The sequence below is a fragment of the Mustela erminea genome, chromosome 1 (genome assembly GCF_009829155.1).
Source record: "Mustela erminea isolate mMusErm1 chromosome 1, mMusErm1.Pri, whole genome shotgun sequence".
Classification (NCBI taxonomy): domain Eukaryota; kingdom Metazoa; phylum Chordata; class Mammalia; order Carnivora; family Mustelidae; genus Mustela; species Mustela erminea.
In genome coordinates, this window is record NC_045614.1 from 58,779,628 (window position 1) to 58,849,460 (window position 69,833).

Sequence of the window (69,833 nt, forward strand, 5' to 3'; positions counted from 1 at the left end):
CCTCACATTGGGTATACACATTGCCAAGAAAGAAAGGAAGGAAGGAAGAAGGAAAAGAAAAAGAAAGGAAAGGAAAGGAAGGAAGGAAAGAAGGAAAAGTAAAAGGGAGGGAGAGGAGGGGAGAGGAGGGAGGAAGAATGGGAAGGGGAAAGGAAAGGAAAGGAGGAAAGAAAAGAAAGAAAGAGAAAGAAAGGAAGGAAGGAAGAAAAGAAAAAGGAAGGAAGGAAGCAAGAAAGGATGGAAGGAAGCAGGCATTGGCACAAGGATAATCACATCCTTGGATGAAATTAGGAGTTTAGAAATAAGCCCTCACATTATGGTCACTTGATTTTTTCAAAAATTTTAAGATTTTATTTATTTGAGAGAGAGAGAATGAGAGAGAGAGAGCATGAGAAGAGGGAGGGTCAGAGGGAGAAGCAGTCTCCCTGCCGAGCAGGGAGCCCGATGCAGGACTCGATCCTGGGACTCCAGGATCATGACCTGAGCTGAAGGCAGTCACTTAACCAACTGAGCCACCCAGGAGTCCCAGTCACTTGATTTTTGACAAGAGTGTCAAAGCACTTCAACGGGGAAAGCATAGTCTCCAGAAATCATGCTGGGACATAGGGATATCCACATGTGAAAGAATGAAATTGGACCCCTACCTCACACTACATACAAAAATAAACTCCAAATGGACTAAAGGCCTAAATGTAGGAGCTAAAACTACAAAACAATTAAAAGAAAATATAGCAGGGGGCACCTGGGTGGCTCAGTCTGTTAAGCATCTGCCTTTGGCTCAGGTCATGAACCCAAGGTCTTGGGATCGAGCCCCAAATCAGGCTCCCTGCTCAGCAGGAAGCCTGCTTCTCCCTCTCCCACTCCCCCTGTTCATGTTCCCTCTCTTGCTGTGTGTCTCTCTCTGTCAAATAAATAAATAAAATCTTTTAAGAAAAATTTGGAATTCATAAATCTGGTAAGGTGCTTGTTTCTAGAACACATAACTCTTACAATTCAATAATAAAGAGACAACCCAATTAAAAATGGGCAAAAATCTGAACAGGTATTTCTCCAAAGAAGATATACCAAGGACCAATAAGCACATAAAAATATGCTTAGCTTAGGAAATATGCATTAGCCTCAGGAAAATGCAAAACGGAATCACAACAAGAAAGCATTTTACTTGCACGGAGACAACAAAATCAAGAAAGACAATTTGTGTCAGGCAGGATGTGGAGAATTCAAAACCCTCATGTCCTAGATGATAATGCAAAATGGCATAGCTGTTTGGAAAACAGGCTGGTGGCTCCTCACAAGATTAAAACCTAGAGTTGCTAATGACCCAGCAATTCCAGTCCTAGGTACGATCCCAGAGAACGGAGAACATGTGTCCATACAAAAACACGTTACAGGAATATTCATGGTCGCATGACTTGTAATAGTGAAAAGGTGGAAACAACCCAAATGCTTATCAACCAATGAGCAGGTACACAAAATGTGGTGTATCCATCCAATGGGATGTTATTCAGCCATGAAAAGGAAGGAAGAGCTTATACAGACTACAGTAAGGATGGAAATTAAGAACATTATGTTCAGTGGAAATAGCCCATCACAATACCATGTGTATTGTTAAGATTCCATTTACAAGAAATGTCCAGAATAGGCATACCATAGAGACAGAAAGTGGATTAGTGTTTGATTCGGGCTGGGGAGAGAATGGGAGGGGAGTTGACTATTAGGTATTGGTTTTGGGGAGGTGATGAATATTCTAAAATTCTAGAATGTTCTAAAATTGATTATGATGACAGTTGTACAACTTGAAATATGTTAACACCATTGGATTGTACATTTTAAATCATATGGTATGTAAATTCTATCTCAATAAGCCTGTTATATAAAAAAACATAAGAACATAAGCATATGCTTCATATTATCTTTTTTTTTTTCTTTTGTGTGAGAAAGAATGTTCAGGGGAGAGTGGTAGGGCAGAAGGAGGGAATCTGAAACAGAGTCCATGCTGAGCATAGAGCCCAGTGTGGGTCTTGATCTCATGACCCTGAGATAGTGACCTGAGCCGAAATCAAGAGTCAGACACTTAACGGACAGCCACCCAGGAACTCCTGTTTTGTATTATCTTTAACACAAGCACACCCATTAACAGTACATAATATCAGTATACTTTTCAATTTTACATACTTGGGATCATATCCTTTGGCATCTTGTTTTTTCACTCACAGTCATGTTTCAGACTAATCCATTAGTAAACTCTTTTATTGTGTGAATACAAACTTTGATTATCCAGTTCTAAAATACATGAACTCTTTTGACCCTATACATCTTGCCAATTGCCCATTTCCCTGTTCCCCCGTCAGAGCCAAACTTCCCAAGACTTTTCTTATTATGAACTTCTATTGCTTTACCACTTAATCCCCCCTTATTCTATGAACAGTGCATTAAAACCGCTCAAGGTCACTGCCAGCCTCCATGTTACCATAAATACCCCATTTCCACTTAAGATGCCTATTTGAAACAATTCCCCAGCATTTCTAAGCTGGGATGTGTTATGGTTGATGGCATCTAATCATTCTAAATGTTAGCATTTTTGTCTTAGCAGCACATAAAATAACGGTGATTTTTATAATAGATGGCATCTTAGATGCAATGAAACTTGGTACGGTGGACAGGCTTGTCATTTCACCTGAATGTACAGCTATGTTGGCCCCAACTGACCTCAACCTTCCTGAATTACTTTCTTCTGGCTTCCGTAAGCACATCATTTTCCTCCTGCCTTCTGCCTACTCCTAAGTGTCCTTCACTGGTTCAGATAATGGGCCCTCAAGTCTCCTTCGGTGCTCATTTCTCATCGTGCTCTGCTGGGTGATTATACCCAGTCCCACTGTGACGGCTGTCAGATGATTATAGCTCATGCCCGAAACTCTATCAGCAGTCCAGACTCAAATCTGCCTGCAAAGTTCACAATGCTACTTGACGTCTACAAGGCATTTCTAGCCAACACACCCACAGCGAAGCTACCCACTAAACCTTAATCTGTTTATCGAGTGAGGAAACCTGGTCATCATTATCTACCATTTCTTCTTTTCTCCCACTCCCTCTTCTTATCCGTCAATAAATCTTGCTGAAATTGCAAAATCCAGCTAAAAGGCATCCACCTTCTTCCACCCCCTAGTTCAGACCACTGACATTGGCAGGTGGCTCCAGAGCCTTCCGCTCACCTCTTCCTCCTTTCTCCCGGCAGTCGACAGGGCCCAGGAGGAGCCCCTGTAAAATACATGGAACCCTTTTACTCCCCGGCTTACCACCCCTCAAGGGCTGGCTCCAGCAGTCAGAGTCAAGCCCTAATTAGGCCCATGTGATACTGTCCTGTAACGTTGTGACCATAGCTCACAGTGCTGGATGGTGGATTTAAATGTTGCTTGGAGTAAAAGAGTCCTTAAAATTCCCCATCACAGGAAAAGCATCTGTAGCTATGTGGGGTGACGGATGTTAACTAGACTCTCCGCGATCACTCTGCAGCATGTACAAAGATCCAATCACGTTGTACGTCTGAAACCAATAGAATCTTAAGCATCAATTATATCTCAATGAAAAAAACAATCAGATCTCTCATCTTGGTTCCTAAAGAACAGAACAATGTATAGTATACATATTTTGTCTTCACCCCCGACTCCCGACGTCTTTATAATTTCCTAAGTGATAGGAGGATAGGAGCATCTTTCGTTCTAATATCTCAGTTTTATCTTAGCTCCTAAAGCTCCAAGTAATAAAGGTGGAAAGAACGTCGTTACTTATTCCTAACAAACCCTTTCAATTACACAAGAGCTTAAAGAGGTGACTTTCGGAAAGCCCCCAAGGATGCCTTGGGAACCAACCCTGGGATGGAAGGGTTGGAACCTTCATCCCCAGTCCCTGGCCTCTGGGGAGGGGAGGACTAGAGGCTGAGCTAATCACAAATGGCCAATGATTTAATCATCATGCCTAGGGAATGAAGCCTCCAGAAAAACCCCTAACTAAAGGGGTTTGAGGATCTTCTGGCTTGGCAAACAAGAACACAGCCATGTGCCAGGAGGGTGCCACCTCCCTAAACTCCACAGGGACAGAAGCTCCTGCATGCAGAACTCTTTGGGATCCCACCCCCCACCCCCATGTCTCTCTCCCTCTGACTGATCATTTGTATCCCTCAATATGTAGTAATTACGTCGGTCCTAATAAGCTAACTGCTGTCCTGGGCTCTGGGAGCTGTTAAAGCAAATTATCAAACCTGGGGGCAGGCCGTGGGAATCTGTGATTTGCAGGCAAGTTGAACCTAAGTGTGGGAAACCTGGGGCCCCACTACATGCAACCAGTGACTGAAGTGGGTGCAGTGCTACAGGACTGAGCCCTTACCCTGAGGGGTCTACATGCTGATCCCAGATTGTGTCCGAGCTGCCTTATATCGTAGGACACCCAGGAACGCCTTGGTGGCTCAGTTGGTTCAGTGTCTGCCTTCGGCTCAGGTCATGATCTCAGGGGTCCTGGGATCCAGCCCCATGTCCGTCTGGGGCTCCCTGGTCGGTGGGGAGTTTGCCTCTCCTTCTCCCTCTGTCCCTCCCCCTCTGCTCATGCACTCTCTCTCAAATAATCTTTAAAGGAAAAAACTGTAGGACACCTAATGTCGGACTGTGAAGTGAATTGAGGTGGTGTAGAGAACCCACACATCTGGTGACAGATGTGTTCTCTGCATAGAGACTCTTTCCTTTCAGGCTGTAAGCCCTCCAAGGCCCAGCTCCTGCCCCAGCCCTTCCCCGCCACCCCTCAAGCTTCAGCCACACCAACTGCTTTTTCCTGGGGACTGGCTCCTTCCCATTCTTCCTCCCAAAGATCTCACATTTACAGGGGACACTTCCTCATCCCACCCCTCCCCAATTCAGTTCCCCAATTCTTGACTGCTTCCTTTGAGATCACCCCACATCCCTCAGGGCCTTCCCCTTATCACTCACCAGGAGATGTGCAAGGAACGGAATAAGGAAATCAAACAAGAGGTTCATTGAACATCTGCAGGACTTTCACAGGAAGGACTCATCCTGAAAGTCTCCAGAAAGGATCATTTGAACCAGAGTGAAGCTGTAAGGAGACATTTCTGCTACACCTCAGGTAAGAAACACTAAGAATGGTAGGTGTCCACCCCTCCTGAGGGCAGCTGATCGGAGCTGGGCGTTTCCAGGTAGAGGCCAGATGGCGATGCTGTCGAGATGAACAATGGGGCTCCCTTTGGAAGCAGGGCCAGATTTCCTCCAGTCCCTTCAGGTGTACAAGTCTGTTCTTTGGTTCTTGTGGATTCCACAGAAGTCACAGAGGCAGCAACTGCCAACTGGATTCCCTAGGAAAAGCAACACCATTTTGGCTTTTTGCACATCCACAAATAAGACAGCTCTTACAGCCAAATCTACCTCTGACAAACACCAAAAACGAAAAATGGGAAAGGTCTTCAAGGAGAGTGCAGGAAAGCCCGCGTGATAACACGAAGACACAATTCAGACTAACAGCCACCACTGTTTAGATTTTATTTTATTAAAAATAAAAACTACAGAAACAAAATTGAATGTACAACGAGAGAATGGGGACTGGCTAGTAAAAGAAAACCAACGAGCACAGCAATGGTGACCACCAGTCCTGGCTAGGCACAACTGGTATCAGGGACAAGCCTCATTCCTACCTCCCAACCCAAGCAACCCCTGGCCCCAGGGGGGAAGCTGAGGGCTGGGGAAGGGGCCATGTCACACGTTGTATGCTCTTCTGCCCACATTTTCTCTACTCACAGAAGCTCAGAGAAACCTGTGGGACAGAGTTCAGGAACACACTACAAATACCTTGAACTTGCTCTCTGGCCAAAGCATAGAAACATCCAGGACCAGAACTCACACCAAGAGGGCAACAAGTTCTCGGAACACCCTCATATGCTCGGTCATCTAAAATGGACTGTGGAACCCAAAATACAAGGGACTCTGGTCTAAGGGACAAAGCAGAGACCAAGCTCCCATAGGCGGTGGGCTGCCAAGAACGTGACAGAGGGACACTGGAAGAGTGTGTCCACATAGGACAGCATGAAGGGCAGGGAGTGGAGCATTAGAAACAAAGGGCCTTATTCCCAGCCCTGCCTGAGCCCAGGAAGTGGTGGTGGGAGCTGAGCGGTTCAGCCGCAGGGCTCCATACACCCTCTGGGGCTCCATACACCCTCTGGGGTCCCTTGGTGGTCAGCTGTTGTATGCCTGAGAGCGGGTGAAGTCGGCCCCGCCAGGATCTCAGCGAGCTGCTGTGGATGGCCCCAAGCCTCAGAACTGCTGAAGGATCACTTTCCGTTTCAGGTCATGGCTGAACCTGTTCATCCTGAAGAGTTCACTATCATAAAAAGCAGACAGGTTGTGGATGTTGATCTGACGAGCCTAAAAAGAGAAAACATCAAGAGAGCCATGAAAATGAGCTCCAGCCGGTCCGCAGCAAAGCCTATGGCGCTGGTGCATGTCTGAAGGCCATCCCTGGCGGGGGTAAACTGAGTCGGGGTCTGGAGACAGACACGAGGCTTGAAATCTTAGCTCTGCCACTGCCTGTAAACGTGGACAAGCTCTGTCCTCAGTTGCCGTGTGTCTATCTCCTCTGTGAGACGGGATGGCAGTAACAGGGCTCACCACGGTCAAGTATAACTACACAGAACGGGGCTCGGTACATCACGAACATTTAAGGAATCGCTCCCATCCGAGGCCTGCCTGCTTTACCATGCAGCAAGGACTTCCCACCCCCAGGGATGCCAGACAGCTAGCTCCCCAGGAAGCAGCCCTCCCTCCCAGCTGTGCCCCTACCTTGTCCACCAAGTCCTTCTCAGGCACTTCGATAGTGTCCTGCTGGGCCCCGAAGCGGTTGCGCTGGTATGTCACCTGTTCTGCCACTAACTGCTTCAGTATGAAGAGCAGCAGCTCGTTATTATCACGCCGGAATGAAAGGTAGCGGGCAAAAGTCTGCAGAGGACAGCCGAAGTCAAGCGACGCTCTTCCTCACTAGGACCCTCCAGGCTACCAGAGGATGACCAGTCCCCACCACGGCTCACCCCGCGACTGGCCCGAGCAGCCAGGTAGGACAGCAGAGACCAGATCCAGAGCCTCAAGATGCCCACCATGGCTGCCATGCCCCCAGTCCCTCGCCAAGGCTCCCACCCACCTTCCGCATGCTGCGCATGACGCTGAACTTCTGCGTGTCGATGAAGCTCTCCAGCATCACGCGGATGGCCATGCTGACATCATCCTCAATCACGTAGTCCCGCAGGTGGATGCGTGCGTGGGCTTCTGCCATGCGGATCATGGACTCAATGTGCCGCACGGTGATGGGGATGCTGCCTGTGGCCTGGGGGAAGGACGGTGTCAGGGCTCCTCAGGCCGGAGACAGAGGCAAGGAAAACAGAAGTAGCGCTACCAGCAGCTCCTACATAGGCCACACGCTCGGGGCCTGGCGCCATCCCGCCTGCACCTTCCCTCCCACCGCTCACTGTGTGCATCCCAGAGTCCAAGAGGCCTGTGACCAGTTGTGCTTGTTTCTATCTCATGTGAGTGCTGCACATATCTGTGTGATGTGTGCAGAAAAAAAGCTGTTTGTAAAAAAAGTAAGCCAAATGCTCTCCAAGGACCTCATGAAGTTGAAAGGTTAAAAAAAAAAAATCAAACAAACGAATAAAAAAAACAAATAAGCTGCTCTCTTGGTTAGGTAGGTGAGACCTACCAATCCACAAGAATTCTGCAATCCAAGGGCACCTGGGTGGCTCAGTCGGTTAAGTGGCCCACTCCTGATTTCAGCTCAGGTCATGATCTCAGGGTCATGAGATCGAGCCCCATGTCAGGGAGTCTGTACAGGGATTCACTCTCTCCCTCTGCCCCTCCCCTCGCTCACCCAAGCTCTCTCTCTCTCTGAAATAAACAAATCTTTAAAAAAAAAAAGGGTTCTGCATTCCAGCGGCATGTTAGCTGCTATTATTAAATTTCGCTCCACGACAAAAGAACACATAAGCGGGGCACCTGGGTGGCTCAGTGTGTTGAGCCTCTGCCTTCAGCTCAGGTCATGATCTCAGGGTCCTGGGATCGAGCCCTGCATCGGGCTCTCTGCTCAGTGAGGAGCCTGCTTCCCTGCCTCTCTGCCTACTTGTGATCTCTGTCTGTCAAATAAATAAATAAAATCTTAAAACAAAAACAAAAACAAAACAAAAAAACAACAAAAAAAGAATGCATACTTGTTCAGACCACCTGTTTAGGTGGTGAGATTCACAAAGTTAGCACAGAACCTAACCAGTGGCCAACACTCAGGAGACCTTGGCCCCATACCCAGACAGACAAATGCACGTACATCTACATTCCATCTGAAACAAAGTGGTCAAGGTATCCATGTTATCATTTTGGACAGGCATTCTAGCTCTAGTGCTTCTTCGATGAATGGACCGCACAGCTAAAGAAGCTTCTGCTGAGATCCCCCCTGCGCGCGCCCTGCCCCACTCCCCTAGGCCCGGCAGAGCCTTGGGTCCTCACCATGGACTCTTTCCTCAAGTCACTGTACATCTTGGCCACCTTGTCCTGGTCCATCTGGTTGAGCTTCGGGTGGACCCTCTCCTTGGCATAGATGATGTACTTTTTCAGGACCTCCTGCGGCAGGGGCTCCACACCGTATGTGTTGGGCATGGCGGGCTCCTGGGTGCCACTGCCACCCAGCCCCTCCTCCTTGTTGCTGGGGTGGTGTCTGACATGGCTGCCAACCACAAAGCGGGCCAGCATCTCATCCTAAGACAAGACAGATGAGGGCACGTTGCAGGGTGAGTCTTGTAACCCGGCATGGAGAAAGCCGGCTCGCTGGAAGGAGTGGAAGCTGCAGGTGCCAGAGGAGGACATTCTCGCAACAGCACCATCTGATGTCTACTATGTGCCAGGCAGCAGAGGGTGCGGGGGGAGGTCACCACTGCACATGACAAAGCTCAAGCTTGCCTCTCAGGGACAGCAGAGGGGACAGGCGCAGTTTTCCCAATAGCCACAGAGAGGAATGTGCCCAGGAGGGAGGGCCCGAGGAGACCCCTCCAGCCGAGGCTGCCAGAGCGCCTCAGCCAGTCAGCAATCTAGGAGGAACTTCCGGGAAGAGAAAAGAGTATGATGACAAGCCGAGGCCCAGCAGCTGTGGCCAGGGTGGGTGAAATGAAGGGAACAAGGAGGAGAGACAGGCCCAGGAGGCCTCTTGGGGCCCAGGGCATTCTCTGCTGGTTACAATGGAAGCTGCCAGCAAGTGGAAAAAAGGCATTAATTCACCTTCTGTGTTTCAGAAGACAGGCTGGCCTCCAACTAGAGAAGACCTTAAACGGGCGTAGGAGTGGAAGGCAACATCCTGACCGCAGTACTCTGGGTCAGATCAAGAGAAGCCAAGGACTCAGCTGCAGCAGGGATGCAGTGAGAGGCAGGTAGGAGCCCACGGTTGGGCCAGCAGGGCCCGGTGGCAGACAGTGGGCGATGCCAGAGGGGCAGCGAACACGGGCCAATGAGGGAAAGAGAAACCAGGCTGACTTTCGGTCAAACGCCACCATCTGAGCAGCATCCCTATCTCCGCGCCTGACACGACCCAGGCCCTCACACCTTACTTAAGGTTCCTGGAACTCACTGCATGAGGCCCGGGACATGGGGTGGTGTACCTGGACTGGGTCCACCATGTCCCTCACCACACACAGGACGTCGAAGCGGGAAATGATAGGCTCTGTGAGGTCCACGTTTTCTGAGAAGGTAAGCGAGGGGTCATAGCGGCCTCCTGCAACACAAAGGCACCTGTCCATCAGGATGCACGCTCCCTTGACCTGCTCTTCTTCTGAGCACAAAGTTCTTGCCAATCTCACGCTGCTTCAGCGACAGGAGAGGAAGATGACTTTGGGAAAGGAAGGCTTAGTGCCTGCTATCTACCAGGTATTCTCGACAAGACATGGAAAACGGCTTTCCTGGAGCACTGGCCTGAAACAGCCTTGAGACTAAACGTCTAATCAACTCCCAGCAGGAAAAACCAAGAATAAGGTGGGCAAGGTACCAGTCTCTCTGTCCACACATGCTGGCTGGGATCAACAACCAACTGAGACAACGCACTGGATTTTTCTCTTGTCTTCTGAAGAAAATGTTCAAAAGTGGTTCTGAGAACATGGCGCAACAAAAGACCCCAAGTCTTGCTTCTGTGCGCCCCTAGCAAGAACCATGGGAGAGAGAAAGGTTTTCTGGTGTTCAGTTCCTTCCTCAGATGTCAGGACTGGCCAAGGGACACTGCGAGCTTCTATTCCCTGAGGAGAGGCCTCCCTGTGGCACACCCCTACCCCCACGGCTGTCGTGCCTGGCGTACCTATGGGGTTGGCCGCAGCGATGATGGTGCAGCGAGCCTGGAGGGAAGTGACGATGCCAGCCTTGGAAATGGAGATGCTCTGCTGCTCCATGGCCTCGTGAATGCTGGTTCTGTCCTGGTCATTCATCTACAGGAGGTTCAAATGCGTGATGCTTGGCCCCAACGGCTATCCCACTAAACCTGTTTCCCCTACTGAGGACTAAGCCAACACATCCCGAATCCTATAGCCTAAGGACCCACCTTGTCGAATTCATCGATGAGACACACTCCTCTGTCAGCCAAAACCAGGGCTCCTGCCTCCAACGTCCATTCCCTGCTGACGGGGTGCCGCTGGACATACGCCGTGAGGCCCACAGCCGAAGCCCCCTGCCCAGTGGTGAAGATGGCTCGGCTAGAAACTTTCTCGATGTATTTCAGGAACTGAGACTTGGCTGTGCCGGGATCTCCACACAAGAGCACGTTGATGTCACCTCGCACCTTGTGCTTTCCCCCTGGAGAAGGCAAGGACGGAAGTGGGGATGAAAGGGAGCGTGGGGTGCAAGACATAGCCGAGTTATCCCTAATTTCTCAGGCTGCTTATGCTGAGGGCAAAACATACTCTTCTAGAAAGGGATACAAGGCCCTAGGACGAGCAATCCCACTGCCGAGAACCAAACCCAGAGTGATGGGGGCACAGGGCAGCAGGCCTAAAGATGCCCCTAGTAAAGACTGATCTCCAGCGAGACGAACAGCTATGTACATTGTGCTATGGGGACCTTGATACGGTTGCTTAGGAGAATGAATCTGCTCAGTACATGCCGATGCAGAAAGGACGCCCCACATAAGCTCATGGGCAGGGAGAGGTAAGCTGCGCACTTTCCACAGTCACTTAACGCAGGCACAGGAAACACTGTGCTTATAAGCAGAAACGTATGCACACCACGGAACTGTGTCATTGTGTAAGTACATGTATAAGTCTTTGTGAATGGCCACACAAAGGTCCACGAGTGACCCGCCAGGAGGGGACTGGACTAGAAATGGTGGTCAGTGGGGACCTCCACCTTTCTGTGGCTTCTGACAATTTAAGAAGAGGGTGTAATTACCTCTACATATTAACATATTATTTTTATAGCTAAAACAGCCCAAGGTGCCACAGCCATGGGCTACGCTCTCCCTACAACGACTGAACCACACGTGGTCTGGCCATCTGCTAACTTGTACTTTCTCCCCAGGCACCCAGTGTCCTGTCTTGTCTGATACTCGCAACACTGAGGAAGGGGAGGGTGGTGCCCAATGCCGCTCACCTGGGTTTTTGGGCTCCCCTCCAAACAGAGCCAGCGCCAGGCCTCTCTTGATGTCTTCGTGCCCATAGATGGAAGGAGCAATACTGGCAAAAATCTGCAAGGGAGGAAGAGCCAGTGAGAAGAGGTGCCTCTGCTCTGAGTCTGGGCCAACCCCCCCGTCAACACGCACACACATGGTATGTTCCCCCACCTGCTCCAATCTTAGCGAACAGGGATGTCTCCAGCCCCAGAGTGCACACACCACAGCTGCCAAAGTCCCACCAGGCCCCAGCACTAAGCTCTGCCCTCTGACCTTGGGCCAGGCAATGAGTTGGCTCTTCCTGAGAATCACAGAACTTCACAGCCTGACAGAACCTCAGGTGGACCCCCTTTTTGGTCATACATCAGAAAGGACTACCCAAAGGTAGCAGAAAGAAGGCCCAGGCCCACGAAACAGTGCAATGGTGGCTTTGACAACACAGATGCAACAAGACCCCTCCCCTGGGCTCTGTGACTGCCTGAGCCTCGGTCTCCTCAGATGGGAGACAGGTATCACAAGCCAGTTCAGAGGACTGGGTGGGCCCCGACTGGGTGGGCCCCAAGTGAGAGGTTTACACAAGCGCCTGGCTCTTGGCTATGCTGTGGTAGCCAAACGTGATAAATATAGAACATTCAGGCAATGGGCCCATTGGGAAGTCGTCATTTCAACTGGTAAGTTACGGAGACATCTACTTGTGCCTGAGAGAAAAAGACAGGGCAGGGAAGAGGAAAGAGAATCTCAAAATCTGCGTGGTTTTTAAAGACAGAACCAGCGAAGACAAAGAAATGTCCTGCCAATAGGAAGCAGCTTCCATCTCCACCTGCACGCTTTTACTGTTCTCAACCTTTCTGCCACCTGCACGGAGGGGCTCCACAGAAGCACTGCGTGCACCTCCTTTCCCCCTTACAGGTCACGCCGAGGTGGCTTGTAATGCAGCAGGCCCCGGGGGAAAGGGAGCCTGGAAGCAGGAAAGTCAGTGCTGAAAATCAAGAGGGCGCCCACCCACCCCCACACTGTATTGGATCTGGTTGTCCCACCTGCCCAGCAGGCAGAGGGAAGAACTGCTTCCTCGGGGCTCCCTGAAAGCATAAAGGTAGGTGGGAGACATCCAGTCCTTAGAGCTGGAGTCAGGGCTCAGCAGTTTATCCTGCGGACGGCCACTGGGCGCTGCTGCCAGGGGGAAGAGTGACCAGCAGGTCCTTCTGGAAATTGAATCTGCCAGTACCGCTGGTACTGAGCCAGGCATGCCTGCTGCTGTTACTTTATATAATAAGTCAGGGGTGGAAGTCAGTTTCCAGTTGGACACTTTGGCTGGTTCTTTTCTTGGCCCTAACGTTTCCTACAAAACCTAGCCCAAGGGGAGGTAGGACTGCATTAATTGATGCCTGGAGATCGGGGCCTGATGCCCATAGAGGCTGGCCTCCCAAAACACTATTTCCCACAGAAAGAAAATTCTACTCCCCACGGGGCTATTAGGAGAAATGGCCAATCCCAGGTCTGGGGCAGGAAATGGGCAAAAAGAACCCACAGTGTCTTATATAAAATAAAGAATAAAGTATCAGAGACCCAGGGTCACACCAATAGGACTCAGGATGATGGGCTTCACGCTTGGCAACTAGCCAGGCATCACCTGGATGGTCACCGTAACGCCAAAGCCTTGATGACATTTAAGTCTGCTCATCTGTGATGACACTCAGTGGTCACCTCAGGAGAACCATTCGTGATTTTGAAAATTGGTCAGTGAAGGGAAAGGATCAAGCACGATCCTACTTTTACTATAGGACCTCTACCTGAGCATAGTCCAGTAGTTAATAAAGCTAAGTTTCTCTATGTAGAAGCATTTCAAAAAATAAATGAAGGAGGATTTGGAGTTAGAAGACTGTCATTTCACAAGCCCTAATAAATGTGAGTGGGTTTGGCCAAGGATCATCAGCAGTGGCTAAAACCACAAGGAAACAAGGAGATGTGAGGTGACGTGTGGGAACACAGACCACTGGCCCATCTCGCCACGGAGCCCACCTAAAAAGAAATCAGCCTGGAGACTGATTAAGCGTGTGCATCACGGTGACAATTCACAGAAAAACAGGAAGCCCAGGAACATGTTCGACAAAGACCTCATCAGCACCATCCACACCGAAAATCTCAACGGGACAAACGACCTATGTTCTTCCACAAAAAAAGAGGAGAGGGAGAGGGGACCTGAAGACAGACTGAAGAGGCAGATCGGTTGGTCCCAATATGTGGGCCTTCCTTGGACACGGACACCAAGAGACTTTTAAAGAAAGAAAGAAGTAGGATAATCAGGGAAACGTGGCCACCAACGAAATACTTGCTACCACGGAACCGCGAACATTTTTAAAGTGTGGCTGCAGTGCTGTGGTTCGGTGCAACAGGGAGAGCCCATTAGAGATCCACAGTTGCAGGCCAGACGCCACATGGGCAACTGTCTACAGTCGTTGAGGGGACTGGGCACGAGTAGATAGGACACAGGGGTGGTCCGACTCCAGCCACAGGTGGAGCCAGGGGTAGGACACGTGGGGTTCACTGTAACCACTCCATGCGTATGTCTGCGAGTATCTGTAATAAAGTTTTGATGTTCAGACCAGGACTCATGCTTAGGTGGTCACAGAATTCACACACCCAAGCCCCCCCACCCCGCCGCCCCCAACACACACACATACACACACATCCTTCCTGAGCTGCAGTAACAGGGAGAGGGAGCAGAGAGTAGTCACCAGAGCGAAGTCAGACCAGACTGCCTGGGTGGAGATCCCAGTTCTGTCATCAGCAGCTATGCTACATGGTGGCTTACTTAGCTAGGCCTCAGTTTATTCATCAATAAAATGGGCACCCAAGACACCTCCATTATAGGACCGTTACCATGGTTACTACCTAGAAATTACCTACACGGTGTCAAGTAGATACTCTGGGGCTCAGTATGCAGGCCTCTTCCACTGTACCCCTACCTGTGCTGGGAATGTCGGGAGAGACAAGCCACCATGGATGTCTCATTCTCCTGTATGTCTTGTGGGCGTGCAAGGGTGCCTGTCCCTGACCTCTCCTTACCCAGACCGATTCTCAAAGCTGTTCCTACAGCAGGCACCCCTGCAAGGGTGAGGTAATGTCTCTCTCCAGGACCAAGAGCAGCAGGCTCCCTTCCTGCCTGTCATGCACCAGCTGCCCAAGCTCAGCTCCCTTCCTGTAAATCACCCACTGCATCCAGACAGGCATCCTTAGAGTCTGGAGGACAAGGAGGCCACCACGCTAAAGCTCATGCTGCCTGTCGCCGACCAGGTGGTCCGAGAGAGTAACAGGCGAAGGTACCCCCTAGGAAGAAAGGAAAAGTCAGGGGTTCCTGCGTGGTTCAGTCGGTTAAGCGTCTTCCTTTGGCTTAAGTTGTGATACCAGGGTCCTGGGATCAGGCCCCACGTCGGGCTCCCTGCTCAGTGGGGAGTCTGCTTCTCCCTCTGCCTCTGTTCCCCCACGTGCTCTCTCCATCTCAAATAAACAAAATCTTTTAAAAAAAAAAAAAAAGGTAAACTCAAGCCCAGACCTATCAAGAAATGACACACCTGCCGTGAAGTATTCCACTTAACCCCCATAATGATCCGGGTTCCCCCACATCAAAAAGGAGGAAATAAACCAAGGCTCTTGTCACTTTGTCTGTTCCTAAGTGAGAGAGGCAGGACATGACCCCATATTCCTCTGAATCTGGAGCCCATGCTCTTTAATTCTCAGCACACACTGCCCTATCCCCCAGCTCAGAACAGCCTGCCATGAAGGGAGGCCAGGTTCCCACCTGCATAGCCACTGGGACCACAAGACAATGCACAGGAAATGTCTACTGTGCCCCAAAGCTATTTTTTTTTTTTAAGATTTTATTTATTTATCAGAGGGAGAGAGGGGGAGAGAGCAAGCACAGGCAGACAGAATGGCAGGCAGAGGCAGAGGGAGAAGCAGGCTCCCTGCTGAGCAAGGAGCCCGATGTGGGACTCGATCCCAGGACGCTGGGATCATGACCTGAGCCGAAGGCAGCTGCTTAACCAACTGAGCCACCCAGGCGTCCCCCAAAGCTATTTTTAATCCTCCTATGGTTCTTAAAGTTTTTAACATCCACTGTCCTGGCCAGCACGCCCATCCAGTGTTTGTACCAGTAGTTTAGACTTTGTACTGACATGCAATAACTAGCCGCTTAGTGCAGCATTCGTGCGCACATGTCCATGTAACCCTTGTGACAGCTCTACCCAGGGGTACCACCTACCGTCAGCTCATCCGTAGAGTACCTACACCTCACCTGATCAAACTGAGGATCAAGCCAAAAGCTAAACCCAAGGAGTCTGGCTCCAGACTGATTATCCTTTAAAATCTAAGTGCTAGGCAGGGAAGGCACTTACCCCTTTATGATTTCTACCTGTCAGTGGCCAGGGCCCACAAAAACCAAATGGACAGGAAGGCAAGCTGAGTTCATCAGGCTGCAGAGGAGGGAGCAGGGGGTGGCGAGGACAGATGGCAGGGAGCATGTCCTGTCGGCAAGGGCAGCTGCCCTCAGCTCTCCCATCAGTCATCACTAGACAGAATCAAAGACCTAGCAATGGCAGATGCTTGGATGGTCACAAACCAGGGCTTCCAGATTTTTCTGTGGCATCTCAATGCCTAGAGGACGATAATTACTTCAAAAATAAAAGCAAACCAAAAGAAAAGGAAACACAGAACCACCCACCAACCCAACAAAACCCATCAGCAAGCCGCAGATGGCCCACAGGCCATCAAATTGCAAACCTGTGGCTTAAATAGTTCAAATAAGCCCCCTCGTGACAACACTCTCCTCCTCTCAGTTTGTCCCCAAAACTACCGAGTATGGTTCCTGTCTTTGTCCAAGTTCTTAGTGAAAATACCCACCCTGACAGTGGTCTAAAGGAGTCAGTATAGATCAACCCTCCCTGGTATCACACAGCCTTCCTTCCCTGATGAGGCTTAGAAAAGTGTCCCACAGAGATCTCATCCTCTCTAGAAGGATCCCCTCTAGATCCTTCTAAAGGATTTATTTTATTTATTTGACAGAGAGTGAGAGATCACAAGTAGGCAGAGAGGCAGAGAGAGAGAGGGAGAAGCAGGCTCCCTGCTAAGCAGAAAGCCCAGTGCAGGGCTTGATCCCAGGACCCAGAGATCATGACCTGAGCCAAAGGCAGACGATTAACCCACTGAGCCACCCAGGTGCCCCAGGATCTCTGTTTAGAAGTCACCATCTCCAACCGTGATGGGATCATGGTATAAGTGTGCAAGTGTAACTGAACTTGGAACAGTCACTACCATGACGCCGGGACATGCCTGCCTGGCACAGTCAGCTTCATGGACAAGGAGGCAGACAAAACAGCAGCTATCAGAAGTGTGGCAGAGCCTTCTATGTTAGGGCCGCTGGGGGCAGTTCTGAAGTCCGGGGCACAAGGCACACATAGGGCCTGCCCTGTCCAAAGCCTTAAGTCAAGCACACCCCACCTCCCACACTCTATCTGCCACTGTTCCTGTCTCCTCAACAGAGTGGGAGAGCAGTGGCTAAGAACTGAAGCAGAGGTAAAGAGGGCACTAACAGAATGTTCTAGAAACACACTGCTCCTTTAGCAGCTCTGGCGCACATGCACACAACTGACACACATCAGGTCATAGGCAGCGAGGCCCGGATCACCAGCCCTGGAGAAACTGGCTCAAATACTGGTGAGGGGTCCAAAATCATGTGCATTGTGTTAGTACTAATTTTCCTCTGGGAAGAACAGGAAGCAAAGAATCACGGGCTGTGGCTGTCTTCCCATGTTACTGATCCCATGAAAAGACTTTACTATTGGGGATCCTAATTCACTATAAGCCCCAGGAAGGGAAGGACTGTGTCTGACTTCCACCACGATGCAGAACACCCTATGAGGTATTCAAGGACTGAGTACACTGGCACAATGAAGTTCTTGTCATCCCAAGGCTGGGGAAACCCCTAGTTCTCCTGCTGAAACCCCAAATCTCAGTGGCCCAGGTGGAGGTGACAAAGGTGAGTGCACCAGATGTGGCCCCGCCCTCAAGGGAATGATCATCAAGTCAGACGGAGCCCCTGCCGAGTCACCTGAACTGAGGCTCTGGCTCTTTAATCCCTAGCTCTCCAACCTTTGGCAAAAACATCTACTATTACAAAAACCGAAAAGCCTAAAACCCCCTTGGGGTAGAGTTCCTCCTGGAGAAACCAGTGTCGGTAGGAGTCTGACACCAAGGGACATGCTCACGAGACGAATTATTCCTAATGCTCTGTCCGTTTCAGCTCTGAGCCTGGGCTCGACCCAACCCACTGATGTCTCATCACAGCCCCATCCCATTGAGGGGTCGGTACCCGAATCCAGCACTCCAGCTCCTCCCCCAAAGCACAGGCACCCCCTGGTCAAGGCACGGTTACCGAGCTGATGCCAGGAAGGGAAAGAATGGACAGAGCCCAGATCCTAGGACCCGGGAATCAGCACCATGTTCTGGGCCTCCTCTGGGAGCATGACAACCCTGCCCGGACTTCCACCTGCCTTCTCCCCGATTTGCTGGTCCTTGGAGAGGCTGGTGATCATCTTCACGTCTTCATCTGTCAGTTCCCCCACGGCGACCTTGTTGTCCTTCTTGGCTACATGGTTGGCCAAGATGACAGTGGCAAAGACAGGGAAGCCGTTGGCCGTGTTGAGGGAGCCATCGTAGTTATTGTGGTAGATGCCAGTCAGCTCCTGAGAGAGGGAGACAACCCAGAGGGCCAGTCTAGGGTTAGGCTCAGGGGCAAGGTCCTCTTCCCTGCTACTGCCATCATCTGATTTCTCAACTCCTTCCTGCCAGACGAGATGAGTAACCCAGACCAAAGCAAAACTACTCCTCCCTACATTCCGACCCAAGAGGCAAGGCTCTTCTCCTCCCAGTGACCGGAGAACTGAACTCAGCCTACTCCTCCCGCGGCCAGCAACCCTTTCTGCACCACAGATGCTCATGCTGATGTCCTAAGCAACTCGTCTCCCTCCAGGCCTGCTCCTGGGCCACTTACTATCTCATCTCCTGGCTTGCAGCTGTCCACCAGATCGGCAAGGAGGATGGCATCCTTGGAACGAGGCAGCCGGCCGGCCGCCACTTTGCCAGGACTCTCCTGAATTCGGATGCGCTGGTAGTTCTGATAGATGGTCTGCGTGGGACAAACAGAAGGTCACAGGAACCTGTCTCTGTATGGTTGACTTTGCACTCTTCTAAGCCCGGATTTGCTACGTCACCTGACCCTGGTCATGGCCCCATGTGTAAGGAGAACAGACAGAATTCCGATCTTCATCAATGAACCAGAAAACGGAGAGCTGAAGCCAGCAGAGGATGAGACTGCTGTGACTGACACATGGACAGTCCCCATTCTCGCCTCTACCATTGTGGGTGCATCCTTACTGCTAGACAGTCACGCACCTGCTTGTAGCCGAGCACTAGTGCATATGGATGCCAAAGCCACACTGCCTGAGTTCAAACCCTAGCTCCGTGGCTTCAGCTGTGTGATGCTGGGGAAGCGATGTCCCCACTCTATATCTTCTTTGCAGAATGAGAATGCTAACGCTCTAAGAGCAATCTCACAGTGAAGATTAAATCACGTCATACAGAGAAGCCTGGGGGGCTTAGTTAAGCATCTGCCTTTGGTTCAGGCCACGATCTTTGGGTCCTGGGCGTGAGCCCCACATGGGGCTCCATGTGTGGCAGACAGTTTGCACCCCTGACCTCCACTCATGCATGCTCTCTCTCAAGTAAATAAAATCTTAAAAAAAAAAAAAATAAATAAGTCATGCCATACATCAAAAGCACTCAAATCAATGCCCAACAAGACAGTGAGCTCCACCAAGTGTGGACTCTGTGGACAAACATTACATGGCAATGTCGTGCCGTGCAATTTAATTAATGTCCCTTATTTTATTTATAGTCTAGAGGAGAGACCATATAATGCAGCAGTTAAAAGCAGGTGCTCTGGATCCAAATGCCAGAGCTCTAATCTTTTGGGCCTCTTTCTAGCTGGGTGACTTCAGGGTCAATAATGCCACTTGCCTCAAAAGGTATGAGGAAAACTGAACTATACATCACCCACCCACTAGGGGCCTTGCAAGTACTCCAGAAACTTGAGCTGTAGGTATTCCTCATGTAGAAGCAGAGCCTGAAACCCTGCTCCTGTGTCAGAGCTTTCTCAAGGAGCTTCCAGGGCAAGTGGATTCTTGAGGATGCGCAAAGCAGGCAGGGGAAGACTCTGGGCAAGGAGTCGGCTCACCCTCCCCAGGGCAAGGTGCACCTGAGCTTTTGAGCAGGTCTGTTTTCGGCTGTGGGCTGCCACAAGCAGGAACTCTCAGGAGCTTTCTGGTAAGAAGGTCCCAGCTAGCGCACTTCACAGAAGTGCAGAGTGCTGGGAGCGTGGCAGCCAGCATTCACGGCCGCAAGGCAATAAAGGGGTCTGGGCAACCCCCACCCCCCCGCAGGTACTGCGATGACCCCAACTCTACAGAAGAAACCATTTAAACACAAAGGCAAATGGCCCAGCAGCTTTAAGCAGGGCCTCCTGAATCCAGTGCAGCAATGTCTTAGCTATGATCTAGAGCCCCCCACCGAGAGGCAGGTACCAGAAATGCCAAGGGAAAGCCCCATGGGAGTGAGGGATGGGAAAGCAGGTGCCTTACTAAGGATCTAGCTGAATGAGAAGTGAGCCCAGTTTTGCCAGAGCTTCCCTGCCTTTTTTTTTTTTTTTTTTAAAAAGAAAAACCATTAACTTCGACATTTTAAGCAAAATGGCCTCGTTTTAAAATATTGGCTCGTGGGGCACCTGAGTGGCTCAGTGGCTTAAGCCTCTGCCTTCAGCTTAGGTATGATCTCAGGGTCCTGGTATTGAGCCCCACATCAGGCTCTCTGCTCAACAGGGAGCCTGCTTCCCCCCAACCCCACCTCCTCTCTGCCTACTTGTGGTTCCTCTCTCTCTGTCAAACAAGTAAAATGTTAAAACAAAACAAAACAAAAAAACAAATTAAAAAAATATATTGGCCCGAATTCTTGAAAAACAGCCCACAGGCCAAACTAAGCAGGCTGGCCAGGGAGCTCTGGTTCACCTGAGGGTGTGGCCAGCACAGAAGTCCACCTTGTTTCCCCTGGCTGCTGAGCTCATGCACCTGCCTTAGCCACGGGGCGGGACCAGGGTAGATAGGAAGGGCAGCCACTGGTGGGCGCGGCCTCTTACCTCCTCCATGTTGACTTCGAAAGGTCCGGCTGATTGGCACTCAGGGCAGGAGCCCGGCTTCACCTCCTGGTTCTGGGACTGACAGAAGGGCCCCAGCACGAAGTTACACTTGTTGCAGTTGTACTTGACCATGCTGAGCTGGGGCAGGACGCCCGTGCAGCTGGTCACCACACCACTGGTGCGGATCAGCTGGTTCAGGTGCAGTTGCCTGTGGAGACAGGAGGGCCCTTCAGAGGACTGGAGGCCAAAGCCTGACCCGTGGCCTCCAGAGATCAGCGTCTGACGTGAAGTGGGTCCAGGAAAACTTGGGAGACCGCCAGATCCACAGCACCACAGCTGGTCCAAGCCAGAGGGCCCGGTGGTGAGTGGGGGCTCCTTGGCCCCGGGGTCTCAGCTCCTGCCCAGCCCCCGGCTCACCTCAGCGAGCGCAGCTCCTCTACTAGAGGCAGGTGGGAGATGCGCACGTGGATGTGGCTGGCGATACGGTCGTACTTTGGGTACATGGCCAGCACGACCTCCAGTGCAGCCTCGTCAAAGATCTGCAGCAGCTCTGCAGGCGCCTCTGGCAGGAAGTACGCCAGGACATGCTCCCGGGCCGCCAGGTCCTCGTAGTTCACCACCAGGCTCTCGCGGTTCTCTGCAGGAGGGAAGAGAGACTGAGCACAGAGCTTGGCAGGGGACATGGCAGGTGACATCCCTCTCCCTGTGCAATGAGGCAGGCCTACCTGCCCCCTCCAATCCTTGACCTGGAGCTGGAAGCCCCAGCCCCAACTTTGAAGCCTGCCCTGCTTTAGCTGTGTGGCTCTGGCAGTAAGTGACACATCCTATGCCTCAACTTCCCAATCTGTAAAATGCAACACCGCACAATGTAGGAAGTCACACTACGTGAAACGATACATGCGGGGCCTCTCACAGAAGGGCCGCAAACTCAAAATGCCTAAAAGGGCCGAGGAGGAAACCCATGAATAAACCACATCAGATACGAGACAAAAAGGAGCGACATGGACAATAGCAGAAAGATTCACAAGCCTCTTTTTAAATGTAATTCCTGTCCCACAGAAATGTGCTACTTTCTACCTGAAGTAGTAATCCAGACTTTGACATTAAACCTGCCACATTTTAAGTACGTCAAACAATGCTTCTGTGGTCCGGATGTTGTTCCTGGATAGCACCGTCCCTAGCACAGACATGCAGTGCTTTTTGTGTTTTGCCCGAGGACGGACATCTGGGGCTGCAGGTGCCACTTCCTGTCCAGCCATGGGCAAGGGGCCTAGTATTCCCTGCACTTCACATCTCGAGTCAACGTGCAATTGAAGGCCCAAGGGAATGACCCCCCAGGGAAGAATCGGCAAGGCGGACGGCAGCGAGTGGAGAGGCAGCGGGGACACACAGGAGCCGCACCTTTACACATGTCGCTGATGCGCTCCTTGAAGACGTTGTGGCCATGGCCATCCACATGGGTGCGTAGGAAGTTCTTAAAGCGGTGGTGGATCTCCAGGCGTGGGCCTGCCATGCTCACCCACTCACGCACAGAGTGGCCTTTGAGGTCCTCCAGGTTCTCGATGCTCTCGATCATGTCTTCATCCTCCTCGCCGTCCTCTGTGGCCCTCTCTACATGGCGTCGTTTCCGGGAGGGGCGCTCCTCGTCCTCCTCATCGCTGTCTGGGGGCCAAACAGACACCCTCCAGTGAAATTTTCCCACCACCTTCCATCTGCCTTCCCCAGAACTCCCTTTCCAGTGCCCCAAGGCTCTGGAAGCTTGGAGGTACCCTTGGAGGTACAGACATTGGAGCCTACCATACAGAAGCCCGCGGCGCATGCGGCCCAGGCCCCGGCCGGCCTCTCGGTCACGCTGCCGCATGGCCCGCTCTGCCGCCTCCCTCTGACTGGCTGTCAGCTCCTCCACATCCTCGTCGTCCAGGGCCAGGCCCTCAGCCTCGTAGACGTCCAGTTCCGGGATGGCGCGATAGTCCCTGAGGGAGCCCCCAAACAGACCGTTAGTATAAAAAACAAAACAAAAGCCGCCCCAGGAACTGGGCCTGCTTCAGAAGACTCGGGAACCCCAGCCTGCCCAGGCCATTAAGAGTCTCCAAGCTAGAAATACAAAAGGCTCCAAAAGGATCTCCAACAGAGACAAAGTGTGCTCTGTGCATACAATGGAGTATCACTCAGTCTTCAAAAGGAAGAAAGTCTGACTGTGGGCGAATCTTGAGGACAATGGATTCAGTGAACTAAGCCACACAAAGGACAAACACTGTAGGATTCAGCTTGGGGACATAAGAAAGTGCTGGAGATGGTTTCACAACAAGAGTGAACTCAACGCCCTCAAACTGGACACGTGAAGATGGTTAAGATGGTAAATTCTGTGTTATGTGTGTTTACCACCATAAAAACGGGGAGAGGGACCTCCAGACAGCTTTGAGCATCCAGTCAGAAATAGGAATTTGAGGAACCACAAAACCTTCAGGCAGAAAGGCCCTTCAGACAGCTGACACCAACTTCCCAACAAATTCTCCCTGTACCCCCCACCCCCAAGACAATGCTGCCTCAAACCCCTTGAAGTACTGGGAAGGTTTTCTATTAACATCAGCCAAACCAGCCTCTCAGAAACGCCCGCCCACTCAATTAACCCTCTCAGCTACTCCAACACCTCTCCAAGGCCTCGTGGCCTCGTTTTCCACGATGTCCCTGGGCAGGTATGTGAAGGGGAATGCTGTCTAGACAAAGAACCCACTGAGAGCAAGGACGGCTCTCCTCCCCACAATTCTGGGAAGGAGACATCATTACTCTATCTGAAAGATGAGGAAAAATGAGGATGATAGGGCTTTTGCCAAGAGCCACTCAGCAGAGCTCGGTGTCAAAATGTGGTCCAACCACAACCTGCAGGCTCGTTCCCTAATACCACACTACCTCCCCAAGATAATCCTCTGGAATTCTCCAATTTTTCAGGGTAAATGGTGACTGGGGGGACAGGCTATTTTTTTTTTTTTTAATAAATTCAGAATAAGTAATTCCATATTGTTGATGCCAGAAACAGATCCTATAGGAGCCAGGTAAATGTGTGGGCTGACCCATTTCTGAATTCTTAAATGCTCTCAGTTAAAAGGTATCTGTCTGACTCTTTTAAGAAAATTTTGAGTCGGGCGCCTGGGTGGCTCAGTGGGTTAAGCCGCTGCCTTCGGCTCAGGTCATGATCTCAGGGTCCTGGGATCGAGTCCCGCATCGGGTTCTCTGCTCCGCGGGGAGCCTGCTTCCTCCTCTCTCTCTCTCTGCCTGCCTCTCTGCCTACTTGTGATCTCTCTGTGTCAAATGAATAAATAAAATCTTTAAAAAAAAAAAAAAAAAAAAAAGAAAATTTTGAGTCACATGAGATGTCCTCCATCCCCAGTGAAATTCTAATCAGTCCATAAAAAAATTAATAAATGGGGCACCTGGGTGGCTCAGTTGGTTAAGTGTCTGCCTTCGGTTTGGGTCATGATCCCAGGGTTCTGGGATCGAGCCCTCCATCGGGCTCCCTGTTCCACGGAAAGCCTGCTTCTCCCTGTCCCAATCCCCCTGCTTGTGTTCCCTCTTTCACGGTGTCAAATAAATAAAATCTTTAAAAAAATTAATAATTAGGTTTTATCAAAATTTAAAAAAAACTTCTGTGCCTCAAAAGACACCATTAAAAAAAAAGTGAAAAGAAAATATTTGCAAATCATGTATCTGGTAAAGGAACTGTACCCAGAATAAAATTTTAAAACCTCTTACAACTCGATAATAATAAAAAAAAAAAAAAATCAAGCAATCCAATCATAAAATGGCCGAAAGATCTTAACAGACAGTTCTCCAAAGATATACAAATGGCCAATAAACACATAAAAAGATGTTCCACGTCATTAACCACCAGGGAAATGGAAACCAAAACTCCCATGAGACATCACATCACACCTACTGGGATAGCTATCACCAAAACCCAAAAAATAACAGGTGTCAGCAAGAACTGGAGGAATTTGCAGCCTCATACACCACTTGTGGGAACATAAAATGGTGGCTCTCTTTCAGAAAACAGTCTAGGAGTTCCTCAGAATGTGAACTACAGAGTTAAAATACGAGCCAATGATCTCATCCCTAGATGTATGCTGAAGAGAATTCAAAACGTATGTTCATTTAACACTTTGGAGCTGATTTGTCCAAAGGCTCCCGATTCCTTCCAGAGTGTGGGGTATATGGCACATCCACAATCACCTGGGCGATGATATTTAATGCAAAGACCCGAAAGGCCTAGGGAGCCCTTGCAAGTCTCTCCGGTGGCTCACAGAGATCACCATCGCTTCACAACCACCAACCCGCCTTGGACCGTGGGAAAGCCTGTACGGTATTCTCCTACACCCCATGTTTGGAACCCCAGAGTCAGAGTCAAAGAAGGCCCCAAAAGAGTGTCTTCATAAGGCTGTGGGGATTCAAACAATTCTACCAGCAGTATATCTACCAAATCCTGGTTGTAAATATGGGGCAGAGCAGCAGAACTCTAACCTTGCTCCCTTGCATAGCCTACTCCATGACCTTACCACCGAGTCTCAAAACCTTTAATACGTGTTTGTATTTTATTTATTTATTTATTTTTTAAAAAGATTTTATCTATTTATTTGACAGACAGGGATCACAAGTAGGCAGAGAGGCAGGCTGAAAGAGAGAGAGAAAGAAGCAGGCTCCCTGCCGAGCAGAGAGCCCAATGTGGGACTCGATCCCAGGACCCTGGGATCATGACCTGAGCCAAAGGCATCGGCTTAACCCACTGAGCCATCCAGGCACCCCTGTATTTTTCTTTTTTTAAAGATTTTATTTATTTATTTGACAGGACAGAGAGACCACAAGTAGTGAGAGAGGCAGGCAGAGAGAGGGGAGGAAGCAGGCTCCCCACTTAGCAGAGAGCCCTATGCGGGGTTCGATCCCAGGACCCTGGGATCATGTCCTGAGCCGAAGGCAGAGGCTTTAACCCACTGAGCCACCCAGGCGCCCCTAAGTGTTTGTATTTTTATTAATAAGTGTGAAACAATCTAACCCAGGGCCTGGTACAGATTAGGCATAATAAATGTTTGCTGAAATGCACTGAAATCTTGATTCACCAGCCTCCACCCCCAACACTGCTTTTAAGTTGCAACTGCTCAGTAACACTCAGCTGCTTGCTTCCTGTTCTTCCAAGTCAATCTCAGCATCCCTGATGTGGTCCACCACAGGAGAGACTCCTTGCGTCCCCTGAGGGGTACATCTTACAGAGCCAAGGTTTACCCAGGACTATGTATTATACTGCAAGTTACTCAGGCCTATGTTATGGTTCCTTGGACCTGTTTGCCTCCCCCTAGGTCCTGCATCAAGGTGCACTCATAGGCAAGGATACGGATTCCTCTGCCTCCCCAGTACCCAAAGCAAGGTCACTGGACACACCATGGGTGCTCAGCAAAACTATCTGAATGCTCGGCCTTGCATGCAAATACCTCTCCATGCCATCTCCGATAAGCTCCTCTCCATCTTCTTCCTCTTCATCCAGGGGTCCCTCTGTACCTAGAAGTCCCTCAGACTCATCCTCAAAGGGGGGAAGATCACGGCCAGGGCTGGAGGTCAGGGCATCTGTGCGACGGGAACTTCGCCCAGGACTGGAGGTGAGAGGATCACTTCGAAGCCGCCGGGCTGGGCTGGAGGCCACCGTGAAGGATTCTGATGATTCCTGCAGGAGAGGACCGAGGTGAGGGCTGACTTAATATCCTTTAAGGCAGCCCTCTCCACCTGTGACTCTGTCCCCTGACACTCCAAAGCCCTCCAGCCTCAGGACTTTGCATCTCAGGTTCCCTCTGCCTGGAACGCCCTCCTGTAAGCTCTCAGAGCCAATGGCTTCTAGACATACAGGAACCAGCTCAAATATCACTTACTCAAATACTCCAGGCACTGACATTTCCCAGTGTTTTCTCCATGACAAGTCACTAAGAATACCTTATTTATCTGTGTACCTATCCCTCTACTCCTCCAGCCTTTCTCTCCTGTAAGCATGCCTTCCCACCCACAATATGCAAGCCACTGCAAAAGGAGACGAAACACGACAGTGACCAAAGCATAAGAGATCTGGAATGTACAGGCTGGTGGAGGGGAAAAACAATATATAAAACAAAGGGACAAAAAACCACTACAATAATACGTGGCCGAAGATGCGGGGCCTTATCCATCTTGTATTAAACCCAGCGCCAAACACAGGGAGGGAGCCCCACAAACATTTGCGGAGTGAGTAAATGATAGTAGCCAAGTCGGCCACTGAGCGCGGGTTACGGAATTCGGGGCTCCCAGCTTGGAGGGCAGGAAAGAGGAGGCATTCCCCGAATCCCCGGGGATTCGAGCGGTTCGGGGGTCCGCAAGGGAGCAGTATGGGAGAGAAATCCGCTTCAAACCAGAGCCCAGGGACCCAACCCCATCTGGAGGCCCGATCCGGATGGGGCGGAGTAGGGTGAGGGCCTGAGGACTAGAAGCGCGCAGCCCCTCGCCCCGGGTCCCGGCGCGCGCCCGGCCCGCCCACGCCCCCGGCCCCCGCGGACATGCCGACTCGCCAGGACCAGCCGCCGGCCCCCACCCCCGCCTGCGCCTCCGTCCCGCACCGCAGGCCCGCAGCCCGCCGGGGAAACCCCGCGCGCTCACCGCCATCGCAGCAGTACCACGCTCCCCGCCGGCACTCCAGCAACAACCACTTTTCGCGCGAAAACCGGCTCACGTGACCCTCCGGAGCCCGGGAGGCGACTCAGGAAACACTGCGTCATGACGTAAGCCTCATCTGCGTGCCCGGGGGGCGGGCCAGAGGAAGAGGCCCCGCCCACCCCTCCCAGGATCCCCCGCCCCTCCCTGCCTTGGCGCGCGAGTCGGGGAACCTCAGCGCGGCTTTGACCTCCAAGCCAGGGGGCGGTGGGGACCAGCCTCGCCTGCCGCCGGCGTGACCTCGCTCGCCCTGTGGCCTTTTTACAGAGGAGGCAGCTGAGGCCTGTTTTCTGAGGTCTCATCAGCCGCAGGTCTCTTTTAACTACTCCGGAAGCTCTCAGGCTGAATTCTTAGACCGCCCAAACAGCCCCAGGATTGTCGGCCACAGTTTGATATTCCAGTGGGAGCTGTTTTCACAGAGGAAAGCAGAGATGCAGAGGCGGTCCAGACAGAAAGAACGTCATTTGTAAAGATGGAGAGAGCCTGGCACAGCGGGGATCTCTGAGCAAGTCTGTAGTTTGGGTTAAACAGCTTGTGATGGAAATCCCTCAGGTTGCTCCTGGGTGGTGGTGGACTGACCCAAGCTGTGAGCTGTGGCGGCTGTTCTTTCTCCAACTACACCAGCACCTCAGGCTAGGGCAGGGCCCCTGGTGAGGAGGGTGGGGCTGGATGTCCGTCCGTCCCTGTACTTCTGTGCGGACCCAGCATCTCTGGATGGAATCCCGTGTAGGTGCGGGAGGGATCGTGAGCACTGGAAATATGCAAGAACATTTAGGAGATAGAATCTACTGGCGTTGGGTATTAAGGGCAAAAGGGCAGGAAGACATCCAGCAAGACACCAGGATTCTGACTCGGGAGAGGGGTGGATGATGGCACCACTTGAGATGGGGAGTGCAGGAGGGAAAGAGGAAAAGTTTGTATCCGACTGTGTTGTTTTGGGGGGAAAAAGGAGAAGTTTGTTTCTGGCTGTGTTAAACATGGGCCCTGAGTAGAGATATCCAGGAGGCCATTCAGTGTTCAGGTCTGGGGCTTGAGAGAGGGTTCAGGCAGTGGTTGTTGATCATTTGGAGAGTGGCGGGACCGCCCAGGGAGTGAGTGCAGTGAGAAGAGAAGGCCCAGAGAGGTTTTCCAGACTTGGGAAACCCTGGAAGACAGGAAGCACCAACGAAGGACTCTGGGCAGGAGATGGGATACTGAAAGCTGCTGAGGAGAAGCCAGAGAAGAGATCATGGGTGGGATTATATTAGTTATCTATTTCGGCATAGCAAATTATCCTGGAATCCAGCAACTTAAAACGATGACTGTGTATTATCTGAGTGTCTGTGGGTCCAGGATTTGGCTGTGGTTTAGCTGGGTGCGTCTGCCTCGAGATCTCTCACAGTGCTGGTAGATGGAGGGGTGTCTGGGTGGCTCAGTTGGTTAGGTTAGGTGACTGCCTTTGGCTCGGGTCGTGGTCCCAGTGTCTTGGGATGGAAACCCACATCCCCCCTGCTTGGCGGGGAGCCTGCTTCTCCCTCTCCTGCTCTCATTTCTTGTGCGCACACTCTCTCTCTCTGTCAAATAAATAGTAAAAAAATGAAATCTTTGTGGATAAAAAGATGGTAGATGAGGTCAGCAGGTGACAAGCTGCCAAGAGTCATGTTTGGTAGGGTTCAGGAACCACACTGGTGGCCCCGGCGAGAGCAGGTCTGTTCTGGGTCAGTGATGAACACCACACTGGAGTGGGTTAAGGAGGAAGGTGCTGGGAAGTAATAGGGGGTGAAGATGAACAACTCTGGGGAAGTTGGGCTATGGCAGAGCAGTAGTGACTGGAGTGGGATGTGAGGTCTCTGAGGAAGGGCTGTTTTTTGAGATGATACTTGGGCATGTTTACATACTAATGGGAGGAGGGTAGGAGAAATGGAAATGTGGAAGAGGGTTGGGGAAGCCTGTTATGGTCCCTGATGATCACCGTCTTTGGGTAATCTTTTGCCACACTGATCAACATCGATCTGTGTGACCAATAGCACGTGGCAGAAGTGACTGGATGTCATTTTGTCATTTTAAGCTATAAAAGGATTGTGGCTTTCTCTCCCTCTCTGTCTCCCTCTCTCCGTCAAATTACTCAGTCACGTGGAACCCAGCTGCCATGTCCTGAGGCCACACAGCCAGCCCTGTGAATATGCCCATGGAATGGAGAACTGGGGACCCCAGTGGGGAACTTCAGCCTGTGGCTTTCATCCTCAATATCTCCCTCTGGCTGCTCCTGGTCTAGGCACTGTATCCAATAAGGAGCCAACTCATCTCTGATTGAACTTGGCCTTTCCCCTTTGTCAGCTGGTCATGAGGGGCCTCCCAGTAGGTCATAGGTGTGAGTGAGGGAGAGGTGGCTGGTGTGACAGGGGCAGGTGATGTGGAGCTACAGTGGATCGCTTATAATCTGCTGGGTCCACCTGAATTTACAACTTAGCAAGCCCAATAGAACCCAGTTCATCAGGGACAGCCCTGGCCTCATGGTTACTTGATGTCCCCTAGTCATCTCCATGAGAAGCCAGCAGCCTAGTGGAATTTTTTTTTTTTAAGATTTTATTTATTTATTTGACACAGAGAGATCACAAGTAGGCAGAGAGGCAGACAGAGAGAGGGGGGAAAGCAGGCTCCCTGCTGAACAGAGAGCCCAAGGCGGGGCTTGTTCCCAGGACCCTGGGATCATGACTTGAGCTGAAGGCAAAGGCTTAACCCACTGAGCATCCAGGTGCCCCAGTGGAATTGCTTTTTGAATTTGTATATGATTTTTGGGTGTAGGTGGCCTGGCCTGCCTCTAGAGCCCTAGAGGTATACATTCTGGTTTTCCCACGAGGGCTTGCCATAAATGTACACAGCACATTTACCTGCCCTATATGGCCCTAATATTACAGAGTCCATGGTTCCTGTGACCTAGGGGACAGCCCCTTCCTGCTGTGAGCCTCACTCAAAGCTGAAAGCTTTTACATTGACCAGGGATGTATAATTCAGAGCAGAATTCTCAGGTGTAGAATATACTGCTTTCAGAACCCAAAGAGTGGGTTCTGGCATTGTGCCTCATTCCCTGCAATGGGGTGTGTGAGATGCAATCATTTGTCCTTTGGAAGGGACGTCCTGGTATGTCCTGGACCGCTAGACTCCACTGACGTGGCAAGACCCCATGTCTTCACAGGGCTTATCCTCCACCTTCTGGAGCACCTAGGTCTCATTGAGGTATTCATATACTTATTACTTCTCATTCAGCTGGCCAGAGTAGTAGGATATCATGGATACAGTAAACCAATGCAATGTTCTCTCAAATGTCCAGATGGCCAGGGCCCTTTGGACCATATTATGACAAAGGTGGTAGAGGGACCACTGGTCTGGGGCAAGACCGTGAATGTGAGCGGCTATCTTTCCCTGTAAATGTCAACACTTTCTGATACATATGGTCAGATCGCAGGCCCCTGCTGGGTGTCTGAGGCCATGCCAATGGATGCCGGTAAGGACACCAGCTCGGAAGTTGCAACTGAGGCTACTCCTTGATTGAGTCTATAGCAATCCACTGCCACTCTCTGTATTGTTTTAAGTTCAGACTGATTAATTCATTAGGGATATGATGGGGTTTACCCGCAACTCCATATGCTTTAGGTCGTCATGGATAGCACTCATCTCTGCATTTCCCCTGCTAGGTGATAATGTTTTTTGTACTTACTATCCTGGCTGAGGTGGATGGGTGGATGGGGACAAGTTTTAGGGTCTTTCACTGGACATTCACCTCTGGGAAACCTCAGAACTCAGACCTCAAAACTCTGGGAAAATTCAGCCTTGCTGGCTGCTCCTTTGTCCTCGATGATTACACAACAATTGCCCTGACTTTTCTTCTGACAGCTGAGGGCCATGTGTTGTTTCTGTTATTTGCAGATTTCCATTGCTTTCATGGAGTCTGGCCCTGTAGCAGCGATGGCCCAGAGAGCATGGCCACCCTTGAGCCCTGTGTAGGGCTTGAACTTGGGAGTCAGATCTTTGTTTCTCAAACCACCATTTCTTGAACTTCATTGACACCACACTTTGTCCTATATGTAGGGGATACTGCAGTGAATAAGACCGATTCTGCCCCGAAGGGGAGAGGATGAAATAGATACCCTCAGTTACACCACAGATGAAATCCCTACACATGAGGACCCAGACTCAGAGTACCGAATGCAGAATTGTCCATTGCAATAGTAATAGCAAATTCCCTGCCCTGGAAAGTCTGTACTGTGTTAAAACACACACACACACACACACACACACACACACAAGATGGAGGGTAGTCTTTTGGGCTGGTCACAGTTATTCCATTTCTTCTTCCTGGAACATGGTAGGAGGGACGTTTCCTGCCCCCTGGAGGTTAGGAGGGGCCTAGGACTTGTTTTTGCCAATTAAATGTGAATAGTGGTGATGCTCTTAGCTTCCTGGCAACTCTAGAAGTTGACCTTGGCTCCCCACACAGCCCTTTCAGGAAGGCAGGCATCAGCCTGGAGCATGGCCCCTCTTGGCACCTACAGAAACTGTGCACACTGAGCTGACCATGGTCCAGGCTGGGAAAGTCCCAGACTAACCGAATCCCAAACTGTAATGAGGTGGTGACTCCATCTCCTGTTTTAGAAGAATGGGGCCAATCTCATTCCAGCCCAACTGTGAAGCAGCTGTGTTATCACGGGGTGTGTGTCTTGGGGTTACTGTGATAAGTGGGTGTCTACAATATGCACCAGGCGCCAAGTCAGCCTCAGGATGTTGCAAGGAATGTGACAAACATGGTTTTGTCCTCATGACACTGACAATTCTAGTGGAGGGTGGCTGATGAACTAGGAAGCAAGTAAATGAATATAATCATGTTAGAGAGATGGTGCTTGGAAGGAAATAGAGGGGCATTATGTGACAGAGACTGCACAGTTACTTCAGCTAGGGAGTCAGGAAGGAGTCCTTGTCATGTGACAAGAAGCCAGCCCTATGGGACGGGTGCAAGAGAGGGAGGCAGGACAAGCTTCGGTATATTCAAAGAGAAACAGAAAGCACTGTGGGCTGGAGCATGCCGACTGAGGAGGGGAATGGGTGGGAGAGGAGGTCTCAGACGTGGGAGGGCCACGCAGGGCCAGCGTGAGGAGAGCCCGCCAAGAACACAGCATAGATATCAGAAGCGTAAGGATGGGGCAATCGCCGAAGGCTTCCCAGAGGAAGTTGCCAGAAGAACCGTCGAAGTTAGAGATGAGACGAGGAGCGGTTCAAACCCCTCGCGTCCAGACTCTGCCACTTCCTAGTTGTGTGCTTTGGGCAAGTTATTTAACGTCCCTAAGCCGCAGGTTCCTCCTTTGAAAAGGCGACTAATAACAACCACCCTGCAAGGTTGTGAAAATGAGTGCCTGAAACCCGGATGCCAGCGCGCTTTGATGGTGGACGTGGAGGCGGCGTGGCGTGCTGTGGAAGCGCGTCGTTCCGGGGGAGGGGTTGTCCCTACCCTTCCTTCCTCAGCCGGTGACCAAAGGTCACCCGGCCCGACAGCCGCTGCGGGGCGCCCGAGGCGGTGGCACGCGAGGGGGCGGTCCGCGGAGGCTCCTCCCTGGACGGTCGGGCCGCCGCCGGGCCCGGGAGGAGGAGCGCAGGCTGGAGCGAGAGGGTCCGTTGACAGCTGCTGACAGCTGGCAGGCGCGGGGGCCAAGAGGCGGCAGCGTCCTCGGCTCTCCGGTCCGCGATCCTGGCTGCCTTCAGGGCAAGGTACGCAGCAGCGTCCCTACCCCGGCGCTGCTTTCCTCCCCGGCAGTGCTAGCTTCCTGTCTCTTTAAGAGGTCAGCGGGTCGCCCCGCCTCTTAGGGATCTAATTGGCTTTTCCCGCGGCTTGCGCCCTCTTTTTGGTGGAGCTCCATTTCTATAGGCTACTGGGGTCTGGGGGCGGGCCTGAGTGCTATAAGTAGGGGCCGTGGCTGTTTTCGCAGTTTTGGCCCAACGAAAAGGTCGCTGCTGCTTTCCGGTCGCCGCTGCCCGGAGAGGCCGCTTGCTCTTTGGGGGCCGGTGGGCCCGGTGCGCTGACCGCGTTTCCCCTTTCCTGCCGGCCCCCCCTTTCTGCGGAGCCGGCTGCCAGCGGCTCTTGCGCGACGCTCCCTGGCCCCGCAGCCTGCCCCGGGCGCTGGAGGCCAGACTCCCGGGGCCGGCGCCTAGTCGGCGCTCTCTTTGGTGGCGAATGAGCGGCCCGGGCTGCCGGGCCTGAGCACGGCCCGGGGCCCTCAGGTAAGAAGGGAATCTTTTCCCGCCACACCTGGAGGGGGAGCCCCGTCGCCGCCCGTCCTGAAGCCCTACCGCGGGGCTGGGCGCCCCCTCCCTCTTTCGCGGCTGGGACCGCCACTGCAGGGACGCCCCCTGGCCTCCGCCGCACCTACAGCCCCTAGCCGGCAGGGAGCACCCAGAGCCCGGGTGCATCTAGTGACTACCCGCGACAGCTGCGGGAGAGCCGGGAGCTGACCAGGACCTCCACTGCCATCCCCACGGCTCGACCGGGGCCCACCTGTCGCCGCTCCTTCTTCCGGGAGTGACCCCTTCCCGCTCAGGGCGAAGCCTCAGAGGACCCCCTTGGAGAAGTTTCAGAGGGCCAAGGGGGCCCCTTGGGTGAGGACTCACAGGAAGAGGCGACGGGTAATGGGAAGGCCCGGAGGGGTAGGGGTGGCAGAGCGCTCGGTGAGGGGCAGTGAGCACACCTACAGCTAGCTGCGCAGGGCCAGGGCTGGCCAGCCAGCAGGGATGGTGGACCCAGTGGCTTGAGACTGTGCAGGAAGAGTCTAGAGTCAGTGGCCCTGCATTTGGGCCTGTGCCTCGGTCCACAGACAGGAGACAGGACCTGCCTCCAACTTTGCCATGGCCTTCAGCAGCCGGAAAGGGGCAGGAGGTGGTGGTTATGCAGCTAGGGCTGCTGTTGCAGCAGGGGCCTTCTGGGAAGCTCAGAAGTGCTGCGTCCATGGGACCAGGGGAAGGAGGGTGGAGGGGTACTTTGCTTTCTGCATCTGTGGTAGTGGTGGGGCTGAGGGTCTTCCCAGGTGATCCTTCTCCCACTCCCCTGGAAGGGCTTGGCTGCACTCTGCTGGAGGTTCATCTGTCCCCATCGTAACATTTTGTTGAGAACTGATTCTGTACCAGGGACTATTCTAGAGGATTGGGTCATGAGCACGCCTGGGGTGGGCAGCCAGTAAACACATCAGGACCCACTTCAGATGGAGGCCTCAGGGCGGCTAGCTGAGGGAGATGTGTTAAGGAGGGCTTTGAGGAGGTGGCCTGAATGATGAGACCGGCAGAAAGGCCAGAACAAGAGCCCCGAGGTAGGAGGAAGCTTAGCAGCTTGGAGAACAAGGTGGAAGCCAGGGGGCTGGAGGATGGAAGGCATGAGGCACGGCAGCAGGCAGGGGGCAAATCAGGAGGGGCTTCCCTTCGTCCTGGGGGCTCCTGCCTGGGCTCCTGGCAGTTTACCAAGAGTGGCCTGTCTGGAACAGCGTTCCCCTCCCCACACCTGCAAGCCTGAAGGATGAGGGGCTGGCGTCTGTCCTATGGAACCTTCTTAATCTGTTTTGTTTCCAGAGTTTAGATAATCTCGCCTGTCTGCTAAGGGTCAGAAGCACTGAGGGGGCATTGCAGCAACTACGAAGTATAGCCTCTCCCTTTTTGCTCAGGGCTTTCTGTCTTCTCTGGGGTTTTCCATCCAGTCCTGGTTAACCCCATTGCACAGATGAGAGACGGGAAAGCTGAAGCCCAGAGAAGGGAAGATCCTCTCCAGGGGTTCATTACCAGTCACTGTGTGACTGGAGCCGGTCCTGCCCCATAGGCTGGCCACAGAGGGAGGATGGAAAGGAGCTGGAGGCCCAAGTGGAGAGTGGGAAGATGGCCTCTGTAATGTTAACAAGGTCAGGAAAGTACCTCCCAGGTGGAAGAAACAGTCTGTTCCGGTTTCCCTGGTCCTGAAAGACCTGCATTTGCCTTAAGCCACTCAGCCTCCAGGAAACTCCTCTGCGAATTCCATCCCTCGAATCTGGGCTCTACTTCTTCTTGCCCTCAGCCAGCCTTCTCACCGTCTCCTGTCCCCTGTCCCATCTTCTGTCCCCCATTTCCTGAGCCTGCAGACCCCTTACTTCTCTGTCACCACCCAGGCTTCTGCTCCCAAGCCCTGGAGCTTGCCCAAGGTGTGGGGAGGAGAATATGGGGCCAGTGACTTAACCCTCTTGTGCCTCTCCTTTCCCCCTCTGTACAATGGGCACAAGAGTAGTTCCATCTCACGCAGAGGTGGTGTAATAGTTGAGACTGTCACTAAGTGTGTAAAGCATCTAGCCCTGTGTCTGAGGGTAGTGTGCATTGTTGTTTTATTTTTTATTGTTGCTTCAGTTATTTTACAAGCTTTGACACACAGTGATAATTCTGGTAAGGCCAACAGCCTCATAAGCCAACAGTGCTTCTTTGACCAGCAGAGAAAAGGCACCAGCTGGGATCATATTAGCAATGTGGGCCGTCATCCCCGCCCTTGGCCTGCTGCATCAGAATCTGCACGTTCATGACGTTCAGGTGTGAGAAGCGTAGCTCTAGAGCCCAGAGCCTTCCATCTATAGGTGGAGAAACTGGCTCCCAGAGACGGGCACTTGGCAAGTCACCACTTGGGGGCCTGGGCACTGGAAATAGACAACCTGGCAGGTAGCTGGGAGGCCCAGAGCTTTGTCCGAGGAGATAACAGAAGTACTTCCCTCGCAGCTGGGAGGGCTCAGGGAGTGTGTCTGCTGCAGCCACTGAGTCAGCAGGGGGCACTGGTGGAGCAGTCACCTTCCAAAGGGGCCCTTGCCCTCCAAGTGAATCCTTCTTCCCTTTACATCCCCCAACCCTTCCTCTTGGGAAAAAAAGGCAGCAGTTACCGAGGTGTGACCTTTCTTAGGCATTTACTTCTCTGTTCTTGTTTGATCCTCCTGACAACTTTGTTGGGAAGGTGTTATTTGTCCCTGTGACACGGGGAGAGGAGAAATGACTCACTCAAGGTCACACAGCCACATAATGGCTGAGCCAGAAGTGCAGCCCAAATCTGTCCAACTCCATAACCCATGTCAGCCAGAAGATTTTCCTTAGTGAATTAGAGACACCAGACTCAACTAGATGTAAGTAGAGAAGGGAATTTGTGGGATTTTATGCCTAAAAAGAGTGCAGGAGTAGTACTAGCTTCAGGTCTGGCTAGATCCAGGAGCTCATGTGAGGCTCTATCCCGGTATGGATTTCCATCTGCCTCTCAGCTCTGCATCCCTCTGTGTTGACGTTATTCTCAGGTGGGTACCCACATGTGGGGTCAGAGTGGTCCAGCTGTCTGGTACCATGACACTTGGAGCGGAAAGTATCTGTTCCTAGCAATGACAGCAAGTCCTGTGCTGATTCTCATTGGCCAGGACAGTGGAGTGTCCTGATAAGCCAGGCTTAGATCATGAGCACACTCCTTGGGCGTTGTGAAGGGCTTGAGTCAGCTGTCCCTCAATTTCATGGACAGAAACCTGGGGAGCTGAGGTTCCCCTGTCAGGAAAATGAGGGGCTGGACAGGCAAAACCAAGTGATGCTTCCCCCATCAGACTCTATCTGATTCTTCCTGCTGCTTGGCCCTGGTCATCCTCACGGGCTTTTTTTTTTTTTTTTTTGGGCCACAAGAGACCTCTCGGCTTCTCAGCAGTTCCTGGGTGCTTCGCTTGCCCTCTGGGGCCTGCCTCTCCTAGGACTGCTTGACACCCCGTCCTAGGCCAGAGCTGGTGTTGGGTTGCTGGGACCTGAAGTTTGCTCCACAGAGAATGGTGAGGGGCGCAGGGGGAGGTGGAATCTGTCTCCTTCAACTCGGGTCACTTATCAGTCATCCTCCCAGGTCACAGAAGTCTTGCGGGGAGTGGCACACCCCATGCTCAGCATGGCCACGTTCACACAGCAGACCCTCAAGGGCCCCATGCAGGTGCCAAGAAAGGGCTTTCCTCCTGGAGGGTGTCTGACTGTCAGCGAGGAGAATGTTTCTTGGGAGACTTGCCCCATATTTCATCACCTGCCATTGCCTAAACTTGGCACCAGCAAGGAGAATGCCCCTCCACACGTGGACCAGAGTCTCCCTTCGGGGCACTGTTGGCAAAGGGAAAGACGATCATTCATTTGGTGGGCTGTCCCACGTGTTGCAGGACATGTGGCAGCCTTGGACCCTGTCCACGAAAAATCGTAGCACCCCACCCCCTCCATCCCCTTGTCAACCTGGAGAACTCCTGTGTGCTACTGAGGTGTCCAGTTCTGTTCCACACTGCCCCTTCCCAAGGCCATTAGCTTACTGTTGTTAAGATTTAGCTTCTGGCCCAGGGGCAGGGTCCCTGCCTATGCAGCAGGGCATCACGGAGGGGTCCTGGAATAAAATTGCACCTTGATAGCTGGGGAGAAGGGGGCCGTGTTTGGTGGGGACACGTTAGCAGCATTGGGCTAACTGGTATAAAATACCCAGTAGCCAGGCCAGAAGTCACCAGTTCTTGCTCTCTTCCCGCATTCCCTCGGGGTCTGTGGGCTGCTCATGTTGGCTGACCCTCCCAGGGGTATCCCAGATCCCTCCACTCCACTCCCACCGCAGCCACTGGTCGAGCCACCATCCTCCTGTCTGCACTGGTACAGTGGCTCCTTGCCTCCCTGCCTCCCTCCCCCGGTTCCATTCCATGTTCCTTGGCATTCTGAGGGATCCTCTCCATGTGGACATGGGACCCTCTCACCTGCCTTTGTAACACCCTTCTCATTGCATTCAGACTGCAGTCACAGTGTAGGTGGCCATATGGTCCTGTGTGACCTGGCCCTGCCGGCCTTTCTAATCTCCCCACCACCCACACTGGCCCGCTTCTTGCCCTTTGACCAGGCCAAGCCTGTTTGTACCTCATGGCATTTGCTTTCACTGTTCTCTCCCAGGTGTGCTTTTTGTCCATATTTTCCCAAGTCTGGTTCCTTCTCAATTATTTAGATCTAGTGCAAATGTCAGCTTGTCTGACAACCCAGTCCAAAGCAGTACCTCTTCATATTCATTGGGATTCTGGCTTAGCTGTTGAAACAAAGGTCAGGAAACAAGACAGTAGATTATTCCTGCGTATTGCGTGATGGTCTGTGTTCAAGCTGTCCAAGATATGCCTGGAGGCATGTTGGTCTGGGACCCAGACACTTTTTCTCTTTTCTCTCTTGTTCTCAATACATGGTTTCAGTTTTGCGGTCTAAGGTGGCTGCTGTTGCTCCTGCCACCACATCCCTATTCCAGGCAATAGGAAAGGAGATTGCTTGGCCTAAAATGGACCACTCATTAAATTAACTACTCAATAAAACTTGGTCATGAGGCCATACGGTGGCAATGGAAGCTCGGAAAATAGCCATCATCCTGGGAAGCCATATGTAAGGTAAAATCCATGGGCCCCAGTACTAAAGGGTAGGAGTGGGTATTGAGGACCCTGGTAGTCTCTACTGTGTCACGCATTCATTGTTTGGTCCCACTCCTCCGTTAACATGGTTTTCATGCTGGCTGCCTGGCTGGTGGAAGAATGCATGAAGAATGCATCCTTTCTTTGGACCTACTATGTGTGTTGGGCATATGTTCTTTTTCCCTGTTGGTTTGGCCTCAAGTTGCAGGTGGGGATGTGACCCCAGAGCCAGAGACTGGCCTGTTGAGGAGAAGGACGGAGGAGTTGGTGCCCCAGGTCTCCGCCCATCTGCTTTGGTCTCCTGTCCCTTTCAGCCAGAGGCAGCGCTTGTGTTCCGTGGCTTGAAACAGTAGCTGGGAGGCCCTGTGTCCCCTGCAGCCCTCACCCCGGGCCTCTTGGTGCTCAGGGGTAGCCTTAGTGACAGCACAGACATGGGTGCCCATGGCATTTGAGGGGTAGCTTTAGTGACAGCATAGACATGGGTGCCCATGGCATTTGAGGGCATTTGCCCATGGCAACAGGGTGCAAGGACCCAGCGACCCGGCCTGCTCCTTGCTGAATGGGAGACCTGTGCTGTTAGAGTGTGAACAGAATACCTCTTTCTAATTTTTTTAAAACTTACTGACGTGTAAATCAGTATTAGAAAAGTCGCAGACCATAGACTCAATGAATTTTGCCACAGTGAGCACACCTGTGTTACCCACCCCCCCACCACCACCATCAAGCACTAGAAGCTGGAATCCCCCCCCCGCCCCCACTATGCCCTCCATCCTCCACAAAGGTGACCCTCACCTGGGTCGGTGTGTGGCTCAGGCCGCACACATGCACTCGTAGCTAGCCCCACTTGGCCCCATACCCATGAGGCCCTGTCATGTCGCCGACATAGGAGTGGCCTGTTCTTTCTCTTTCTGTTCTGCTTGTATGAGTGGCACCACGTACGTGTGCGTACTGCTGAGGGCAGGCATCTGGGCCATTGCTAGCCCTGGGCAGTTACAATGTACCCAGAAGTGGAGATTCCAGGTCATAAGGCTTCATCTCTTCTGGTCATTATTTTTAACACTGGTGTCTGTTATGTCCTGATGCCCAGGCCACGGCAGGCTTGCCTGCCCTGCACCCCCCTGAGTTCCCCAAGGAAGTCCCTGTTGCTGTCACTGTGGACCCAGCTCTGGTCCAGTCCCTGAGAGTCCAGCGACCTGGGAGCCTGTCTGGTCCAGGGGGCTCCTAAGGCCCCACACCACCAGCTCTCCTGTCTTCAAGGCTGGACTCTTCACCTCTCATTCAGAGGCTCTTGGATGTGGGTTCCCCTGCTGGCTCCCATGTCTCCTGGCATCCCCCCCATCATTGCCTTTGCAGACACAGCTCCCTCTGCCAGGGAGGGCCCCTTATGCCATGTCTCTCCTCCCCCTTTCCACTTGGAGACCTCCTGTGCATCTTCCTGGCACAATGCATGTCCCCCTAATTTGTGTCTCCCTTTCCAGGGAGGCAGCAGAGGATGGCAAGGGGTGTGGTCTGCCTGAGGTGCACACGGTGCCCCACTCTGGCGCTCAGTGGCTGCGGGATTGCAAACCGTCAGTACCCCGCCTTCCTCCAATGGGCTGTGTGCGGAGGACTCTGAGGACTGCGTGCATGCGGGCTGTAGGGGGCGCTAGATCTCACTTCAGTGCCCACCACAGCCTCCCAGGGTGGACGCTGTCGTTAGTCCGGTTCCAAGGACACAGGGACCTTGCCCCTCTGCTCCCTGTCTATCTCCCAGACCCCCAGGGTCAGGGGGAGGAGCTGGGGTCATGCCGAGTAGCCGCCTTTTTTGTGCCTGGCACAGAGGAAGGCTCAGTCACTGGGAGTGGCCTTTACTGTGTGTGGGTCATGAGACAGAGGCCAAGGTAGCCGACTGGGCCCCTGTCCGGGTCTTGTGTTGTGGCATGTGGGGGAGCCACACCTCAACTTCTGCCTGGTCAGGGGGAGAGTGGTCCACCAGCCCATGGTAGGTAACCACTCTTGGGATCTACTGGGAACCTGATACCAGAGACGCAAGGCCACACAGCCGCTGCGCTACTAACGTGGGGGCTCTGACTCCCCCAGGGCCGGCTGCTGGCAGAATGGACATCCTGGAAGAGGTGATTTGGGCCAACGGGAGCACAGCCTTGCCCCCACCCGTGGCACCCAACATCAGCGTGCCACATCGCTGTCTGCTGCTGCTCTACAAGGATATCGGAACCTCCAGGTGAGGCAGGCTATGGCCCTGAGTGGGTTTCCCCTGTGCGCAGCATGCATGGGTGTGGTGTGTGTGATGGGGGCGGGGACGGGGGATTGCAGACAGAACCTTACCAGGTGGCTGGCTTCTGTCCCCATCTGCCAGGGTCCGGTACTGGGACCTCTTGCTGCTCATCCCCAATGTGCTCTTCTTCATCTTCCTGCTCTGGAAGCTTCCGTTTGCTCGGGCCAAGATCCGTGTCACCTCCAGCCCCATTTTTATCACCTTCTATATCCTGGTGAGTTCACTCCCGACGGGTGACAGAAAAACCTAACTCCAATGGGCGTAGGTGAAAAGGGGAATTGAACCCTCCCTTGCCGGTGTCCAAATTAGCTAAGAGCAGCTGTAAGCTGATATCCTGTCTCTCTGCCCATGCCAATGGAAGAGGACCGCTTTCCTGGTGGTGCTAGTATAGACCTGGGACTCCCTCTGACTGGCCTGCCTTGGATCCCCTGTTGGTCACTGAGCCAATCTCTGTGACTAGCAGGAAAGGGGCACTCGGGGGCTGGGAGGGTGGCGTCAACTCAGCCAGGCCATGTGCACTGCAGAGGGTGGTGGCCCTTGGAGGAAAATTGGGGAGCCGTTTGTAGAAGGCAGGGGAAGAGATGCTCGCAGACAGAACACCCACTGCTGCCTCCATGAAGCAGTACCAGGGGACTCAGTGCTGCCCCTGCCCTCGTATTCCTGGGGACTTCTTTCTAGAGAGCTCAGGAGACAGTGAGCATTGGCTCAGGCAGATTGCCTCCAGGCCCCAGCTGTGCCAAATGACCCTGGACTGGTGGCTTGGCCTCTCTGTTCCTCGGTGCCCTCCTTCCCATATCATGTGTGCTGGGCCTGCTTTAGCCTGCGGCACCAAGGAAGACCACACCCTTAGTCCTAGCCCACTGGCAGCCAGCCATACAGTAGGCACACAGCATTTGGCTGCTTCTACAGCCTGTCCTCTTGAGTGGTGTCAGCCTCCCCGAGAGTTCCACACGGGGTTCGTGGCACAAAGGACAGACTGTGTATGTATCTGGACTCTTGTGTTTGCATGTATCAGAAAACCAAAGTGAAACTCATGGAAGCTGGAGGGAATGTATTGATGGAGAAACTGACAAGTCCCGGGGCTTCAGACTGGCTGGATTCAGGGGCTCCATAAGACTGTGGGGGCACAGTCTTAGTCTCCCTCTCAGCTGGGGTCTCTCTGGTGGCCTTGTCAGCAGTCTTGCACTCATGGAGCCAGGCAGCCCAGCAGCTCCGGACTTACAACCTGCTCCCCACCAACCCCCCTGCCCCACCAGCTTCCTTTCCAATGGCTGCACCTGGTGTTCTAGCTGTGCCTGTCACTAGACTCCCTTGGGTCTCACCCCAACCCCAAATCAGGGCAGCAGTGTTCCCCAGGGTCTCTGAGGTCTCTTCCCTGCAGCCTCCTCTCCTCCATGGCTGGGTATTAAAAGTGCTAATATGATGGCACTGAAGGAAAATATGTACCCAGCCCTTACCGGCTACCAGGCTCGCTTCCGCTACATCGATTTACCCATTTGCTCCTCAGAGCCATCAAATACAGTAGGTCCTGGTTTCACCCCAGTTCGTAGATGAGGAAACTGAGGCACGAAGGTGCAGGTCCTTGGCTGAGGTCACAGAGGCAGGAAGCAGCAGGGCTGGCATTCAAGCCTGGCTGTGGGGCTCTACCATGTCACCCCATTAGCCATTCTAAGAGGCTGCCGGTATAGCCAGGAAACTGAGGCCGGAGAGGGAAAGGCCAGGTGGAGGTTACTGGCCATGGAGGGTCACCCCACCTCCCTGCATCCCACTCCTGACTCTGAGTTTGGAATCCTTCCGTTCTCAGAGAATCTGAGGCTCCTGCGATGCACTGTGCCTCGCATTGGTCTCATTCCCTGACCCCATCATAGCATCCCCACTCTTGCCTACCAGGTGTTTGTGGTGGCGCTGGTGGGCATTGCCCGAGCCGTGGTGTCCATGACGGTTAGCACCTCGGATGCTGCAACTGTTGCTGATAAGGTGTGGCTGGGCCTGCTGACAAGGGTGAGGGGGTGGTGTGGGGCGCTGGGGAGAGGGGTGACTGGGCCCCCAGGCTGACACTCTGCCCACTCTGTGTCCAGATCCTGTGGGAGATTACCCGCTTCTTCCTGTTGGCCATCGAGCTGAGTGTGGTCATCCTGGGCCTTGCCTTTGGTGCGTGTGCTGCTGGGGCCAGCGCTCTCCCTGTCCCTCCCTAGCGGGCACTGACCCCACCACAGTCTCCCACGGCTGGCTCTGTCTCCCTGACCAGCACGTTTCTTCCAGGTCACCTGGAGAGCAAGTCAAGCATCAAACGGGTGCTGGCCATCACCACGGTGCTGTCCCTGGCCTACTCGGTCACCCAGGTAAAGGGGGAGGTAGGGGGCAGGGGCAGCTAGGGGGGCTCCCTGGAGGAGGCCAGGGGTCACTGAGGGCCGAGCATCCTCTGCTCCCTGGCTCTGGGTCCAGGTTTGAATTACCTAGGGTGCTTGTTAACAAGGCAGGTTCTGACCCCCCACCGACCATTCTAGTCTAGTAGCCTGGGGTGGGGGTGGGGAGGATGCCTGGAACTGCCGTTGTCACAGCAGCCCAGGTTCCCTAACATACAGGTTTGCAGACCACACTGAGAGCTGTACATCTAGAGACTCCTTCCTTAGAGTTGGCAGTGGCTACCTCCTGTCGAGCTCAGTTCCCTGCTCCACGGCAAGGGCCTCCTCTGGGTGTTGGAGCCAAGTGGGTAGGGAGTAGAGCGAGGCCACGAGCAGTCTGGAGCAGGCCCGGCCAGGGAGCTGAGCTTGCTGTGGTGGAGAGCTCTTGAGTGCTTTGTATTAGGGAGACCCCAGGATTTCTGGGTGGTAGGAGACTGAGGCCATCCCCTGCCTGCCCCTGCAGGGGACTCTGGAAATCCTGTACCCTGACGCCCACCTGTCGGCCGAGGACTTCAACATCTACGGGCATGGGGGCCGCCAGTTCTGGCTGGTCAGCTCCTGCTTCTTCTTCCTGGTGAGGTGGAGAGGACCCCTCCCCCTTTCTGGGCCTGGCACCCTGGGGGTGGCTACATAGTTCTCAGAGCCTGAGGCAGGGGTCTGGATGTCTTGGTCCCCGGCTTAGCTCTGGGCTTGGTGTCCCCAGCATCCTTCTCAGCCGTGCTCTGTCTCTGCAGGTCTACTCTCTGGTAGTCGTGCTCCCCAAGACCCCACTGAAGGAGCGCATCTCCCTGCCTTGTAAGCAGCCAGTGGGTGGCTCTGGGTCGGTGCTGGGTGCAGGGGAGGGTCTTCTGCTGGAGAGCCCTTGGTGAGAGGGAGGGGTCTTCTTGGCGGCCCAGAAGGGCCTCAGGTGACTACTGGGGATGAAGGGTGGAGGCAAGGGCAGGGTCTCACGGTCCCCAACCCCCCAGCACGAAGGAGCTTCTATGTGTACGCGGGCATCCTGGCCTTACTCAACCTGCTACAGGGGCTGGGAAGTGCGCTGCTCTGTGCGGACATCATCGAGGGGCTCTGGTAGGTGGGGCGGGGTGGGACTGGGAGCGGTGGGCAGGGGGAAGCTAAGCCCAGGTCCCATTCAGAGAAGGCCCCTCCCTGATCCGCTCCTCCTGCCCCGCCCCCAGCTGTGTAGATGCCACCACATTTCTCTACTTCAGCTTCTTTGCGCCCCTCATCTACGTGGCCTTCCTGCGAGGCTTCTTTGGGTGAGTTTTTCCACCGGGATGGGGCGGGCGTGGCGCAGGCAGGGGGCGTGGGAAGTGGTGGGGGTTGGTAGCTGGTGCCCTGCTCACCACCCAGCGGCTGGTGGTTTGAGGGCCATGGGCGCCCCCGCGTGGCTGCCTGCAGAACTGTGCCTCCAGCTCCTTGCGCATGCGCATCATCCGCTTCAGGGTCCCCCGGCTCCCTACTCCCACCCAGTTCAGGCACTGGGAAGGATGAGACAGATGGTGTGTATATGTCTGTACCCACGCGTGCATACACACATATATGCATATGCATACATGCATATACACATTCTATATGCAACACACACAGGCATATACACTTTCCCCACAAGAGAGTGTCTATGTGCAGTGTTCTACACTTGCTTGCTTTTCATTTTAGAAGACTCCGCTCACTCTTTCAGCAAGCATTCACTGAGCACCTATTAGATGTTGGGCACTGCTGCAGCTGCCACGTTCTGACAGGGAACAAAGAAGACAAATCACCACGCTCCTGGATGCTCACTGGGAGTGGCTGGGAAGGGGAGCAGGATTGCAGGAGGCTGGTGTGGAGTGGATAATGGGGGAGGTGCACGTAGGTGCCTGTTTGTGTTTGGATGCCTGTCAGGGAGACAGGATGCTAAGGACATGGGGGATTGATGGTTGGATCCTGGGCCTCTGATGTGGTAGAAAAGCTGGATCTGAAGAGGTGGCGGGGGACTGGAGGGGGGTGGGCAAGGCATCAGAGGAGGGATGAGAGGGGTTGGATTGGCTCTCATCAGCCCAGCCCTGATCTGTGTGGGACCTTGCACACGCATTTATCTCCCTGGCCTTGGGCTTCTTTTTGTAAATTGGGTACAGCTCTTCCCTGTCAGAGTTACCCTGAGCATTGAGGGACCCCCTTCCACCTGCCCTCTCCCTGCTCAGCAACATGGCCCAGGAGAGCACCAAGTAGGTGGTCATAAAAGCTGCCATGGTGGAGGTTGCCACTGGTGTTTGCTGAGCCCCTCGGGCCAGAATTTACCTTTGTTTACCCTTTGCTAAGAGCCTTTTGAGATCAGAGTTGTACCCATTTTACAGTGAGAAACAGGCAAGTGAGAAACGTGTCCTTGTCCAAGCTCACACATAGGCTGAGTTTTAAAACAGGTCCCATTGGACTCCAGAGTCCAAGCTTTGGGGACCTCCTGGGGCTGCCATTGGACAGCAAGGCTTACTGTTTGGAGAAGGAGGCCTCTCCTGACCACACAGTAGGGCTCTACCACCCCTCTCTCCTCCTCACCAGCTCGGAGCCCAAGATCCTCTTCTCCTACAAATGCCAAGTAGATGAGACGGAAGAACCAGATGTGCACCTGCCCCAGCCCTACGCTGTGGCCCGGCGGGAAGGCCTGGAGGCGGCAGGAGCCGCCAGCACGCAGTTTGACTCAGCCGGTGGGGTGGCCTACCTGGATGACATCGCTTCCATGCCCTGCCACACGGGTAGCATCAACAGCACAGACAGTGAGCGCTGGAAGGCCATCAATGCCTGAGTATGGCCACCGTGGCCCAGAAGGCCTAGTGGGGCCCATGGAGGGCAGGTTGGAGAGAAGACTAGGGAGTGCCAAGTCCCTGGTGGGGAGGAGGACGAGGTCATGGGACCTTGTGTGGGCAGCAGCCCCAGGCAGGCCCTGTCTCGCCCTCTGTGCCCCCAGTTGCTTTTGGCCACCTCTGCTCTAGCTGGGGGCTGCCTCCCCCTCCCACCTGCTCTCTCCCTGTTCCGCTGGCCCAGACTCTGATCTCTCAGGGGCAGGTCTGGCTGGCTGGGGGCACCTCCTTTCTCCAAAGCCTGGGCACCAGGACCAGTCTGGCTCTTCTCATCCCTCTGCCTCTTCCCCATTGCGCTTTGGCCTCCTCAAAGCCCACTCCGGCAGGTGGACAGAAGTGTGTATATTTTCTGGATCTATTTTTTAATAAAAAAACAAAAGGAACAGAAGGTGTCGCTGTAGAGGTTCCTCTTAGGAGCCCGAGGGCTGGGGTGAGACCCTGTGATGATCAGAGGTCCTGGCAGGTCCTTCTGTGTCCCAACGCCTGGGAGGCTCTGGGTTCCTTCATTTGTTCAATGGAGGAACACTGGCCAGTGCTCAGGCCCTGGACTGGCTGCTGGAGAAGTGGAGGACAGTCGGATCCCAGTGCCCCATATCTCGGGTCCCCATCCGAGCAGACAAGAGGATCGTGGAAAGGGAAACATGGTTCTGTGAGCTGCCGTTTCCCAACCCTGTTGGGGAGCGTGGGGTTTGGAGTACGCCCTGCAGGTCCTGTCCTTTCTTTGCACCTTCTGCTCTGCTCTCCTGGACTGGCTGCTTCCCCTCCCCTAGCTTCAGCTCACCATCTGTGAAATGGGGATAAAGAAGCCTGTGTTGCAAGGCCTGCTGTAAGGATTACCAACACAGGTTGTGATTGTGGGGCCAAAATGCCATGCTCCCCAGGATCCGGGACAGAAAGCTGGCCAGGAGTGGGCCAGGAGGTTCCTCCTCAGAGCTTTCTTAGAAGCCTGCTGGGCATTCCAAGCAGGGCACATATTGGGGGCCGGGTAGAGAGGCCTGGACAGGCCAGTGCCATCTGAGAAGCCAGAGTGACAGCCTGGGTTTGCTCAGTGCAATGCCTGAGCAAACAGCCCTGTCAACAGAGAGGCACCCATAGACAAAAAGAGGCTTGAAGCCTACTGCCCATCTTAAAATTTGTTTTTTAATAGGTAACATGCATAAGAAAAGTTCACCCTGTGCAGGTAGGTGCACAGTGGAGCATGAATCTCCTCCCCGCCCTGGCCTCACTTTCCCTGTCCCCTGCCCCAGAAGCACTGCCAAGGCCAGGGGCTTTGCTGCTGGCTGGAGGTTCCTGTGTGTGTTCACACTTGTGTATGCGCTTTACCCTGTTCTGGGAATGTAGATGTTCTGTCTTTCTGTTCTTCACTTGACACTTGATCTCGGGATCCTTCATGTCAGGTGGCAGGGTGGTTTTTGTTCCTGATACATTTTGCGACAGTAGACAACTCAGTGACAAACATCCTTTCAAATATGCTTTCAGTAACTCATGCACGTGGAATTACTGGAGCACAAAGTCTTAATTAGTTTTAATTAGTCTTACAGTCTTTTGGCAGAGTCCTCCAGTGTGCCCCCCTTTTCTTCCATTGTAATCGAATCCCTGATTTTTTAAAAAGCTGGGTACACAGCTTCCTGGATCAAGACTACATTTTCCAGCCGCCCCTGTGGGTGGGTGTGGCCATGGGACTAAGTTCTGGCCAATGGAATACAAGCATGCATGCAACTTCCTTATGGAGAGGATAGGCTCTGTGCCTTTCTTCTAGGCTGGCATCGTAGCAGCCATCTTGAGTCACAGAGCATCTTGGTAATGAAAGCCTTTCACGGAAGTGCAGCAAGATAGAAGGAGCCCATGTCCTGATGCTGGTGCGTCTGCAGTCGCCTTGGACTTTGCACCTTAGGATGACTTTTTGAGGATGAGTGAGAAATAATGGCTACTCGATTTCAACCCCTTTGGATTTTTCTCTTATAGTTGAAACTAATCTGAGCCAACAGGCTCTTCAAAGAGGCTGGACCACTGTTAACTTCTACCAGTAGGCCTCACCGACACTGTCTGCCATTCATATTTTTGATTTTCCTGAAAAGAAACTGCTCGCTTCTGTTCTGCCAGGACCTCATTCTGTGTGTTGTATCTGGATGGTAACAAACATCATGCCGAAGACTGACCAGAATGCAGGGGTTTCTGAGACCTTGGTATGGTGATGGGGCTCATTGTATGTGGCCCAAGTGCCAGTTCTACATCCCTACTGCTGCCACTCACGGGGTGTGGACTGGGGGGGCAAGTCATGTCTTCTCTCTGACCTTCAAGTTCCTCATAGTGTCTCAGGGTATCAGATGACCAATTGCCACCTAATACCTAATTTCCCTGTCTTAGTGACCTCGCCCTGATGTTTTGTGGTTCAGGGAAGCACCTGGGTATAAGGTGATATTCTCTGCCCCCACTGTAGTTACTCATGTGACTAAAGTCTGGTCAGTGGGGTGTTAGGAGAAATAGGAGAAACTTTCTTTAGCACAGACTGTTTAAGGGGAGCTAACTCAGCTAGGAGCTCTGCTCCTTTGTTCTCTTGTCTTTTTCCTTCCTGCTTCCCGGAATGCAGATGTGATGGCTGCTTCTCCAGCAGCCATTCTGGATGATGAGGTGACATTGGGAAGTTCACCCTCATCCATCGAGGATGCTCAAATAGACAAAACGATAATCCCTGTCCCTAAGGATGGTGGTATTGCTATACCAGCAGTGGGCTGCTACCAACAGGCTTCTTTAACATGGGAGAAAACCCAACTTGTTTATAGCAAACTTCGCCCTAATGGAAACGTGAGGATCAGAACATGTCTCCCCAAGGGGTCACTTGCAGGAGACAGGATAATATTTTGAGATGGTAATTGTGTCTTTTCCTTCCTGATCTTCACCTTCTTCTCTCTCCCATGTCAGTGGGAGTTTAGTCTTATCCTTCCTTGCCCAGGGAAGCCCACAGCTGGTGGATGACCTCCTGACTTTGTCACAAATCCCTTGGGTTACAGAAGGCAGCAGGGACTGGTGGAAAGAAACAGGTGGGGATTCCCTTGGGAATGAGGTCTATGTGTCCCTGGATGTTGAGGACCCAAGCATGGATAAGGGCAGGCTCCGGATAACACAGCACTCTTGTGAGCGTAGGAAGGAAGACCCTGGGCACAGGGTCCTTGGCTGCTGCCAAGGGGTCCCCTGGCCCAAGTGTGATGTGGACGCAGCCAAACTCTGAAATCTGCAGGTCCCCGTAGCCAGGAGGACCAGAGGCCTCAGTGATAACAGGTGTGAACACAGGACCATTGGGGTATTGGCCTGCTGGTGTTGCTGCAACAAAGTACCACAGACTGGGTGGCTAAAAAAAGATAATTTTTTCTCCTGGCTCCAGAGGCTGGAAGTCTGGGATCAAGATGTGGGCAGAGTCGGCTTCCCTGGAGGCCAGTCTCTCTCTGGCACACTTGTTCAATCCTCAGCTGGCCTTTCTTCTGTGCATGCACATTCCTGCTGCCTCTCTGGGGGCCTACATTTCCTCTTCTTCCAAGGCCACCCTGATGGCCTTATTTTAATTTAATCAGTTCTCAAAGGCCTTGTATCCAAATACCATCGGATTCTGAGGTGCTGAGGCTTAGGACTTCTCCTAATTGCGGGGAGGACACAATTCAGCCTGGGATAAAGGGTACTAGAGCTTTCCTCTCCTGACAGCCTGGCACTGCACCAGACCCTGGGAACTTGACCAGAACCACAGACCAGGCAGAAAGCTCCAAAGAATGACAGGGGTGAAATCTTCCACCCACTCAGCAGGATAGGGTGAAGTAGGACACTAAGTGACATTCTAGAAAGCCACTTGTATGTGTGTGGACTGGGATTCATGGTCCCTGTGTGAAGAGTGGGGGGTTCCTCTGGAGAATTGCCCACATGTCCTGCTTCTCTTCCTCCTGCATCTACAGGATTATTGTCCTCATCCATCCCCCTCAGGGAGACGTGTAATGCCACGGGGTGACTCACGACATGGTCAGTGAAATGCCAGGAGAAGTGGCACATGTCCCTTCTGGGTGGAAGCACTTGATGGCTAGCATGTGACTCGGTCCTGCCAAGTCATGGCAGCACCTGTCAAGCCAGGGGTGCAGGTAGGAGCTCTGCCTCCAGACCTTGCAGGGGCCACACTCTTTCGGATCTTGGGGGGACTGCTGTCTCCCAGAGAGCTGGTCTGCTCTTCAGCCACGGGTCATTCACAGCAGGCAATTCTGCTAAAGCCCTGCAAAGGACCCCCCCGAGACGGGCATTCTCTGTCACTCCCATCTTACAGGTGAGGGCTTGGAGGCTCTGACAGGGCCAGTGACTGTCTCGTGGGAAGTGGAGCTGAGAGGTAGACCCAGGAACGTGGGCTGCCCCAGCGTGCCCCCAGCAGCAGCAGGTGTCAGGGTTGTGAAGGGGAGCTGTCCAGAGAGAAAGCCAGAGCCATTGGCAGGCCTGCGTTTCGTTGGCTGGTTGTCCCTTGGGGAGAATGACAGTTGTTATGCAGGGACTTGTGAGGGTAGCAAGAGCCCCCTGGGGTGCTTATGGAAGAGCTGGGTCCAGAATGCACACCATTTGAACATCAAGCAGACAACCTGGTTCCTAGACCCAGAGTCTTCCTCTCCCTCACATGTGACCTTGGCCCAGGTCTGCCTCTCCCTCACATGTGACCTTGGCCCAGGTCTGCCTTTCCCTCACATGTGACCTTGGCCCAAGTCTGCCTTTCCCTCACATGTGAACCTGACAGGGCCCCTTGCTCTCCATGCCTCGGTTTCCCCACCTGTAATAGAGCACCAACCATGCCCACCCCCCATTCCTGCACAGGGCCTGGCACTAAACAGCTTTTCTGTCTCTGGGGCTGTCCACCTTCTGTTTCTAAGCAGGACTTTTTTGGAGGTGGGGGCACTGGGCCTGCTTGCGGGGAGCGGCCCGTGTAATTGGCCCCACGGATCAGGAGGTATCTGCTGGCCATCCAAGCGTGGCCAGCGTTTTATTTCTCATATTGTTTGGGGACAGTGACTCAGCTGAATGCACCCAGCAAATCAAGACCCAATCACCCGCTGTGAAGAATGTTTAAAGCCAGGCTCCAGTCAAGATCTCGTTAGGAGCTCCGGGAGGCTCTGGGATGCAAAATCAGTTCCACTTGGCCAGGGCCGAATGGCATTCTGGGGAAGATGCGTCTTATTCGAGGTGGAAAATTGGAGGCAGCCTTCCCAGTGGGCCAGGGTCTGCCCTAGGCCGTGGGACTGGCCCAGCTCACACCCTCATGTGGTGGGCCTGCTCCCCTGGGATTGGTCCTGGAAACTCCCAGACCAGCGTGGGGTGACAGCACTCTCATGCAGCCAGGGGAACAGCCCCTATGAAGGTGGCCTTCCAGAAGCTTCCTATTCTTCCCTGTTGTGTACATTTCAAATACCGACTCTCGTTGTCCTCATAAACAGGTGGCCCATGGGTGTGCATGATGTTTAAAAAATGGTTTTCTAATTAGCTGTCAGAACTTAAGTACTAGATAGCACACACACACCCAGATTTTTATCTTCGCAAAAAAAAAAAAAAAAAAAATTCACAAGATGCAAAAATCCGAGATAGGAACATTCCCCCTGCCCTTACCCCATGTCCCCCTGGCCTACATCAGCTCTTTGTGTCTCAGGAGCGGCCTCTCAACATGAGGGGGGTTGAAATAGCTGAGAGACTCTGAGGCTGAGGCATTGAGGTGACTTGTCCAGGATGCATCCTATTTTCCATCATGTTATCCCACAAAACTACTGAGCACCTACCATGTACCAAGCTTCTGTGTTCAGCCGTCTGGACACAGAAGGGACACATGAAAATGAATTACAAGCTCATGTTATGAAGGGCTTCTGTGCCAGCTCAGTGTCCTGATGAAACCACCCCACTCACCCTTTCCAGGACTAGCCCTCCTGTACCATCAAGGCTCCCGCCCCTGCCCATAGTGGGCACAGGTGGGACCTAGCCCATGAGAAGCTACAGTGATTGGCTCAGAGATGCTTGTGACATGTGGGGAACGGCCAATCAGAATCACAGAACTGCTTCTGGCCTTTAAGAACATGCAGCCTCTTTCTGCTGGGTTGACTGAGTTAGTGGACTATGGTTCTGGTGCTGCCGTCACTCCCTTGCTAGAACCTCTCTAAGGATGAAGCCACCGCAGGCCACTGCAGAGGCTAGACAGAGACCAAAGCACAGGAACAAATCATCCTGCAAGCGCCTGGATGTAGCTGTGACCGAGTGCAGCTTGGTCAGCGTTTCCAAGCACCAGAGCTAATGCAACTCCGTCTTTGCTCAAGCTAGTTTGAACTGGGTTCTTAGCCCTTGTAACTAGAGGAGTCCTGGCTGATGTGAGGGAGGGAGGGAGTTGTTTGGAAGACACTGGGGGGCTGTAGGAATGGAGAGGGAGGCCCTAGTTCTGCTGGGGGCAGGATCCTTCCAAGAGGGAGACTCTGGGCAAGCTTGAGGGGTGAGGTGATGTTAGTGAAATGAAGGGAGAGCAGAGCAGGTGGACATTCTGGACAGGGGAACACATGAAAAAAGACTGGTAGATCAGTGTTGATTTGAATGAGACAAGAGAGAGGCACTTGGGTGGCTTACTCCGTTAAGCATCTGACTCCTGATTTCGGCTCAGGTCATGATCTCAGGGTCCTGGGATCGAGCCCTGCATTGGGCTCCCCTCTCAGTGGGCAGTCTTCTTGTCTCCCTCTCCCTCTGCTTGCTCTCTCTGTCTCTCTATCACCCAAATCAATAAATCTTTAAAAAAATGAGAGAAAGGATCCTCGGAATCTTGGTTCAAATAAAGACTCTAAGAACATCTTAAGTTTTATTAATTTTTTCCCTTTATGCAAGCGGCAATGATCCTCTTAGATTTTGACCCAGAAATTCCAGAACTTAACAGATGCCAAGTTAAATATTATCAGCAGGATGAGAAATGACCGCATAAGGAACAACCCCCCCACCCCCAGTCCTGAGCCTTGCAGCCTGCGAGGGCTGAGGTCACATTTCCCAGGACACTGCAGCCAGGCCCAAAGGCCAGGTGTCTTACAAGGCTCTTTAGCGCCAGTAAACCTGCTGAAAACAAGTTCATACGGACAGAAAATAGAACAGGGCTTTACATTTTCATATCGGTCTCCACACTAAAGAGGAGAACATATGTGGTTTTTTTCGGTGAACGTTTTCAATCCACCACTTATTGGAACCGGCTTTATGATTCCAAAGAGTGTCTATGTTTTTGCAGCTGTAGGGGAAGCAGGAACAATTTTTGCTTCTTATCTTGCTGAGATGTCTTTTACCAGCAGTTAGAAAAGCTCAGAGTTTTCAAGGCTAAGTACTGAAATTTCATTATTTGGCACCAAGAGGAGGAAAAAAAAAAAAACAAACCCACAGCTCAATAAGCTGGAAACTTCGGCTATGAAAAGGCAAAGAGCAGAGGGGGATTAGCAAGTAAGGGAATTGGGGTGACTGCCATTTGCATCTGTGGTGAGGGACAGCTTGCTCCCAGCATGCTTGGGGAGCCATGGGTGTGGGAGGTCGCTTTGCTGTGAGTGGACGTAACCTGGACCCAAGTGGCTTAAATAAAGAGGGATTCTTTTTTCCCGACAAAACATGAGGTCAGGAGGCAGCAGCTGAGGGCTGGTGCAGGGCTCTGTGGTATCATCAGTGCCCAACCTCCCCCTATCTTTATGCTATGCCATCTTAGTCTTGCCTTCCATCCACAAGGTGGCCTCATCATCACAAGAGGGCTGCTGCAGCTCCAACAGTCTTCCCCATCCAGTTCTAGGTAGGAAGAGGGAGAAAGGGGTGAGTGTGAGGGGTGAAGAAAACCAGTGCTGTCAGTTGTCATCCCTCATATTTGAGGATCTTTCCCATGAGAGGCACTGAATGACCTCACTTTCACCTTCTTGGCTCCAGTTCACTGACATGGCCACTACACAGCAGGGAGGTTCGACTGTGCAGGATTCTCCCTCTCTCTCTCTCTCTCTTTTTTTCTGAGCTGGGCACAGGCTGCCCCTGATTAGCTGGTAAGAAAGAAGGAAAACAGATATTAGGTAGGCGGCTGGCCGTCTCCGCTACACGTCCTCACAAATGCTAAAACTCAGTGGATGGACTGAGTGGAACACACACTTGTCCCAGTTTCATGCTTCTCCACGGTCACTTAGGTTCTTTAAAAATAACTTTAATGAATTAAACATCACGGATACAGTGAGAACTACCCTCCCACCCTCCATGTAAACTTTCCTTCCCAATTCTCTCCCCTGCCCCCACAGTAGGGAACCATGGCCCTGAATCCTGAAAATCCTGAATCTTGAATTTTGTGTTTATCCACGCAGCAAAGACAGGTGTACTTGTGAACGACGTGCGGTAACGTCCTGTGAGCTTGAAATTCTTCAAGTGTGTTCATACCGATCCCTGATCCTTTCTTTCCTCAATGTGTGTTTTTGTTTTTTTCTTTAAACAAAGATTTTATTTATTTATTTGAGAGAGAGAGTGAGTGAGAGCATAGGAGGGGGGTAGGGCAGAGGGAGAAGCAAGCTCCCTGAGGAGCGGGAAGCCTGATGTGGGACACAATCTCCAGACTCCGGGATCATGACCTGAGTGGAAGGCAGATGCTTAACCGGCTGAGCCACCCAAGTACCCTGCAAAGTGTGTTTTTTTTTTCTTTTTTAAAGATTTTATTTATTTATTTGATAGAGACACAGCAAGAAAGGGAATACAAGCAGAGGGAGTGGGAGAGGGAGAAGCAGGCTCCCCATTGAGCAGGGAGCCTGATCCTAGGACCCTGGGATCATGGCCTGAGCCGAAGGCAGAAGCTTCATGACTGAGCCACCCAGGCGCCCCGCAATGTGTGTTTTTCTATCAGTTTTGTTTGGGGGACTTCTGTGTGTCGATACCGCCGGCCACTGGCCAGCGTTCTGTTATACAAACAGCACATCATTTACTTGTCAGTTCTGTCATTCAGGTTGTTTCCAAATGGTGACGGCAGATGATGCTGTCACGCACATTCTTGTGTCAGACTTCCTGGCTCACAGGTGCATGTGGGAGTCTGTCTGGGGTGTATCTGCAGGGACAGAACTGCTGGGGGTCACCGGTGGATGCATCTTCTGCTTGCACAAGTGGTTGTAGTGATCCCTGGAGCAGGAATGTGGTGCACGTCAGGGGTTCTCCCCCCGTGGGGTGTCTGGGACCCTTTGAGGGGACTTGTGAGGTCAAAGCTGTTTCCGTAATACTGTAAGGCATTAACAGCTTTGCTCATTTTCATTTTGTCTTAAGTGTGCCGTGGAATTTTCCAGACCTGACAGGTGAGGATGTCGTTGCTCTGACAGCCAACAGAATGTGTGCTTTAATTTTCATTAAAATTAAAATTTCAGTACAGTAAATGTTGATAGACAAAATTCCCATCCACAAAAGCTCTTTGAGGCCCTCGATAATCTTTCAGAGTGTAAAAGGGTCCCGGGCCCCGAAAGTTGAAGATTTTTGAGAGACAGACCCACTGGGCGAGACCATAGGAGGGACCCTGCAGACTCGAACCGCATCAGGGCTGTGGCAGCCTGTGACTTCTCCTCCTTCCCCTTCCCTTTCCCTGGTTCCCCACCCCTCAAGATCTACTTCTTGAGATGCTGATGATGAAGTGATTTCAGGGGCAGATGGGAAAATCCTGGTTGTGCTGAACTCCCCTACCTCCTGGACCACCAGAGGACAGCTCACGCAGCCATAATGCTACCCTAGAATTTCTCAGTACATCTAACAGAACTGCAGCCAGCCAGGCGGCCGTGGGGGATGGCCAGACGTGTGTTATGGGTCTCCAACCTCTCCAATTCCATCCCTACTCTGGGAAACTGCACGTCTGAGCAGAGAATCCTTTTCCAGGTTGGGAAGGGCAGTGGAGTGCAGTGGGAGGCAAGAAGCTGGAGAACCTGGTATTAAGTCAGACTCTGCCTCTAAGAGGGACCTGGGATCAGTCATTTTACTCTCTGGCTTCAGTTTCAGACACACAGAGAAGATACAAAGACAGGACAAAGAACTCTTATTCCCACAGACAGTCTGGGAGCAGTAGCCAACTTGATGTCCCCCACCTAGAAGACATTTTTGCATATTTCCCTCAGATAGACCATTCAGAGCGCAGCTCCCCCCCCCCAAATCTGGAAAGCCACACTGATAGGACACCCTAGTCTGATCCACAGACCCTGTTCACATTTGCCAAATGTCCCAGTAATGTCCTTTATGGCAAACGCACCCAGTTCAGGACCCCATACTCAGGACCCCGAATTTTCCTGTTCCTTGAGTCTCCTTTAATCTGGAACATTCTTCAGGCTTTCATTGACTTTCATGACTTGGATGCCTTTTAATGTTATTCTATTTTATAGAATAACTGCTTCCTAATGATTATATCCAGCCGGTGTGTCTTTAGAAGGGATATCACAGAACTGATGCTGCGTTCTCCCCACCACGCCCTGTCACAGGGCTCCTGATGCCCTCTTGTCTCTTTGCTGGCATTGACTCTCCTTACTTGAATACAGAGACATCAGCCAGGCTTCCTCACTGCAGAGTTGCTCTTTTCCCCTTTGTAAGTCAGGCGACTCTCTGGGGAGGTACTCAGCCTCTGTTAGATACCCTTGTCTCCCTCTACCTTTTCCCTGATAGTTTTACTCTCTTTTGATTCTTGCCAGCAACAGTGGTGCCCAGACCGGTTGCCAGATGGTGACTTTCCTTCCAATTGTACCATTTTAATCCTTCCGCAGTCACAGGTTGGCTTCTGCTATCAAGAAGAGCATCCCTTCTCACTGTTCATTCAGTCCTTATTTATATTTATTATGTTTATTTTAATTTATGGGTCAGAAGAAGATAGGGACCCCTTTGAGAGTGAAAGCGGGCATGGTTAATAACAACGTAGGGAAGATATGCATAAACAGGGACTGTCCCCCCACAACTGGCAGGTGTGCCCTCCTACACCATCCTCCCTCTCCCACATCACGTGGCTTCCTGCCAAGGAGAGTGCTGCTGTACCCCTCCAAAAGGGAGTCCAGCCCACCCAGTTCTGGAAGCCAGGGCTCGAAGATCCTCTTGTAGCCTCCCATCCCACCACATCCATTATCAAGTCCTGTTCATTTTATTTCCAGAATAGATAGCCTCAGTCTACCTGCCTCTTCCCTGCGTCAGCCTGGTCCTCACTCCCACCCTTTGCCTCAGAATAGTGCTGTCATTTCCATCCTGCCCCTGTTATCTTTCCTTTGCAGATTGAGGCCAGAGGCATAAATGCAGCTCTGAGTCTGTGGCTCCATGTGCCCTCCTACAGCTTCCCCAGCACGACCCCCAAAGACCTCAGCAAGGCTCTCAGAGGCTCTGCCCTTTGCACTGGTCTTACCAGCAGCCACACTCCCCTGTCTACCCTCTAGAAACCCCTACTCTGGACCCCTCTAACTTTGCTTTCCAATACTAACCTGAAAGCTACTGAGGGTAGTATATTTTCATACTTGTAAATTTTTATAGTTATAAAATCACTTTTTTACAACCACTCGATTAAATTAGTTTGGAATGATATTGGGACATTATTTTGGCATCTCCCTGCAATTCTGATTCAGTCCCAGGAACTTGGCTTTGTAGGCCTCACACCGGCCACCAGAGGGCGCTCTGTAGCCTTCTTGCGGCGCTTTCCGCCCGAGCCCTCCCTTGCTGCCACCTGCCCCTGCATTTTCTCACCCACGAAAGAGCTGGTCAATGAAACAAATTCTTGGTAACGCACCGTATATAGCCATCTCAAAGATGAAACCTGATATAGTGGTGTGAAAACAGTCATGTTTGTAGAAGCCAACTCAAGATCATTTGCATATTTGGAAATGTTTTATTCGGAAATTTAGTGCACATCCAAGGAAGATATTGAATATCTTCCTTAAATGCTTTGTATCTTATTCCTCTTGTCACACTTTAGGATAGAAAGGAAGGGCCATCCACTTTCCCGCACACACCTCATGGAGGTTGCCTCATGCCCCCCGTGCCCCCCATTTCTTCTTGTTCCGATGGAACTGTGATGTGCTAGAGGTGGGATGTCCACTGTGGGACACCAGCCGGTCAGCATCTTTGCACACACAGGCTCCTTCTGCTTGGAATGTTTCTGGTCTCCCTCCATGGTTAATTCTTATCTATCCTCCAGTCTCCTGCTCAAACGCTAGCTTTCCTTGACCTTCCAAAGAAGTTAGGCGTGCCTGGTACATAGGCTCAGGGGTTTGCTATACAGGTGTGTATTAGCTCCTGCTGCGGTCCACACACAGCTCTCAGGCCTTTTTTCTCCAGTGACCCATTTAATCCTTCCGGTGGAAGAATATGGCGGGCACTGTGGGTATCCCTATTTTACAGATGTCAAAACTGAGGCTCAGGGAAGTTCAGTGAGTTGGCCACGCTCATCCTGCTGTTAAGTGGTGGAGCTGTGTGATTCAGACCCAGGCAGTCTGGCTCTAGGCCCATGTTCTCAGCCCTTGTATGATGCTGTCTCTCCTTCACACACTATCCTTTGTAATGCTGCATTTATTTATGATATTGTTCAGTTATTGAGACATCTGTCAGGGCACCTGGCACAGGCCTGGTCTTTGGTAGGTATTCAGTATATATTGGCTGAATGAATGAATGCATGAATGAGTGAAAACAACTTTTGTTCCTTTAAGTGATCGAAATATCCACCTTACCCTGAGCTCCTCTTTCATGGAACAAAGGGATATGAGGCTGGGGAAGTCAGAAGCCCTAGATCAGACCAGAGCCCAGGGGAATGATGGGTGGAGGATACTCAGAGGGCAAAGATAGGTCACTCTGGGCCAACTTTGCCAGAGCGAACAAGGGAAGGCTTACCTGAGGAAGTAACTTTGGGAGGGGTTTTGCAGGATGGGTAGGAGTTTGCTGAATCACAGAAGTCCAGCCTGATTAGGACCTGATGTTGGAAACATCACCTGTGGTGAAGTTTCAGCCTCAGTTTCAAACCGCAGCCCTTCATTCAAGTTGGGAGGGCCAGTGCAGGAAAACAGGAGCAGCAGTGGGGACCAGTGAAACAGCTCACTGTTTTCCAGTCATCCCTTCTGCCAAATCATTTAATGCTTTTCAAAGACAAGCAAGTCAAGCCTTGTTTCCACTGACTTCTGTGATGTCGAATAGCTGTTTCTGGTCTGCAGCTGCTCTCCTTCTCTGTGGCTGGAAGCCTTTTGGATTTCTGGAGTCCTTCCTTGAGACTGCAGCTATCTTAGCGGTGAGGCAACTGGCAAGAGTTATCGGTTCTGAACCCTTCATTGTTGGCTGCTGGGTGATCGAACAGGGGCAGGATTGCAGGAGCCGGGCTGGGCAGGGTGGGACAGGAGAGCTGGCTCTGACCTCTGGATCCAGAGTTGGCCTGTGACTCCCCGGTTCCTTGGAGGCTGTGATGGTTCAAGCAGATGTGCACTCTTAGCTGGTCCATATGAGGAAATCCCAAGCTGTGCCTGGAGCTGTAGGGAAAAGAGAAGGAATCGGGGTCACAAGCCAGGAGCTGATGCCTGGAGCTGGGGGCGAGCTGTCTCTCCTCCACGCGTGACAGCGGACCCAAGTGCTGCCGGCACAGAACCAACCAGAATCAATTCTGAATGGATATCTTTTAACACCAGCATACCTGGGCTGGGGGTCCTGGACTGCCAATGAGTCTGATGTCTCTCCTGTCATGGAAAGCCAGGCTGGGTTGGGCTCCTGACCCTGGCTACTGGGGGCACCCTCGGGGGAGCTTGGGAATCAGAATGTGGTCTACAGACCCTCTGACAGCCATGTTTAGAGGGCAAGCATGACCCTGTACAGGCATGGGAGACAGTCCCGTACTTCCCCAGATATTAGGCAGAGGAGGCGGAAGCACGGAGTACTCCTAGAGACTAAGGGTGGAGAGAAAGCACACACCCCCTCTTTATGCAAATCAATGCAACAGATTTGCTTGGGTACCTGCAAGAAACTACAGGCACAAGCCCAAAGACACACAACCGTAACGGGATACACACGCACAAATACGTTTCAAGTGATTTTAAAAAATGTGCAGTTCCCCCTCCAAAAGTACACACCCTCTGACCTAGAAATTCCGCTTCTGGGAAGCTGCCCTAAGGCAGAATAGAGGGTGTGTGCCAGGACTTAGCTTCAAGGAATTTCCCTGCAGCGCAGCTTGTAATAACACAAAGTTGGCAACAATCTGGATTCCAATAAGGGAGTGGTTAAATCCTGCTGTAGTAGGAGAGCGCACAATGGCGTGTTCAGCCCTCAAAACCAAAGCAGAGCTGTTTACTTACACTGGAAGATGAGTATCATTGATTGTCGAGTGAAGGAAAAAGGGAGAGCTTGCAAAATAGTCTGAATGCTACGAACCCGTCTGGGTGAAATTGAAGTCAGAATCGGGATGTACTAGGGTCTGAGCATAATCGAAGTTGTTTCTGAGTCCATGGGATTAGGGCACTTTTCCTAGTCCTGTAGAATGCCAGTGTTGTTTTGTGGGTGGGAAAAGCCAACTGGATTTGGAACAGGAATATGAGCTCTAAGCCCACGTACCCCCCTATGTGCAGAAATGAGGCCTGTGTACACACTGAGAGGGCACTGTTTCTTCTAAAGCGCAGGGCTGGAAACAACCATGATGTCCAGCAACAGGGGGAGTTATGAAAGGCATCAAGGCGGTCATTCAATATGGCAAAGATGAGGAAGCTCGAGAGAGGCTCTGATAAAACAGTCTCGGAGATACAGTGAGCGGGGGAGAAAGGCAGAATTATGTTTATGGTATGTGATCATCTGTATTAAAACGGTCTTATGCATATACAAGCACAAGATACCTCTAGAAGGACCCACATGAAATGTAACAGTATGGGTCTGGGGAAAGGAACTGGTGGTCCGGGATCAAAGTGGGGGGAAAAGGGGGTTTTGTTGCTGCAAACGCACTTACACTTCGAATTAAAACACCATTTGCTTGTGTTCCCTATTTGAAAGCATGGCTTAAACATAAAGAAAGAGAAAGCGCAGCCATGCTTAGGTAAGCACACAGCAGAGAGATCCAAACACGCAGGCAGAAACACCTGCTCTTCCTAAACACAGACACTACTCAGACCCGCATGTGCGTCTGCATGGACAGAGGCTCAGCTCTGGCGCGCCTGTCCCTACCGCCTCATGTGGGGCTGGGGGTGGCGGTGCAGGGGCAGTGGGCTGGCCAGGATCTGTGGCGGTTCAGGGCTCTGCCTCTTTAATTCCCTCTGGCTGAAATGCCAATTTTCTGCTAGGCTGGCCCGGCTGCTGCAGAACCGCTTCTGTTAACAAACTGCACCGAAGAGCAGAGCAATTAGGCAATTAAACTGTTTTAAATTGAATTTAGAGCCCTGATATTTCTCTGGGAGGGTGGCCTCTTGGCCTCACCTCTGCCCTGTGCAGTGGATGAGAGAAGGGAGGGGCGAAAGGGCAGAGACTGATGACGGTGCCTGGGCGGGGCTGCTCAGGGCAGGCTCCAGAGATGGGCACTGAGACCTACAGCCCCGAGGGCATGCAGCCCCTCCTGGCTTGTCCCTGCAGGCCAGTGAGACCTCTGCATTCATCCATCCATTCGTGTGTCAAACACATGTCAGGCACTGTTCTAGGCGCTGGGACCCAGCAGCGAATGAAGTAGACCAGGGCCTCGTCTGCTGGGGCTCCATGTTCTATTACAAACAAAGCATAACATAACATAAACAAAAGCAAGATGATTCCAGAGTGAAGTGGAAAGGTGGGAAAGAGAATGGGTGAGAGCTGTGTTAACTAGAGTATGCAGTGAAGGCCTGTCCAAGGAGGTCACACTCCTGCTTCAAAGCTAAGGATGGGAAGACACAGTCATGATAAGAGCTTTCCAGATAGAGCCAAGAGTAAGTGCGAAGGCCCTGAGGTAAGCCCAGTCTTGGCTAATATGCGCAAGACCAAAGGCTGTATGGCCAAAGCACAGAATAAAGAGGAGCCAGGAGAGACTGGTTGGGGCTTTCTGCATGTGGGCCCTGGTCCTGTGAAGTTCACTGCAACTGTGTGGAAGGGGAGGTGTTATGCACGTTGCTCCACGGAGGGGACAGGACCAGCTGTAGCTGCCCTGATGTGTGTGTGCCCATGTGGCTTGCCCTGGCAGAGGAAGCAGGTGGCTCAGAGGGCAGAGCCAGGGGCAGGGAGGCACTCCTGCTGAGTGAGGAGGAGTTTTTAACAGAGCCACTTGGCCATGGAATGCCCTGTGTGTAAAGTGGTGAGCTTCCTGTGTGGGGAGGTATTCAAACAAAGGCTGGGCAACAAGTTGGGAGGACTTTGCAGAGGGAATTCCAGTGTTATGCAGTGGGTGTTTGCTGTTTCCTGGGTGGGAATGGGCTTGATGGGTCACGTGCCCATCCATGCGTGATGTAGGGCATGGAGCTCCCCTCTCTGGCCTCAGTTTCCTCTGCAATTGCTAGGAACATGAAAGGAGCAAATGCACGCAAACACTTGCAACAGAAGGTGGCTCATGGCGAACACCATACCCGGGGAGCTGCTGTATTGTTTGAATGGCCCGTAGGCTCTCATCTGCCTACTTTTCGTCTTTTTTTCTTTTGATTTGAAAACTTCAAATCATGTATATGGCAACAACAAAAAATAAATTAAAGAAAATCCAACCCTCCAAAAGGAACGACAATGGAAGGTGAGTCTCCCTCCAAACCCTGGCCCCGTGCTCCTCCCAGAGGTCACCTTTGTGGGCATTTTTTGAGGGGGAGGGGGTCCTCCTTCCAGATACTTACACACAAGGAAACATACATTTTCCCATACACACTCGAGAAATCTATATTTACGCTTCTGGCTTCTTTCCCTCACTCCTCATCAAAGCCATAGTCGTTGATTTAAGAATTTTAAGTTTCTGAAGAGAAAATACATGCTTACAGGGTTTAAAAACTTCAACGATCTATCCTGAGAATTCTCTTTCTCCTCCTTGCCCCTGACCACACATTTCCCCAGACGGGTAAGCACTCGTCCTGGTTTCTTAGGGACCCTTTCAGTGCTTCTTCACACAAATACAAACACATACAAATAGGCTCTTATTGCCATACCCTGTTCTACACAAAAGCCTTACTCTAGATACACAGTTCTGCACTTTGCTTTTTTCCCCCTTGATGTCTGCGCGCATGCAGATTTTTCCGTATCAGCTTCAGAACCTCCTCCTTGCCGTTAACAGCTGTGTGATATTCCTCTGTGCACCCAAAGTGGGGTTTCTGTAACTGGCTCCTGGGGGTGTTGTTTCCAAACACAGCAACAGCGGCTCACTGCATTGCAGGGGACCCAAGGATGCCTGTTGGATCATGCCCTCCAGAGGGGTTGCTGGGTCAGAGGGTAACCACGATGCACATATAGGAGGAGCCTCCCCTGGGGAGGGTGTCCACTGTGAGCTCCCACCAGCTGCCGGAATGGACCTGTGTCCCATGGTATCACGGACAGACTGTCTTGGCACCTGATAGAAGTGCCATTCGGTTGAGGGAGAAATGAAATTTCTATTTCTTTTCTATGTGTGAAGTTGGGCATTTGTTGTACGTGAAGGGGACTCACAAGTTTTCTTTAAACTGTCTATTCATGTTCTTTGTGTGTTTCTTATTGGGTTGTCTTTTCTTCATTTCTAGGAGCTTTTTATATATTGGCTAAATGAGAACAAACTAGGGCCCATCCATGGGCTACATCAGGCCTTATTTTTTGTAAATGCAATTCTACTGGAGCCAAACTATGCTCATTGAGTAGTTTTGATCTTACAGCCTGGAAGATGAAAATGTTTACCATGTGGCCCTTTACGCAAAATGTTTGCTGACTCTTGTATTAGAATTTTGTTATAGGAATTGCAAAGATTTTTCTTGGTCTGTCATTTATCTTTTGACTCCCAAGGTAGGTGTTTGCACATCTTTAACCGACCTACAAACTTGACTTTTGGAGGGTCTTGTTTCTTGAAAACCATCATCTTTGGTTAGAAGAGCCTCAAGTTCAACAGTTACTTCTGCTTCATTCCAGAGCTGAAAGGAAATGCATGAATAAGGCATATTTTTTAAAAAAGATTTTTAAAAAAAAAAATTTATTTGAGAGAGAGCATGAGCAGAGGGGAGAGGGAGAAACAGGCTCCCCTCTGAGCAGAGAACCAGATGCGGGGCTCTATCCCCGGGTCCTGGGATCATGACCTGAGCTAAAGGCAGACCCTTAACGGACTAAGCTACCCAGGCGCCGCAGTAAAGCAGATTTAAACTAAAATGATATAGAAATTGGAGAATTTAGTTTGGATTCTAACTGCTGAAATTTAATGGTTTGAGAGGTAAGCTTTTAAGCCAGGTGGGGGAATGATGACCCTTGTTTTACAGATGAGGACACTGAGGCTCAGAAAATCGTGTAGCATGCTGGCTTGCAGGGACAGCGCTGCTGGACAGCCCCGCTGGCAGGCCCGGCAATCTAAATGCATGACCTTGGCCATGTCCCACTGAGAAGTGAGCTCCAGGGTTGGGGGGCTATCAAGGTCACAGGAGGGCAGCCAGGGCTGGGGTTGAAGGTGAGCCTCCTTCCCCTGCTCGGCTCTCGGTACTGCCGCCCGTGCGTTCTGCGCCCCTACCTCGGTAGCCCCTGGCTGCGGGGACTCCAGCTCCGGTCCTACCCGCGCAGCCCGCGCGCAGCCCGGGCGCGGCGCAGCCTTGGTGCGATACCCGGCGCGGGCAGCAGGGGGCGGTGCCGCACCGGGCACCGGGCGCTCAGCCTGCGGGGGGCGGGGAGTGGGGGGCTCCCGGGCTGCGGCAGGCCCCTTTCGGAGGCGCGCACGGTGGCTGGGGCGGCGTGGGCTCTGCTGCCTGACTCGGGACGTGGGGGAGCGCTGTCTCAGATATGCGCCTGCACGCCCCGGCTTATAACCCCCACCCCTCCTCTGGACCCTAGCTCCGGGCCCTCCGGCACCTCCCAGACACGCCCCAGCCCCAGACCTCACCTCGTGTCCCCCACCGTGGGTCCCCAGCCCGTGCCCCTCCCCCAGCCCCTGCACCCTCCGCCCCGGGGCGCAGAGGGCCTCCCTCAGGCTTCATTTCCTGGCCGGGAGCTGTGGGCTTGGAGCCAGACTCCTAGGGTAGGAGTTGAGCCTGCCGCTGGCCTCCGTGTGGGATGGAAAGCCCACCACTGAGCTCGACTTCAATCCTCAGGGGCTCCTGTCTCTTTAAAATAGAATCCTGGCGCTTTGCTTTACCGCAGCTTCCAGGCCTGCGTGAACGCCCTGTCGCCTGGCTGACATCCTCCCAGCACTGTCCTCTCCTGACAGCACGCGCATCCATCTTCTTTCCCTTCCAGACGAACCTCGGCGGTGTGACTGCCTCCAGGCCCACGTGCTTGCAGGACCCTCCAGCTGGGATGCCTGTCCTGCAGCCCCCTCCGTTGTTCCTACCTTGTCTTCCCTAATAAGCTCTCCCCTGACCACTGGCTCTGAAGGAGCCCCAATTCCTACCCGGGCGTTTCTGCTCCACTCCTCCCTTGTATGCTCCTCCCCCGCAGCCCACAGGATGTCAGCCCCCTCCAAAGCCCAAGAGCATCTTGTTCGCCGCTGGACCTCTCTCCGAAGTTGACCAGGGTGCCTGGCACAGGGGAGGAACTCTGTAACATTAAAGTGAAGGGTGACCTCAGTCTGAGACTCCACTGCTCAGCTGTTCAGACACCTGCTGAGGTAACCTGGAGCCTGGCCTTCTCTGGAAAATGGCCTCCGTGCCAGTTTGGGATTCTGCTGCGTTGGCCATGACCTTGACCGAAACCTTTGCAAGGAGGGACACAGGGAAGCTCACATTTACTGAGCACTTACTGTGTGTCAAAGTGTTTTTTTTAAAAATCATCTGTTGGGATCTCACCATAAATCCATAAATTACATCTTCATTTTATGGATGAAGAAACCGAGCCTCAAAGAGGTTAAGCCACCGACCCAAGGTCACACAGGCAGAAGGGGAAGAGGCTAAGTTTGATTCCAGAGAGGCAAGCTGCTTCTCTCCTCAGATAATGGGTGCTTGAGATAGGAGAGGCCTCGGAGAACATCCCAATGAACCCCTCAGTGAACAGATGGGGAAACTGAGGCTTGTTGCCCAATTCTCATGGTTGAACAGAGGCAGGGCTGGGCCTCTGAGCCAAGGAATCTAGGTAGAATGCCCTTCTTTCAGCATATCTACAGAGGGATTCCTGGGAAGACTGAGTGACCCTGAGCGCTGCTGGACCTCAGTTTCCCCTGGAGGGATGGTTTCATCCATGGTCTCTGGCTCTGATGGCTTCTGAATCCATTTCTTGAACGCTGGGGTTGGGTGTTTCTGCTCCTGGGGCAGGAAAGTGATTTGATCTAGTTGTGGAATATCAGGGAGTGTGGGGCGGGGCTGGTGGTAATTCCCTTAGAAGATTTCTGGTATATTTACCCCCCATCAGCTGAGCAAGGGAAGGGCTTAGAGCAGCCAGTGGGCCCAACCAGAGGCCCCTACAGGGTCAACCTTAGATGCTGCAGACCAGGGAGGACACCTCGAGGGACAAGACCAACTGTGATACAGATGGGAAAGGGGTTCTGTGCCAAACCAGAATGTTTTCCCTCCCCTTGCCTGAAGAGACAGCCACAGTTGACCCTGGTTAAGGCTGGGGCTTAATGCTGCCATAGACTGACTATTCAAGGAACACTGGAAAAGCCAAGAAATAGTTTATGTGAGGTTTTCTAATTTTTCAATGTTATCAACTGATCCACATTTTAAGAACGGCAAGGAAAGTGAAGTATCTCTCTGGGCTGGCTTCAGCGGGAATGGCAGGACCCAGAGTCCCTGCTAACCTCAGCTTCTGATACTTATCGCTTTGGTTCAGTAACTTCCGCTTCCTGAGCCTCAGTTTCCTGATCTGTTAAATGGGCATGACCATACCTCCCTGGAGGAGGAATTGTGGGCTGGTGGAAGGGCTTGAGGGAAAGGGCTGTGCATGGATGATCCTGCAGCAGAAGGAGCGGCTCACAGCTGCTGGGGAGGTTTTGCCCTCACCGACCCTTCACCACTCCCAGGGTATTCTGCCAGAAGTCCAGATTTTTCCTACCTGCTGCGTACCTGCTGACATCTCCCACCTCCTCTCCTTCTGCTCCCACCCATGCCCACTCGTTCAGCCACACGGCCTCCTTGTTGGTCCTGGGAAGGCCCCTCACTTGGAGCGTGTCCTTTGGTTTTTATACCTGGCATCCCCTCTGCCCAGAGCCCTGTCCCCCAATACCAACACTGACACCAGAGCTCCATCTGGCCATTCAGGTCCCAGCTTAGAGAGGCAATGCCCTCCCCCATCCAACACTCTACTGCACCGGCTTAACTCTCTTCTTGCCGCACATTGTACTGGGGCTCTTCCTATTCTCCCCTGTGGGCCTCCCCCAGCAGGGTGTGAACCCCATCTTTGCGGTGCCTTATCTCGCTCCTCCCAGTGTCTTCCAGAGCCGAGCTCAGTGCCTCATCTGCACTGTAGGTTCTCAATGAATGAATGGATGGATGGATGGATGGATGGGTTGACTGTTCTGTTCTGGATGGATGGGATGGTGGCTGTTCTTCTCCAGGGAGCCAATTAGCGGAAAGTCCCCTGAGTGGCCCCGTGGCAGCCGGCTGGCTTAGCGTGGCAGCCTGTCCAGCCCTCCCCAGCCACTGGGGTTCATCTGGAGGTTTTGTCTAAAGATACTGAAATCGGCCGCTCAGCTACATCGTCATCACAGACAGGGCTCTCCCAAGGACTGCAGGCCGGTCCTGGCCCAGTGTTGCTGGGCTCTGTAAGAAGTGTGGATTTAGGAGTGGCTGGCCCAAGATCAAGAGTCCTTGGGCCGACAGACCCTGGCATACAGCCTTTTCATGGAGGCTCTGAGAGGGTAGGGGACTTGCCCATGGTCACACAGTGAGACTGGGCCTTGGGCTGAGTGTAGAGAGGGCAAGGACAGGTTCATCAGGAAAGGGTGGGATAGGGGTCTGGTGGGGGTCTAAGTGGCATGGCATGGGGAGCTCTGTCCTCTTGGGGGAGTGTATGGCAGAGGAGACTTTCTCCTGCCCTAGCTCAGGCCAAGGTCCGCCTTCCCCAACCACAGCGGGGTCCCTCCAGGCTCCTTGCCTGAGGCCACCAGGGGGCGGTGTCTCCCTCCTTCAGAGGTTGCTGGAGGCCTCAGTCCCAAGTCCACATCAGCCAGATCCGAACTCCCAGGTCTGTAGCCTCATGCCCAAGCCCCTGTTCCTCTCCTCTGGCGAGCCTGCCGCAGCCTAGTTGCACCTCCCTATCCTTGCTGCAGCCTTCTCTTGGTTCCCTCATCCTCCAGGACTGGGCTTGCTGTCACTGCCTCAGCGGGCGCCCTCAGGTCTGGTCAGGGGCTGCTCCAGCTCCACCCCTGCCACCGTGGGCTGGGCTGGGCTGTTCTGTCTCAGGGCTGCCTCAGTGCCACAGGGCTCAGCAGGGTTTCTGGCCGGAGAAAGACCTGAACTTAGAGCCACTCCCTCCTCTGTTGTATGGCTGAGCCACAGCTTCCTTCTTACCCCATCCTTAAGGCCAGTGTCTTATATCCAATGTTACTCTTCTGATTAATGCTGCAATGAACATCTTTGTTTCTCCCTGGCCCCTGCCCTGCCACAAATAAAAGAAAAACACATGTACGAATAGGTGAATGAATGGGGATGTACAGCATGTGACCCGTGGGGTACCCTCATCCCCATAAAGGGTCTCTAAAGAAATCCTACCACCTCTAGCTTGCAAACATGCAGATTCTGACCTCTTTCCCCACTCCCAGAACTACCACCCTGAACTGCCCCACTCCCTCCCTCCTGGATTGTCAGAATCCTGGATTGTCAGAGCCTCCCTGCCTCTGTCCTCTCCCTACAGCACCCAGGGGGATGTGTTAAGACTGAACCCAGATCCATGCCCTCCATGACTCCGCCTTCCTCAGAGGAAAAGTCCACACACCCTGCCCTAGGACCTCTCAGGCCTCACTCATCTCTTACAGGTCAGTCCCAGAAAGTGCACAGCACAGCCTTGCCCCAGGGCCTTTGCACACGCTATTCCCGGATGGTTGGATGCTATTCCCCGGGATTCCCACTTGGCTCCATCACTTCCTTTGAGTCCCTGCCTCTGAGTCTTACAGGCATCTTTCCTGACTGCTCTCTGTCACACTCATCCCGCTCCTTACCTTGTGGTTTTTCTTTTTAGCTCATTATTGCCCCCAGGAATTTTGTTTTTTTGTTTGTTGTCACCATCACCAAT

General features: G+C 52.4%; 2 protein-coding genes across 8 annotated transcripts; one reads left to right on the forward strand and one right to left on the reverse strand.

Moving 5' to 3' along the window:
* Positions 1–5,529: 5,529 nt before the first annotated feature.
* Positions 5,530–27,676, reverse strand: MCM2 (minichromosome maintenance complex component 2). The gene is made up of 16 exons (XM_032338302.1): positions 27,578–27,676; positions 26,392–26,621; positions 22,712–22,887; positions 22,316–22,576; positions 21,332–21,551; positions 20,915–21,122; positions 18,719–18,853; positions 18,219–18,410; positions 11,652–11,745; positions 10,609–10,859; positions 10,369–10,495; positions 9,683–9,795; positions 8,541–8,789; positions 7,189–7,371; positions 6,834–6,989; positions 5,530–6,419 (listed from the first exon to the last, which is right to left on the reverse strand). Exons 1-16 carry the CDS (start codon positions 27,581–27,583, stop codon positions 6,309–6,311), a joined length of 2,712 nt encoding a protein of 903 aa, XP_032194193.1. The 5' UTR covers positions 27,584–27,676; the 3' UTR covers positions 5,530–6,308.
* Positions 27,677–27,810: 134 nt separating this feature from the next.
* TPRA1 (transmembrane protein adipocyte associated 1) lies at positions 27,811–46,969 on the forward strand. 7 transcript variants are annotated; one of them, XM_032338746.1, is made up of 11 exons: positions 27,811–28,183; positions 41,149–41,290; positions 41,426–41,558; positions 43,235–43,321; positions 43,423–43,495; positions 43,607–43,686; positions 44,213–44,323; positions 44,484–44,544; positions 44,718–44,820; positions 44,928–45,008; positions 46,288–46,969. In XM_032338746.1, exons 2-11 carry the CDS (start codon positions 41,166–41,168, stop codon positions 46,529–46,531), a joined length of 1,098 nt encoding a protein of 365 aa, XP_032194637.1. In that variant the 5' UTR covers positions 27,811–28,183; positions 41,149–41,165; the 3' UTR covers positions 46,532–46,969. The 7 variants fall into 7 exon arrangements, with proteins under 7 accessions (XP_032194637.1, XP_032194387.1, XP_032194305.1 ...); XM_032338496.1 differs by lacking the exon at positions 27,811–28,183 and adding an exon at positions 32,909–33,370; XM_032338414.1 differs by lacking the exon at positions 27,811–28,183 and adding an exon at positions 33,407–33,880.
* Positions 46,970–69,833: the final 22,864 nt, after the last annotated feature.

Bases quoted from the DNA above. Each gene is read 5' to 3' on its own strand.
- MCM2 (XM_032338302.1), bottom strand. The intron at 21,123-21,331 runs GTGAGCCGGGGG...CTGTCTCCACAG, and splicing joins GAGGAGCTGCGCTCGCTGAG to GCAACTGCACCTGAACCAGC. The intron at 18,854-20,914 runs GTAAGAGGCCGC...TGTCCCACGCAG, and splicing joins TCGAAGTCAACATGGAGGAG to ACCATCTATCAGAACTACCA.
- TPRA1 (XM_032338347.1), top strand. From the start codon at position 40,562: ATGGCAAGGGGTGTGGTCTGCCTGAGGTGCACACGGTGCCCCACTCTG. The intron at 40,638-41,148 runs GTCAGTACCCCG...TGACTCCCCCAG, and splicing joins TGGCTGCGGGATTGCAAACC to GGCCGGCTGCTGGCAGAATG. The intron at 43,496-43,606 runs GTGCGTGTGCTG...CGTTTCTTCCAG, and splicing joins CATCCTGGGCCTTGCCTTTG to GTCACCTGGAGAGCAAGTCA.